Source organism: Nelumbo lutea, chromosome 3 (assembly GCF_056320005.1).
Source record: "Nelumbo lutea isolate HS-2025 chromosome 3, American lotus-T2T, whole genome shotgun sequence".
NCBI lineage: Eukaryota > Viridiplantae > Streptophyta > Magnoliopsida > Proteales > Nelumbonaceae > Nelumbo > Nelumbo lutea.
Genome location: NC_142686.1, coordinates 12,018,702 through 12,075,085, shown reverse-complemented (window position 1 = coordinate 12,075,085; position 56,384 = coordinate 12,018,702). Strand labels below are relative to the sequence as shown.

General features: G+C 37.9%; 4 protein-coding genes across 4 annotated transcripts; 2 read left to right on the top strand and 2 right to left on the bottom strand.

Annotated features, from left to right (window-relative positions):
- The first annotated feature begins 11,431 nt into the window (after window positions 1–11,431).
- Window positions 11,432–25,361, top strand: LOC148862973 (serine/arginine-rich splicing factor). Its single transcript, XM_088980013.1, has 6 exons — window positions 11,432–12,508; window positions 13,240–13,291; window positions 22,740–22,829; window positions 24,303–24,367; window positions 24,507–24,665; window positions 24,747–25,361. The coding sequence occupies exons 1-6, from the start codon at window positions 11,819–11,821 to the stop codon at window positions 24,813–24,815; spliced, it is 1,125 nt and encodes a 374-aa protein (XP_088836139.1). The 5' UTR covers window positions 11,432–11,818; the 3' UTR covers window positions 24,816–25,361.
- A 1,523-nt stretch (window positions 25,362–26,884) lies between these two features.
- LOC148862972 (uncharacterized) lies at window positions 26,885–28,774 on the top strand. Its single transcript, XM_088975262.1, has 3 exons — window positions 26,885–27,003; window positions 27,172–27,260; window positions 28,385–28,774. Exons 1-3 carry the CDS (start codon window positions 26,968–26,970, stop codon window positions 28,530–28,532), a joined length of 273 nt encoding a protein of 90 aa, XP_088831388.1. The 5' UTR covers window positions 26,885–26,967; the 3' UTR covers window positions 28,533–28,774.
- Window positions 28,775–30,157: 1,383 nt separating this feature from the next.
- On the bottom strand, window positions 30,158–37,318 carry APC8 (anaphase-promoting complex subunit 8). Its single transcript, XM_088975261.1, has 5 exons — window positions 37,164–37,318; window positions 36,625–36,931; window positions 31,557–32,807; window positions 31,359–31,465; window positions 30,158–30,580 (listed from the first exon to the last, which is right to left on the bottom strand). The coding sequence occupies exons 1-4, from the start codon at window positions 37,247–37,249 to the stop codon at window positions 31,376–31,378; spliced, it is 1,734 nt and encodes a 577-aa protein (XP_088831387.1). The 5' UTR covers window positions 37,250–37,318; the 3' UTR covers window positions 30,158–30,580; window positions 31,359–31,375.
- A 4,489-nt stretch (window positions 37,319–41,807) lies between these two features.
- Window positions 41,808–49,599, bottom strand: LOC148862970 (uncharacterized). Its single transcript, XM_088975260.1, has 16 exons — window positions 49,304–49,599; window positions 48,968–49,165; window positions 48,757–48,854; window positions 48,554–48,654; window positions 48,333–48,411; window positions 48,166–48,226; window positions 47,923–47,969; window positions 47,713–47,805; window positions 46,015–46,105; window positions 45,086–45,134; window positions 43,152–43,268; window positions 42,904–43,051; window positions 42,728–42,820; window positions 42,572–42,640; window positions 42,189–42,231; window positions 41,808–42,086 (listed from the first exon to the last, which is right to left on the bottom strand). Exons 2-16 carry the CDS (start codon window positions 49,023–49,025, stop codon window positions 41,986–41,988), a joined length of 1,248 nt encoding a protein of 415 aa, XP_088831386.1. The 5' UTR covers window positions 49,026–49,165; window positions 49,304–49,599; the 3' UTR covers window positions 41,808–41,985.
- Between the last annotated feature and the right edge of the window lie 6,785 nt (window positions 49,600–56,384).

The following is a 56,384-nucleotide window of genomic DNA, read 5'->3' as shown; positions in this document are numbered from 1 at the left end:
AAGACATGTATTTCTTCTTCTGCTCCATGTCTCGTTTGTTTTTCATATTTTTTCCCTATCTTTTATATTCACTTTGTGATATGGAGAACGGGTTAGGTATTGCCAAGTCAATGTTGTAGATTTGCTCAAAATTCATAAATCACAACCAGATCATGGCCAAGTCTTACAACAACATTAAAAAAAGAAAAGAAAAAAAAGAAGAAAGTCGGGCTTCTCCATATGAGGGTTCATGCCGTGGGCCAGAATTCAGCCACAACGAGACCAATAATGCTAATCAGCAAGAAGAACAACCCTACCTATGTTCAACTTATTTCATATAGAAATAAAAAAAAAAAAAAAAAATTAGTCAAATGGCACCAACTAATGATTTTTGCCTTTGTGGAATAACCAATGGTATTTGACTTTCATATTTTTTGTCTATGTTAAAAGTTAAAAAAGTTGTAGTAGTAATGGTATGTATAATAGGAAGATATTTCTGCCATCAGTTGTGGGCAAAAGAAATATAAACGACTCAGAAATCTTCGTATCGCTATTGCAGTTATTTTAAGGCAGATGTTTCTCAGTTTCTATCTCAAGCATTTCTTTTCACCCTGGCAATCTTGCCACATGGTAAAAAGATAAGCCCCAAAAAGTGTGGATGATCGCATGCATGGGCCCTGGTATATATGTGGAAGATACCACATGGCCGATCGGAAAAGGGTCATGTATCTGATTGCCCTGCCTGCAGGTGTACATGGCAAAAGCAGACGAAACCATAAAGAAAGAAGCAAGCCTCACTTTATCGCATTAGTCTACCTTTTTTGTCCATGATCATGAGTTGGGTCCTGTACGTGGATCTGATCTGAGACACATTTAAGTAAAAGAAAAAATATTGCAGGCCCAAATCCTATTATATATGGGGTCCTGACCTGAGCATGCAATAGAGATTTGATATTCTTCTCCATGTGAATTGTGGTATGAAGTTTCTACTTAAGGATGGCCCACCGCCACCTATCGGTTCCCTGCTAATTCCATGATATATCGTCCTGGGTCCTACCAAAACAATTAGTCTGAAGAATCTCAACCAAAAATTTGCATTCGTAATTCAGAGATGGTGTGTTGTTGAACCATACTTTTTCTAATGTGGATGGATGGATGGATGTGTTCGGTTTACACTCTATTTCAGGTAATCTCTTTAGCCGTCAGCCTGTAGACATGCTTGCGCTTGTTAACTTTGAATGAAATTATTCTGTTATTTCTTTCAATTACATAAACTTGTGTTTAAAGTTTATCCACCGGATGTTAAATGGGGCAGACCCCACAAACTTCACGTTTGACCCGTTCGAATGCACTAATCCGACTAGGTATAGAAGATTCTCCGTTTAATCCTCGCTGGTTGGAACTTGGAAGTGAAATCTGAAGTCACTCGGCTCAAACCCTTCAGTACTGCAACCCGATGGTATATACATTGTCTACAATACCAAAATGGCAGAATCATATCAAAATTCTAATTAGCTTATAAATCTTAAAAAAAAAAAAAAACTATAAATGACCAGATTTTTTGGGATCTAAGTCCGACAATAATTTGAAACCAGAACAAATTTCCTTGTGCACTATTGTCGTCGTACCTATTACCTAACCAACATAGAACATTTATTGTAATATCTGGAATAAATCCAAGTCAGAGGGCGATGAATCGAAGCCGACCAATAATCTATCCGTATCAATTTCCAGTATTGCACGTATTAGAACTAAGAAAAATAGTGTGAACGAGTGGAAAAGAAAGGGACGCTTGTACAAGTGGAAAGGTTGATCTTCTTCTTCTTCTTCTTTTTCTTCTTCTATAGCACAAGTCTTGTTTAGCCTCAACTCTAAACTGGGAAGAACCTGCCATATTAACAGGTGACACATAAAAAATGGTTAATGGTTAAGTAGGTGCCCCAGTATTAATTTTCACTTGTAACAAACAACTCTTGAATTTTCACTTTGGCTCAGTTTGGAAAGAGTATTACAGTGTAAATACATATAAAATAATACAAAATATAAAGTTTTGCACTCTACATATTTTGCATTTGTACTCTTTCCAAACTCAGCATTTACAACAAATACTCCCCTCAATTAGAGTTCCCTCAAGTAATTTTAAAAAGAATTCTCATTTATCTGTTTAATTTTTTTTAAATCTTTAAATTATCCTATTCTTATTTATTTGAATGATTTATGATTTGATTAATTTTTTAAATATAATATTGAAGTCTTCTCAATTGCTCTATTAGATCCTTACATATTTTTTACTGGATTCAATATTCAGATGAAATGGTAAAGGTTTCTTTTGATAGATATAAATTTTAAGGTTTTATTTGGTTTTTCTTATTTTATTGGAAAATGAGTAAATAATTGTTATATATTAAGATGAAGAGAGTCATTCATGTTAGTGAAATGAAACAAGAATTAAAAAAAAAAAAAAAACTTATTTTTTATGTTAATAAAATGATTCTAGTTATTTTAGGTGATTTTGTTAGGAGAAAAATTTGAGGTAATGTTTTGATCGATTAGGGTTTAAGATAAAGGACAAGGAAAAGAAAATACAAAAAGTTCAGGTAGGTATTTTGATAATTTAACCATTCTATCATTTAAATTAATGGCCAGGGAGTATTTGTCGCAAAATGAAAGTTCAGTGGGGGCTTTGTCGCAAATGAAAATTCAAGGGTAATTGTCGATAACCCCAGAGGCGTCTTTATAATTTACCCTTTTTTGTTGGCCCAAGGATCCAATTATAGGTTTCTCCAGCCTGTTCAGCTGCTTTGCTACGGGGTTATGCTTGTTATGACGATTGGGCTGGGAAGTTAGGTTTGGAATGTACAATTTAAGTTCACAATAATGTCAATGCTTGTTAACCATTGTAGGTGGGAACATCTAGAATGTCTAGGTTCATGTTTGGGAGGAGTAAATCTTTTTTTGCAGTCCAGATCTCATAAAATTAAGGTTTTGTGCTAATTAAGTTGTAGACTGACCAATGAAAAATAACAAAGTTCACAAGTGATTTTGATTGGTCAGGATCAATAAAAAAAAAAAAATGAAAAAAAAAAGTTAAGAGTTGGTGGTTAGAGCTAAACAATCAAAACCACCCTGTCGTGGAAAGTTCCTTTTCCTTTTAATGTTTTTGGAGGGTAACAAATTGGGGCTTTTCAGACTTTTCAGCTAATATTACTTGAAAGCTATCCACTTAAGTTCCTTTTCCTTTTAATGTTTTTGGAGGGTATCAAATTGGGGCTTTTCAGACTTTTCAGCTAATATTACTTGAAAGCTATCCAATTAAGTTCCTTTTCCTTTTAATGTTTTTGGAGGGTAACAAATTGGGGCTTTTCAGACTTTTCAGCTAATATTACTTGAAAGCTATCGAATTAGGGCCCACTTTGAAAGCCCTGGTAATGTATGTGACAGGCGCATATTCTTATAATGATGCTTCAACAGAAATTGAATTTGCACCTCACACCAACCTCAATACATCTCAACTTTACATTGGGGACATCTTCATATGAATGATAAAATCAAATACGGGAGATATTCTCAATGCAAGGCTGAAAGGGCTGTGAGGTTAGTGTGAGACGTGTTATGAAATGAGACAGCCAAGTCAGGACCCCTTGTTTATAATTAATGGAGCAAGCTTTGATCAAAGAGTGTGTTCTAACAGCTTTGATCAAAGAGTGTAACATATCATGTTCCAACAAATGGTTTGTGATGAGGTCAGATTTGGCTCTTTAGTGGAATTGTGACGCGTGGCACCTCGTGCCAATTAAGTATGGCCTCCAGGCAATTCGCCATAAGCAGATTGCCACAGGTAGCTCGTCATAGGCAGTTTGCCATAGGCAGCTCACCATAGGCAGTTTGCCATAGGCAGCTCACCACAGGCAGCTCGCCATAGGCAGTTCGCCATAGGCAGCTTGCCACAGGCAGCTTGTCATAGGCATAGGTAGCAACTCGCATAGGCAGCTTGCCATAGGCAACTCACCACAGGCAGCTCGCCATGGGCAGCTTGCCATAAGCAGCTTGCCCTAAGCAGCTCGTCACTCGGTACAGGAGTAGTTTGACGTATCGCAGGAAGATCTCCTGCCTGACGACCTGGCCCAGACACTGACCCGTCGATTGACACAGGTGCCGGCCTGACGACCTGGCCCAGACACTGACCTGCCGACTGACAACCTGGCCCAGGCGTCGACGTGGCCGCTTGACACAAGCGCCAGCCTGACGACCTCGAGGACTTCACCACCGTACCCCGGTTCTGACGGGATGTGACGAGTCTTACCGTTTGGAGGCTTTTCACCCACCTAACCCGCAAGGACTCCGGTATATAAAGACCTCACCCCCCAAGGGGAAAGGGGGAAAAAAGGTGAAGGTAATCTCTGCTCTCTACCTCTCTCGTTCCTCCAATATTATCTTCAAAGCTCTCTACAATAAGAGTGCTAACTTAAGCGTCAGAGAGCCCCCGCCGAAAAAATACCCCCGGGTCCTCTGATTCAGTTCTCGCAGGTTCCTCAGCTCCCGCCGCCTACAAAGAGGAGGAAAAGATGGAGTTCTCATAGGTCCCTCAGCTCCCGCCACCTACAAAGAGGAGGAAAAGATGGAGTTCTCGCAGGTCCTTCAGCTCCCACTGCCTACAAAGGAAAAAACACCACTTCATGCTGAGGGCAATCGGGTTGCGCTGCACTAGGGAGCTCCACCATTCTCTAAGTCACAGGCCGCCTAGTAGGGAGTTTTCCACCAGGTAGCTCTCCACTAGGCAGTTCGCCACCAGGGAGCTCGCCACCAGGCAGTTTGCCCCAGGCAGTTCGCCACTAGGCAGTTCACCACCAAGTAGCTCATCACTAAGGCACATCACCACCGGGTCAAATAACGAGGTACTTAGCCAAAAAATTTTTACATCACAAAACATTGGTACGTGGCCAGAAACGGCTACATCAATTGGCGTCATCTATGGGAACACGCTACAAAAAGCTAAGTTCTCATCTTACCAAAGCTAAGTCCTCACTTTTTAGAAATTGAAGCTATCGCTTTATAGTTTACATTTTTTATGAACTCAAAGACTATGTAGGGAGCTAACGGACTAAGTAGCTCTACCAACCTTACTTTCAATTCAGATAATGCCTCATCAGTCCTCTCCGCAAGGTCCCCCCTACAAAGATGAGCTCTTCGTGGCTTCCGCAAGAGTTGGCGGCCAACAGACTACATAGGCGCCCTTACCAGTTGAGCCTTCCAAGGCTCTCGTGTGATCTGGCAACCTAAAGTTAGTAGTGTTGACCCGGAAGGTCGAGCTCCTAGTAGCTTCTTGTAGGAGTGGGTGATCGACATTACGAAACTGATGTAGCAAAATCATAGCTCGACACCTCACAGGCAAAGCCTACGGGCCACATTACTACTTAAGACCCGCTCGCCTCTCCGGCACGGGCAAAGTCAAAAAAGAGTAGACTACGAGTCACTCCCAAAGCCTACGGGCCACATTACTATTTAAGACCTGCTCGCCTTTCTGGCACGGGTAAAGTCAAAAAAGAGTAGACTACGAGTCACTCCCAAAGCCTATGGGCCACATTACTACTTAAGACTCGGTCACCTCTCCGGCACGGGCAAAGTAAAAAAAGAGTAGACTACGAGTCACTCCCAAAGCCTATGGACCACATTACTGCTTAAGACTCGACTCCTCTCCAGCACAGGCAAAAGTCAAAGAAGAGTATACTACGAGTCACTCCCAAAGCCTACGGGCCGCACTAGGAATTGGATCAGCACTTACTAGCTCGTCGACTTACAGGCCAAGAGAAATCTACTCCCTTCGCTGAGTTACTCTCAGCTCGGGAGTGGGGGGCAATTGATGAGGGCAGATTTGGCCCTCCAGTGGAACTGTGACACATGGCACCTCATGCCAACTAAGTATGGCCTCCAAGCAGCTCGCCATGAGCAGCTTGCCATAGGCAGCCTGCCACAAGCAGCTCGCCATAGGCAACTCACCATAGGCAGCTCGCCATAGGCAGCTTGCCATAGGCAGCTCGCCACAAGCAGCTGCCAGGGCTTGTCACAGGCAGCTCGCCATAGGTAGCTCACCACAGGCAGCTCGCCATAGGCAGCTCGCCACAGGCAGCTTGCCCTAGGCTGCTCGCTACTCGGTACAGGAGTAGTTTGACGTATCGCAGGAAGATCTCCTGCCTGACGACCTGGCCCAGACACTAAACCGTCGACTGAGACAGGCGCCGACTTGACAACCTGGCCTAGACACTGACCCGCCGACTGACACAGGCGCCGACCTGACAACCTGGCCCAGACACTGACCCGTCGACTAACAACCTGGCCTAAGTGCCGACCTGGCCACCTGACACAAGCGCTAGCCTGATGACCTTGAGGACTTCGCCACCGTACCCTGGTTCTGACGGGATGTGACGAGTCTTACCGTTTGGAGGCTTTTCACCCACCTAACCCGCGAGGACTCCAGTATATAAAGACCTCACCCCCCAAGGGGAAAGTGGGGGGGGGGGGGGGGAGGTGGAGGTAATCCCTGCTCTCTAGCTCTCTCGTTCCTCCAATATTATCTTCAAAGCTCTCTACAATCAGAGTGTTAACTTAAGCGTCGGAGAGCCCCAGTTGGGAAAATACTCCCGGGTTCTCTGATTCAGTTCTCACAGGTCCCTCAGCTCCCGCCGCCTACAAAGAGGAGGAAAAGATGGAGTTCTCATAGGTCCCTCAGCTCCCGCCACCTACAAAGAGGAGGAAAAGATGGAGTTCTCACAGGTCCCTTAGCTCCCACTACCTACAAAGGAAAGAAGACCACTTCATGCTGAGGGCAGTCGGGTTGCGCTGCACCAGGGAGCTCCACCAAAGGGTCGGACCATTGACCTGGAAACCAATGGCCAGAATGATTATGTTTCCGGGTCATTTTTTAAAACGTTACACTTAACTGTGGAAATAACAATTATAATCCTAACTTAACAAATGCATGTATAAGTTATTTCATGAATATTATATTGAAATATTTTTAATAAAAAATGACAATTCTAACCCTCACAACACATATGGGCCCACATGGCATTAATTATTAAATTATTATTTTATTTTAAAAAAATACAATAAATAACTGAAAAAACAATTTCTTGTACTAATAATAATATTAACAACAACAATAATAATAAATTAAAAAAAAATAACCCCAAAAAAGAAGGATGACAATATTTGATTCATATAGTTGATTAAATTATTATAGAAAATTAACCCAAAATAAAAGAAGGGTTCGCACAAAAACCAAAGAAAGGTAAGCACTTAATTATTCTCTGATGTAAAATAAACCCCAAAACTATTAAAATTCAAAAACGATCACAATATTTATTTCATTTTTTATAATATATATATACCGTTGAACAACTACAAAATCAAGCCAATAGCAATGGCATGATTGGTATATAACGAGATGGGTTATTTGATATGGTGGCAGCTCTATCTATACCAATCACTACTAAGTTATCGAGTTCGAAAGATCAGAACTTGAATAGCTCGTTCTCGTTGTGTCATCGCCGTCTTCATCACAAACCTCGGTATCAACCTCTCTAACATCAAATCGCTATTCTTCTACTAGTAACTACTTAGAATATCTCGTGCCGCCTATTCTTCTCCATCAAGTGGCGAGATCTTCATCATCAAGCGATGCTATGCTATTTGTCTGTCGATCAGCTTGGATTGTCTTACCCATCTAAAGATGGGTTTTAGTTAAACACAATTTGTAGTAGGGCTGTTCATAACAATATCCAAACCGACTAAATCGATCAGTCAGGATTGATTCAACTCGAGTTGGCCGGTTTTTCTTCAGCACCAGTCAGTTTTGGGTTATGAAAAAACATAAACCAATGGTTTGGTTCGGTTTCGGTTTTCATTTGTGAAAATCGAAATCGAACCGATCCAAACCAATTTAGATATATTATATATATTTGATATATTTCAGTTTTACTATATATATATATTAGCTTTATTTCAGAAATATACATATTATATATAAAATATCAGTTTTAATCCATCAAATCATTTTTAATTTCCAGACATCCAGCCTTTGCTTTCTTAGACTTGATTCCTTTACCGTTTACAATAAGAGAATCATTCACAAAACCAACCCAAACCGATTCAAATCAACCAGTTTGGTTTTACTTTGCACTGAATCGGTTTTGATTTCATTTCTAGGTAAACCGACAAGGTCGAGTCGGTTGTAAAAACGCCAATAAACCGACCCAACCTGACCCATAAACAGCCCTAATGTATAAAATGATGATGCCGATAAACATGTCAACCATTGTGCTGATTTTGAAATCGTTATCACCATCACCACTAGCCAAATATGAGATTTTTGCCTTCTTCACATTGATTACGATGAACAGAAAATAGATAGGTTGCCTGATGAAAGGTCTTCACGTGCAATTGGAGAAGACAATTCACAATTCTTCTCTATAATAGGAGCATTTGGTGGGAATTTGAAAATTTATGGGAACAGTTTTGTCCCACGAAATTTGAATAAGCACTTAATCAATAATTATTTAAAATACGTTGGTTTAAAGTTACTTTTTAACACTTATTTTAAAAATAAACAATTATTCTAATTTTTTGCAAAGTGGTTTTTATTGGTCAATCCCCCCTATTAACTTTTTTTTTATAATCACCCCATAAACTTTAATATAAATACAATTTATATCCTTAAAATAGTGACAAATGGGTAGGGATGGCAATTTACCCCGTAAAACAGGGGCCCCGCCCCGAACTGGACAGGCTTTCCCCGACCCTAAACAAGGACGGGGTGGGGATGGGTTTTGTATATAATTCCTTGAACCCGAAGGTAAATTAGTAAAATATCTCTAGGTTTAATATTGATATTTAAAATATCTCTAAGTTTTCCCTAAAATTTTAAAATCCTAAGATCCCATAATTTTATTTTTGAATTACCCCTAAAGTATAATTTAATTCTAAAATACCCACAAATTCTTATATCCTATATATAAATTATCCATAAAATAGATAATTTTTAAGTAATTGCTTTAAAGCGGGAAAAATTTGGGGATTCCCTGTCCTCAATGGGGAATGGATGCCCTGCCCCGAACCCACCCCAACACCGAAGACAGGGCAGGTACGGGGCAAAGTATTGTGACTTCTAGATAGGGACGAGGAGGGGGTGCCCCGTCCCAAACCCGCTCCATTGCCATTCCTATAGATGGGGGAATAAATCAAAATTTGAGGGGTGGGGATGGTGAACCATAGGTGGAAGTATGGATAAATAAAAGGGTAAAATAGAAAAACCTCCCTTGAAGTTTCTGACAATCATAAAAACTTTCCCTATAATTTCATTTTAACAAATGCCTCTCCTGAACTTTTGAGAAATTCAACAAAAACCTCCCTTCCACCATTGTCCCAAACGGAAAACGTTAGATTGATGCACCCGTTTTTTCCAAATACCCATTTTACCTTTTTATAAATTACTTTACATACAAAATTGTTGAAATAACCCCATTTTAACTCAACAAATACCTTCAGTAATATTACATGCAAATTTATTGAAATATGTATTTTTGTTGAAGGGCTAGTTTTTGTATGAGCAATAGTGGAGAAAAAACCTTCGGCTCAGTTTGGAAGGGATCAATTTTTGTATTGTGGAGAAAAAATGTGGGGGTGAGGAGGGAAATGGCATGTGTTGTATGAGCAATAGTGGTCTCACTTATTCTTCTTTGGAAATTTAGATTCCTCCATATAACAAGTTTTTATTTATTTGTAACAGAGAAGGATAAAGGGGAGGGGGTAATGTATTATAGATGGAGGTTTTAGAAAATAATAAATTACAAGGTGAGTGATGAGGGCGGACTTGGCCCTCCAATGACATTATGACACTTGGCACCTCGTGACAACTAGGCATCTCGCCACAGGCAAACAGCTCGCCATCATACAGCACTCACAAGCAGCTCGCCACTAGGCAATTCGCCACCATGCAGCACTCACAGGCAACTCGCCACCATGCAGCCTGACACCTTATAAATAGCTCGCTTCCTAGTCAGACTGACCACCGCATGACAACCCCGAGGAGCTCACCACCGTACCCCATATTTTACGGGATTATGACTTGTAACGGTTATATTAGCTCACCCACTCCCCGATTTAGGCATAAATAGGCAACCTTATCGGCTGGTGGCTTTATCCCCACTTAACACGAAAACAGGTCCCATCACAATGGGAATCCAGGAACTGCTCCACCAAACCCACGAGGATTCCAGTATATAAAGGGCTCACCCCCAGGAGTGAAGAAAGGAAAAATGAAGGGTGATCTTTGCTCTCTAGCTCTCTCATTCTCTAATATCATTTTCAACTCGCTATTAAGTGTTGATTTAGCCATCGGAGTGTCCTCGCCGAGTAAGCCACCCCGGGTTCTCTGATCAGTTCTTGCAAGCAACCAGTTCCCGCCGCTTACAAAGATGAGCCGATCATCTCCTGCAGGGAGGATGGGTTCCTCAGTTCCCGCCGTCTACAAAGATGAGTAGATCATCTTCTGCAGGGAATAGACGGGTTGCGCTACACTAGGGAGCTCTATTTCAGCCTTTGAGTCATCGGCCACTTGGGAGTAGACGAGATGACGAGGTAATTAGCCAAAAAAAAATGATACATGACCAGAAACCGTTACATCAGTGAGGTAAAGATTTCTCTTTATTTATTTTTTGGATTTGTGATGGCTGAAATCTTGAGATATCATTTTGGATTGGTGAGATTAATTTATTGGCTTTTGTTTACATTTTTTTAATTAGATAGTGAAGGTAATCCTCTCTCATCTCTGGTGAATTATAATAGCAAACTAGTTGAAATCTTGATTTAGGGGTCATTTGGTAAGTCTTTTAAGGGTGTTTTTTTTTTGTAGTTCTAACAATCAAAAGAAGCATTGAGCTTTTGCATTAACGTATGTACAGCCTGAAGCCTGTTTGGTTAAGGTGTGTCTTTTCGTATGAAAATGAATAGAAAAAAAATGTAAAAGCTTCACTTAGAACTTTTCGAAAATCACTCTATTTAGGCTTTTCGCATCTTTTGGATGTATCAACTTTTGACGAATAGATTTGCCACAAACCAAATAGGAAAAGACTGAATCATGGTCTACCGGGCTTGTAAATAATTGATAGATCACGCAAAAAAAATGCCAAACAGGGCCTTATTCATTGTCCTTACAAAATGCCATTTTGATGGCTATGATTGGAGAAGGTGATGATAGCAAGTGAATTTCAAGGCTAATAAAACAAACTAGTGTTAGAAATAATGGTAGTGATGTCCAATTTCAACCCATAGCAGATGTCATATATTATACCTTGTAGAAATTCAAGCATATCGTTAATGCTCTTACAAGGTTGTTTCCACCAAAAGGACATATTCAACAACATTTATTTTAAGCTGATTATTCAGTTGCCAACTTGCCATATTCACCGACCTGTTAACTTGTTAAGACTTATTAGAATTGAAAATTTGGGCCACTCCAAAGCCCAATCTAACCCAATTCGATGGACCGAAGCCAACCCAACCCAGTCATCGGGTTACATTAGGGTTGACTTAACCCGTCCTGACTTGCACCCCTAGCCCCTGGGTCACACCCACGCGTTTTTGTCTCATAACCGGATCCAAGTAGATCCGAGACCACTTGCAACAGCAGACCCCCTCGTCCGTTCTTCCCTCTTCCGCCCTGATGAAACAAATTCCGCTGTAAAATCGAAACCCTCGAAGATTCAAATCCTTATGTATGAGCCTGTGCATTGGTTGTAGATGCTGCTCATTCAAATAATTTTTTAATCTCCCAAACTCATCAATGGAGGAGGAGAAGGCCGCTGCATATTATGACGAGCTCACGCGGAAAGGCGAAGGCGCTGCTAGATTCAAACAAGGCCTTGGATTCTCCTCACAGTCTTCAAATACCACTAACGATGCCGTTAGAGGTTCTGCTCTCCCATCTTCGTCTTCCTTTCTCAGCAATTTCGTTAGGGCTTCCAGTCCCGGTAAAGCTGCAGAGCTCCAAAGACAAGCACAGCTCGAAAGCATTCACAATAAACTAAAGAAGAAACCAAGCTCTGGAAATCAATCCAGGGATTCTGATAATCGAGGCAGAGATGGAAGCAGGTATGATGCAGGGCACGATTCGAGAGCTAGTAGGTGTCGTTCTTCTAGTAGAGAGAAAGATAAATCGTCGAGGAGAAGAAGTAGAAGTAGAGATAGGCACGAGTCGAGGCGTCGACATCGTTCATCCAGCAGGGACAGAGATAGAGAAAGAAGGGGCGAGAGGAGGGGGAGCAGGTCTCCAAGTTATCATGATGAAGGCAGGCACCGAAGGAGTTCTCGAGAAAGAAGAAGTAGAGGAAGAAGCAGGAGTTCATCCCCTCGGGACCGAAGGTCGGAAAAGAGTAGAGGCCACAGCTACAAAGATAAAGGAGAGGGTAAGAGCGAGAAGGACAAAAATGGTGGAATCGACTACTCAAGACTCGTTGAGGGTTATGCAGATATGGTTAGTATACCAATTGCAGAATATACATGTTCATTTTTTATATTTTGCACTCAGTACCCACAATTACCGATATTCGTGAAACATAGATCCTCTTTCTGTTCCACCGTATTTGTTTTACTCAAAATGTAAGATACCTTAAGACATCCAGTGAAATGGCTCATCGAGGGACTATATGCTACTTTGGGGTTATTATGGGAGATAGGTTGGTGATCCGAGAGCTTAACTAAAGTGCAATTATAATGGTTTAAGTGCAAGTGCTCCATTTACAAGACAACTTGGTGATTTAAGTAGGGAATTCTGATTTAGTATTGCTAATGTGGAAGTCAAACTTAAAAAGTGATTAATTTTATACGCTGGAGAAAGGTCCTTTTTTCCTCGTTTGTATTCGACTCATTGAAAAGATTTGGGACATTTAAGTGTATAACATGCTGGATGTAGGGAACTGGGATATTAAACTGAAAAGTTGCAGAAATTTTATGGATATTGTTTCTAAGGCTGTTAGATCTGCTTCATCGTTTATTGGAGACTTTTAGTTGGAGAGAACCGTATTCCTTGGCATTGTGATGTTAAATCACATAATCCTGCACTGATTATTTTTATGCAGCAATAAAACTATTTTCTCTTTTTGCTATTTTATTTTATTTGCTTATTCTTTCATTTTGATTCTATTGCCATTTTCTGCCAACATTACTTTTGTTGTCTTTGATTGTAAAACATGACACTGTTTGCAGACTCCAGCTGAAAGAGTTAAAGCCAAGATGAAACTTCAACTCTCACAAACTGGTATGCTTTTCTTCCATGATTTCTGTATCTGTCTTTTCTTTTATCTGTCATTATATAATGCTAATACTTGCCTTGGCTTCACATCCAGGACATAAAAGTTTAATCAGAATATTTTAATAGTATTGTATAATGTTAATTCTTGCAAAGGGTAGTTGTCCAAATATTGTAACCTTTAAATCTAATCATTAAGTTGAGACATTTAAAGAAGTATAGTAAAAGAAAAACTCAAAACCTAAATGCCTTTTCATTTTTTAACCTTTTATCTCTAGTTCTTTACTTGCACACTGGCATGGCATGTGCCCTTAGTCTAATTGATAATAAGATAAATTTCACTAAAGGAAAAAAGGGATGAACATGAACAAGCAAAAAGGAATCAACAACCCTGATGGTTTTCCACCACCTAAGAAAAATCATACCAATCACAAACATGTTTCAAATAAAGTACTTAGAGTTCACTCCCCCAAAAGCTTATTAGGCCTCAATGCCCAAGTAATGTCTCTGTTTATCCTTTTAATTGCACTCTTCATCATGCTGTAGATTCTTTTCTCTTTCTTGTAATTGCACAAACACTTTTTTTTTTTTTTGCATTTTTCTCGCCCACTAAAATAAGTTAATTACACACCCAAGCACTCTGAACTTATTTTTTGCTCACCTTGTTTAGATCAATCTCCTTGTGTATTAGAACAACTTCAACAGAACTGTCAAATTAATAATCTTCCATCACCTCATCCCCCCATGATACCATCTTCTTCAACAAGATCCCTTCTGGATTCTTCTCAACCATCTCCTGTTGGTTTTTGTTCTATACTTCATGAGCTGGCACAGCCTTATCAGAAATTTGAGAATAATCCCCAATAGCTAGCTACATTACAATCTTTAGTATGAATTTAAGTCAATCTTGATGACTTGATCATTTCTAGCATATTCTCATGATTACTAAGCAAAAGACAATTTCCCCCAAAATTCTTCTTACCACAGAAGAAAATTATTATGAAGGAGAGAAAGAGTTGCTGAAACTGATGAAAGGATTTTTTTTTTTTTTTTGTAACTGATGAAATTCAGTTTTTCCTAAAATTCTTTTTTTTTTTCTATCCCATGGAAGAAACTAAGGAATTATGAAGTAGAGGACAAGTTGCTGCAACTGGTGAAAGGATTTCTTTTTTGTAACTCGTGAAAGGATGATGAAACACAGAAATTGATTTTCTATAGCTGTTAGGATTGATATAGAGAATAGAAGAGTAGTAGAAGAGAGTTAGGGCTTAGGGGAAATACCAACAAAGGATCTACGAGCAATAAATCCAAATTCTTGTTCATTCTCCCTCAAAGAAAGCTCCTCCCTCCCTAATTTCTGACCTGTTGATGAGATGGCTTTGGAACTTCACACAAACCCTAACAATGGCTTAATATTAACAACTTACAATGATTGGTCGCTGTAGTCGTATGAGACTACTAACAGCCCAAGCTGTGGTGTATAATCAACAGGAAATTAAGAGGATGAGAGGAGAAAGAGAAAGGAAGAGAAGAAGATTTCGAAGGAAGGATTTCAGAAAAGAAGAGGATACTTAATCTGCCGTCCCCCCCTTTTCTATTTATATTAATTCTGAAGTAAGGATAAGACTGCTTACATGGCAAAATTAAAATCCTAATAAAAGACAACAGCTGAAGTCCTAATAAAAGACTAACAACTAATTGTGGACTGACACTTAAATAACTAGTAGTTGTATACAAGTACAATAGAATGAGGTGGGAACCACATCAGTGGTTTCTACACTTCCCTTCAAGTTGGGAATAGATGTTTGTCATTCCCAACTTGCATAGATTTGCTTCTAACTTCTTCTTTGAAACTGCCTTAGTGAGAAGATCAGCAAGCTGCATGTTGGAGCTGATATATGGAAGACAAACTTCTTGAGATGCAACCCTTTCCCTAATAAAATGTCGATCGACTTCAATGTGCTTGGTTCTGTCATGTTGTACCGGGTTATGAGCTATATTAATAGTAGCCTGATTATCACAGTACAACATTAGAGGTTTCTCATAGGTAATATCCAATTCATCAAACAGTGATTTCAACCATAGTATTTCAGCCACACCATTTGCCATGGACCGATATTCAGTTTCAGCACTAGAACGAGAAACAATATTTTGTTTCTTACTCCTCCAAGAAACAAGGTTACCTCAAACAAAAGCACAATATCCAGAGGTAGACCTTCTATCATCAAACCAACCAGCCCAATCTGCATCTGTGTAAACTTCTATCTTCATGTGATTATTATCCTTAAATAGTACACCTCTGCCTGGACACCTCTTTAAATATGCCGATATCCTCTCAACAGCATGTAGGTGGTAGTTCTGGGAGAGTGCATATATTGACTAACAACATTGACTGCATAGCTGATGTCTGGTCGTGTAAGGCGAAGATATTGTAGTTTACCAACTAATCTTTGGAACATAGCTTTATCTTCAAGAGGGTCTCCACTTTCTGCACTAATCTTGTGATTCTGTTCAATATGTGTATCAGTTGGCTTAACACCCAATTTTCCTGTTTCTTCTAACAAATCAAGGACATACTACCTTTGAGAAACAAAGATTCCATGCTTGGACCGAGCTACCTCAATACCCAAGAAATATTGTAGCTCTCCCAGGTCCTTTACCTCAAATTCTTGATGGAGAAGTTTCTTAAGAGACTTAATTTCGCTATTATCACTCCCTGTTACTACAATGTCATCTACATATACAGCAAGTAGAGTCAAGGAAGTATCCACTTTCTTAATAAACAAGGTGTGATCTGATTGAGCCTGTACATAGCCAAACTTTTCAAGGGCTTGTCTGAATCTATCAAGCCAAGTTCCAGGGGACTGTTTTAATCCATACAAAGATTTATTCAACCGACAAACCTTCTTACCTGTCTCTGTACTAAAAAAACCAGGAGGTAACTGCATGTACACTTCTTCTTGCAAGTCTCCATTGAGGAGGGCATTTTTAACATCTATTTGGAACAAGGGCCAAGAGTGGCTACAAGAGATAATAATACTCTGATAGTGGTCATTTTTGCTACTGGTGCAAAAGTCTCTAAGTAATCTATACTATAAGTCTGAGTAAATCCCTTTGCAACTAATCGGGCCTTATACCTTTCAATGGAACCATCAACATTATGTTTCACAGTAAACACCCATCTACATCCAACTAGTTTCTTCCCTTTGGGTTGATCAATTAGCTCCCAGGTATTGTTTCTCAGAAGGGCATCCATTTCTACCTTCATTGCATCTTTCTACTCAGGAATGGTCAGGGCTTCCTATACTGTTATGGGAATGGGAATATCAATAATGGATGTAAGAAAGGACTTGTTAGAGGGAGACAGGTGATCATAGGACAAGAATTGTGAGATACAGTGGGCTGTGGATGAGGTGCAACGGCGTTTGCCTTTACGGATTGCAATGGGAAGGTCAAGGTCATTCAATGGAAGTGAGGGCTCAGAAGATGGAGAAGGATCAACAGCAGAAGGCTCATCTGTAATGGGAGCTGGAAGAGATGTAGTACCTGGATCTAGATCTTCAAAAGGAATTGGGGCTGGCCTGGACTACTGATGACCGAAATCATCCTGCCTCCATCGTTTGCGATAAACTCTCAAATCCCGATATTTTTGACAACCCTCCCCATTACACCCCTCTTTACTCAATGTAACAGGTAAAGGGACTTCTAATGTGTTAACCCCAATCGTACTATTCTCTCCCTGAGAAGAAACCCTAGAGTAATAAGGTACATCCTCAAAGAAAGTAACATCCTTGGATACAAATCTCTTTCCTGAAACAGGTTCGTAGCAGTAGTGTCCCTTTTGAGTTTGTGCATAACCAAGGAAAATACATTTTGAGGCTTTAGGGTCAAATTTGGAACAATGAGGGCCAAGAGTTTGCACGAAGCATGTACAACCAAAGGTTTTAAGAGGGACAAAAAACAACTCTTTATTAGGATATAAAAGAGTGAATGAGGGTTTCATGTCAAGAACCCGTGAAGGAATTCGGTTGATGAGATACACAACTGTGAGAATGGCATCTCCCCAGAAATGTATAGGCACATTGGAGTTGAATATGATACTTCTAGCTACTTCCAATATGTGCCTATTCTTTTTCTCAGCCACCCCATTCTACTAAGGGGTATGAGGGCAGGTACTCTGATGGATAATCCCATGGTTAAGAAAATAAGAGGCTAGTGATGTTTTAAAGTATTTTCTCGCATTATCGGATCTGAAAATTTTGATTTTTACCCCAATCTGGGTTAAAATCATCAGATGAAAGGTTTGGGTTAGGGTAGGGACCTCATCTCGAGAATGCATCAAGTGGACCCAAGAAAATCGGGTGTAGTCATCAACAAACAACAAGAAGTATCTGTACCCCCCTAGCAGTGATGTGATATGGTCCCCAAACATCAGTATGCACAATGTCAAAAGGAACACTACTCTTATTACTTAATGAATATGTTGTTCTACAATGCTTTGCAAGCTCACAACTTTTACACTTTAAACTGGACATCTAGATAGATTTAAATAAATTAGGAAACACGCTTTTCAAAGACCTAAAGGATAAATGACCCAGTCGGTTATGCCAAAGCATGGCTTGACCAATAGATTGAGAAACTAAAGACCCTCTAATTCACTACCGTCCCACTGTGAACTTCCTCCAAGCAGATAGATTCCATTTGTCTCACGGTCAGTTCCAATCACCTTCCTTGTCTCCAAGTCTTGAAAAGCACATCGATCAGCAAAAAAAGTTATTGAGCAATTCTGGTTTTTAGTAATGTTGCTAACTGAAAGTAAATTGATGCTAAGTTTAGGAACATGCAGAACAGAATATAGAGAAATGGCACTAAACAACTTGATGTCTCCCTTGCCAGAAATGGTAACAAGTGATCCATCAGCAATAGACAACTTGTCTTTACCAGAGGGTAAGTGATAGGGAGTAAATAGTGAAGGCAAACCGTGTTTGGTGTTACTTGGAGTTGAAGCATGATAAGTTGAGGCCCGTGTACCTGAATGAGCAAGTGCTGAAGTGGGAGGAGCTGATGTTGTGATTGGCTGAGATGATGATGCTGAATTACCAACCTCCTTTTCCAACTGAGTCAAGGCAGCTTGGACAACAACTAGAGTGTCTAGCGGTGCTGCTCTTGTGCCTGATGAGGTTGCACAATCAGTAGTAAAAACTGTATTAGCATTCCCCTTTTTGTTCTTGAGTTTTGTGGGAACTAGATGAGGATGTAACTTCCAATAGGTTTCCTTGGTATGCGTAGGTTTCTTGCAATTTTCACATATTATGTCCTTCTTCATATCTCTCTCCTTACTTGGGTTTAGTTGCTGCCAAGGCTGATTCAAGTGGTGAATGCTGTAACATAACTTTCCTTCTACTTTCTTCACTGTGCACTAGAAAGTAAGCTTGTATAGAGTTACACCGTCTATTGTTAGAAGCTGTTGTCTCAGAATGTCATACTCAGAATTCAGACTAGCTAGAAACTCAAATACCCTATTGGTTTCAACCTGCTTTCTGTAGGTCTGTGCATCATTCTGGCTTTCCCATCAATTGTTTCTAAGTGATCAATCTCATGCCACAAGGATTTCAAGGTGGAAAAATAAACCGAGACTAGCTTCTCTCCTTACTTAAGGTTATTCACCTTACATTTTAGCTCATAGGCCCTAGCAACATTGAGGGTTTGGGAGTAGGTTTCTTTCATGATATCCCAAATTTCTTTAGCTGTTATTGCCCATAAATAATTTCGGATGATATTTGGTTGCATGGAGTTACACAGCCATGTCATAACCAAATGGTTCTCCTAAACCCATTTGGTATATATTTGGTCCTCTTTGGCTGGTTCCTTGACATCTCCTAGTAAATAACTTAGCTTTCCTCTACCCCCAATAGCCATCATGGCTGATTGGGCCCACTCTAGGTAGTTTGACCCATCAAATTTTTTACAGTGGTAATCTGAAAACTGTTATCAGGTATGCTACCTGCACCACCAGCCCCTAAATAGTTTTCCCCTTGGGTCTTAAACTCCATTCTTTGTCAAGAAAAGATTAACAAATGCCTTTTGTATCATTGAGACTGGGTAATTACACCCAGAATTTGCTATCAACCGAACCTACTTTATCCTTCTAGGTCAGCAATCCACCCAAAAAAGATAACCTTCCAAGTACAACTTAGAGTGCAGGGCTGAGAGTGCAAGGCTGAAACTAACTACAGCCCTAGAATTGGCGATAGTCAAGTAACTAGAATCTTGAACCTAGAACCAGTCAAAGGTCAATAAACAACCCAATAACACAACCAGTTCAGCCGCACCTCTTAAAGTAACCAAAAAACTATTCTTTTAATGTATCAAGAACAGTTCAGGAGGAAAAAACTTTTCAGTTGAACCTTTGAAATAACCAGAAAAGGTAACCCTTTTAATAGAAAAGATTGACTTCAGCAAAACTCTGGCCGTAACCTTCAAAGATAAGTCTGAACCCTAATCTTGAGGGTTCTTCCTTCTGACTTTCTGGCCGCAACCTTCAAAAACAAGTCTGAACCCTAATCTTGAGGGTTCTTCCTTCTGACTCTTCCTGATCGCTGGTCATCCTCTGATGCTTCACCAACAATCTCCAAGACTCAGCCGATGATCCTTTTTGCTGGAAATTTTCCAACCCTAGGAAATTCTTATGCAGCCAGCCATGTCAGACTATCATAAGATTTCCTAGGTTGGCTTTGATACCATGTAGTCGTATGAGACTACTAACAGCCCAAGCTGTGGTGTATAATCAACAGGAAATTAAGAGGATGAGAGGAGAGAATGAGTGGAGAAAGAGAAAAGAAGAGAAGAAGATTTCGAAGGAAGGATTTCAGAAAAGAAGAGGATACTTAATCTGCCTCCCCCCCTCTTTCTATTTATATTAATTGTGAAGTAAGGATAAGACTGTTTACATGGCAAAATTAAAATCCTAATAAAAGACAACAATTAAAGTCCTAATAAAAGACTAACAACTAATTGTGGACTGACACTTAAATAACTAGTAGTTGTATACAAGTACAATAGAAAGAGGTGGGGACCACATCAATGGTTTCTACAGTCATCATCAAAATATAAAATATCCAAATTGCCTCATAACCTATAAATCAGAAAATGTAGAAAAAAAAGACAGAAAATTGAAAATACAATCAAGACCACTTTGATGCTTACTTCATCTCTTAAATAGCTTTAATATTAAATTTGATCCTCTAAATTCTTGACCTTAAATCCTAATAACAGTTATGGTTAGAATTCTAAATTCTTATTTTTGGTATTTCTTGTTATTCTAAGGTCCTTTTTTCCATTTTCCATAAGCCCCAATTAATCAGCCTAATGTTAGCTGTTAAGATCTCATAAACCTAACTTAGTTTCAGCCTTTTGCTACTAGACTTTGAAATGCACCTTTATTGCTTGATGCTAAAATCATGTCCAGACACCTTTGCACAATTTCTCATAAATTTTTCTAGAGAGTTGAAGATCACACTATTTGAATGCAATTTTAAGAGAGTTTTGGCCAAAGTAGGGACAGTATCCGTTATATTTACTTGGTTGCTATTCTAGTTTGGTTCTAAATTGTATATGTTACTTTCTGTTTTGCTTGAATCTTGTTTTTGTTGTTATTTAAGCAGCTTTAGGCATTGTCTATTTTGAGAGAGATCAATTATAGACTTAAATAAAAAATTGTAGACTTAAATCCAAGAAGCTGGGTTTTTCTTTTGGTGTACCCAAGAACATAGATGTTAGTCTTGCAAATAACATTGATTTTCTTGAACTATGATCATACTCAAGCTTGTTGCTGAGATGTATGGTCATCATTATCATCACCATCTAATCCATGCCCCAACTATATGGGGTTGACTTAATGAATTGTTTCTCCAATCCATTCTGTTCAGTGCCATAACCATTGTTAAATTACGAGTGCTTAAATCATTTCTTCCTACTTCAAACCATGTCCTTTTTGATCTTCCCCTAGCTCCTCTAGTAGTCCCTTCAACTTGTAACAAATCACTTCTTACAGGTGTTGTAAATGGTCTTCTTTGCATATGACCAAACAATCGTAGTTTACTTTTCTCATTTATCACTTTTTGGAGCTACTCCTAGGTTAAAATGACTTCATTATGTCTCAGTTCTTTCTAGTTTTTTCTTTCACTGATCCATTTCAACATTCGCATTTTTGTCACACATTTTTTGGGCATGTCTTTGACTGCCCAACACTTTGTTCCATACAACACATTTTATTGAAATTTTTTCTTTTAACCCAAGTGGTATTCACCTATTCTGCTCTAATTCTATGGGTGGCATCCTCCTCATTCTCTCCCTTGTTATGAACTATGAAACCAAGGTAACAAAAGAGCTCACATTGAGTTATCCCTTGGTTTGAAAGTGGAATGGTGGAGTAAAATTCTTGCTGCTAATCTTATTTAGGTATAGTGCCGATGATGATGATTTTGAAAATCACATTTCATGTTCACTTAACCAAGTCGATGAGCCCTCACCATATGCTTTCTCTTTTTAAATTGTTCATTGTTCTAAACCTATGTGAAACCTTAGCTTTTGAACTTTAATATCTAATGCACCTAAGAAGTTTTTGTTTTTTCAATTTTTGGCCCCTCTAGAAAAGGATGTAGTAAGTTTAACTCAAGTGTCATTTTACATCAAGTCATTTGGTGCTTTAACCTAATTTACTCATTTTTACCTCTTCTCTTGCTAGAGCATATGCTAGGTTATTTTCTATCCTTGGGAGTTTACTTGAATAAGCAGTTTAGGTTAGTACAAATACCCTTCCCAAGAACCTGGATAGTTAGGGTCATGATTTTGCATTGGCCTTTTTATTTGCAAGTCTTCTTTGGTATTTTAAGTCTCCAAGCCATTATTCTATCCCCCGCTGATCCTCATATCGCAATTAGTGCCAAATGGTACCCTGATGGCATAACTATTGTGATAACTTTCCTACTTCAAGAGAGATTCCACAAGCTCTTTGTTTCTTTGAGACTTTATACAGCTTGATGGGGCAAATGTTACAACAGGTTGTGTAAGCCCCAGTTCTGAAAACATCAGCAAGGATACACTATGATTAAACCGCTGTATCTTTTTACAACACTCTTCTCAAATGTGATGACTCCTTGGAGGTGTTAAGAGCAGCAAATTCGTAATACATGTCAACCTACCATGTCCATGGTTAGGTGTCTTTTCAGAAAAGGGGCACAGATGAAGTACTCAGACAAATGCTGGACTTCAACTTGTGCAAGAAACACAAGATAATTCTTTTGATAGGAAGTTAAAAATTTTATGAGAACATTAAGGCAAGAAGTACATCAATTATAATTGCATGTAATTTTGAATGATTATCATTTGCTGGTGGTAGCTCATATTCATTCTTAGTAAGACGAGTTCTACCTTCTTAGTAATATATGTTCTGCAGCTGATAAGGATGCTACAATGGGCATGGGTGCTGGATGGGAACGATTTGAGTTCAACAAGGATGCCCCACTTGATGATGAGGAAATTGAAGGTTAGCTCATTCTTCTCGTGCTTAAATCCTTACTCATTCTAGAAGTTAAAAAACATTAAAACTTCCTTGTTTTGTATTTTGTCAAGAATATTGACAATTCTATCTTGGATCTATCGCAGCTGGGGTTTCTGTTTTCTACTGGTTCATTTTTCTGCCTGTGCAGTTCCTAGTAACTCTGATATACATGTGAACACTAATATGGTAATTGGATAATCATTGTGATGTTGGTGAACTTGGCAGAGCTTTACAGAATTTCATATTGCTTTCATTCAAAGAAACAACAATTTGCTCCTAATGAAAGAAGAAAAGGACTTAATAGTTCAAAAACCCTTTATCCCTGAAGAAGTTATATTGAGAAAATTAATGATTAATAATTTTTTTATCAGCAACACAGAAAAGATTTCATTGATTAAAAGAAGAAATTGGTTACAACAAGAAGTTGTGAAAGAAACCCAGCTTTAGAAAGTTGACCCAGACCAAAGTTACAATTGAGCCCAAAACAGATGTGTTCTTTGTACCCCTTGCTTAGCTAATCTATCTGCAAAGCTGTTGGCAGTTCTCACCCATCTCACACGAATTGACATGTCCTTAACCATTTAAATCTTTTGAGTTCATTTCTCAACTGCCATGTCACCCCTCTACCTTCTACAGCCATTTTATCACAGTTTTTGAGTCTCCCTCGATGATCAGTCTGTTAATACCCAGCTCTTTGGCCTTTTCAACCCCATATATTGCAGCCAGAAACTCTGACCTTGCCACACCACCTTGTCCCACAGGACTGGAGAATAGAGTCATGATGTTTCCATCAACATCTCTGTCTGATACTTCCCCCCCCCCCCTCCCCCTTCTGCCTGAGGGACCCGGATTACCCACATAACTCCCGTCAAAGTTCAGCTTCTTCCAGCCATCTAATGGGAGACCATGTGTCAACAGATTTCTGTCTTGTAGATGAAGAGGCAGTAATGACACCCCAAGCCCTGAAGAAAATCAATGATTGCTTATAGCTAATGTGTGATAGGACCTGTCGTTGCTCTAATCGGTAGAGATATTCAAGAGAGTGCTTTTAATCGCTGTGCACTATATGACACTGTTTTTCCCTTTGTGATCTGAAAGCTTATTTTACAAAGTTCACCAGCATGTTTTTCCCTTTAATACAAAAGATTTTGGGAGCCAAATAAACAAATAAATGAATGTAATCTCAGTCTTAGGAACTGGCTAAACACACACACACACATTCGCAATAAGGTTGTACACACAACTGGAGGGGTTATTGCGGTCACTTGGTGAACAAGAAAGAAATTTAAATGCCAAAGGTTAAATCCACATGCAGTATACCCTTCCCAAGACCCTGAATGGCGGAAACTATATTGACCTTTTTTTATTACGTATTCATTATTCAATGAGAAACCTTGTTATTATTTTTATCTTTTAAAATTTCTTGGAACTTTGACTTCATGTTCATCCAATTTACAGTGGCGGAAGATGATGCAGCATTGGTCAAACATATTGGCCAGAGCTTCCGGTTTTCTGCTGTGGAGGTACTATGGTTATTTATTTGGTTACTCTACATGTTAGTTTGATCAATTGGAATGTAAAGCTTGAGAAACGAGGTTCCATTTTTCTTTGAATACATATTCAGTTGTTTCTTATGCAAATTCCATATATGCAATTATAAAGGCAAGAAAGGAGGAACAAATAAAAGCTGCTCATGACGAGGCCATGTTTGGAGTATCAGCTGCTCCACCACCTGTAGTTGCAGACGAGAAACCAACCAAGGACAACGATGATAAAGAGAGCAATCAAAGTGTGACTTTGACAAACCTTATAAGTGATAAGGTAAAGACATGGTTTTAGGATTTTTTTACGCTTGTTTTCTGTGGGCAACCGGATGAGAAAAGGAAACTTGTCTTGTAATAGGTGCTTGCGAAGCAACGGGGTTCTTGGAGAGATCGAGCCCGTAAAGTTACAGATGGACAGAAAAGCTGAAGGGAGTTGAGAATTGTTTGAGCACTATGATGGAATTGATTGTCCTTGTCCACGCAAAGAAACATGATAAACATCTGTTGCCTTCTCTTGTCGGTTAGCCATCATTGTTTTCCATTTCCATCATCTTGCCAAGAAGAAATTGTTGAATCTTCTGAGACGAGGGAAAATGCGCCTACCAATGGATGCTGCAAAACGCAACTTTTCACATCGAACGTCTGAACTGAAAACGCTTTAAATGGGAATTTGGCTTGCAAATGTCAATGAACAAGAGAATGAATCAAAATCCAGCCTTAGCTGGCGGTGTAAAACTGCTAATATGTGCCTGGATTTTTAGCTTTTGAATTAAAAGAGGTGATTGGTCGTGGCAAATACGGGTTGTACGATTTTTTTTCTTTTTTTTTAAAGAGGTATTTTTCAACTGTTTGTTTTTGTTTTGTTATCCAAATAACAATTCAAGGATCCATTTCCTCTTATTCGTGCACGTATGTCATTGTTATTAAGGCTGTGTTTGGTTGCTATGTAAATAAAATTTGCATTGATGCAAAACTATGACAGTGTAAATTTTGACTTATTTTTATTTCAAATTTTGATTTATTTTGTTGATTGCGGTGCAAGTGAAGTAAATTAAGAAATGAAGCAGAATAAACTAAAATCCAAAATAAAAATCAAACAAAAATTTGCATTTTTACATTTTCTCTCCCATGCATTTATGCTAGTGCAAATTTGCAACCAAACACAGCGTAAATGTTGAACCACTGTAATTACCGTTTGTAAACATTGTTGTGCTCTATATTTCTGTTTTTATTCTTAACTATAAAATATAACAAATGGGAAGACCCTGGCAATGGATGCTCTCTTCCGTCAGAACCCTGAGTTTGGCTTAGATCAGTGTAAATCCATTCAACAGTCTCTTGCAACCTTGCATTGGGAATATCTTTTGCAAGACTGTAAAGCTGTTCGAATGGGTTTTGTATTGATCAAAGAACTCTAGTTCCCACATCTGGTCTGGTTTCGGACAGTTTGGATGTTCAACAAGCATTTGAAATTTTTTTTGACACCTGTTCCTTAAAATACCCTCACTCCACCCTTGAAAAAGATTAAAATCCACTTTTGATATTCCCACATCTGGTCTGGTTTTGGACAGTTTGGATGTTCAACGAGCATTTGAAAATTTTTTTGACCTGTTCCTTAAAATACTCTCACTCCACCCTTGAAAAAGATTAAAATCCACTTTTGATATTCCCACATCTGGTCTGGTTTTGGACAGTTTGAATGTTCAACGAGCATTTGAAAATTTTTTTGACCTGTTCCTTAAAATACCCTCACTCCACCCTTGAAAAAGATTAAAATCCACTTTTGATAGTTGTTCAAATGCTCTTTTAATGTGATTAATTAGCATCTATTTGGCATTGATGTCATTGTTTTAGAAAAGGGTGATACATCATGATACGTTGGAAAAAACGATGCTCCAGAAAAAGTTAACATGTTTAAAATCATTTTTTCATAAAAAACAATATTCTAAACCATGCATTAAAAAAAAAATACAGTTTAAAATAATGTTAAATTTGACATTTTCTCAGATTATAGCTCAATAAAATATAACGCGGCAGTGACGTAAACTTCTTATAATGAGTACCTAATGCAGAAACAGATATGCTGGTAGAAAAAAAAAATGTTACTGTTACTCTAAAAAACGTCATACCTAACGGCTATATTTCCAAAAAAAAAAAAGACAGCCCTACTTGCAACATAGCACCGGTACCAAAAGAAAATGTTGATGATACTCCAAAAAAACGTCATACCTAATCGCTATACTTCCAATTTCCAACCCACACGTCAACAGCATCGGTGCTCTCAATATATGGCTGAGATGTTAAGTCATGTTTTGCCTAGTGCCTTCGGTCCTCTTTTCGGAGTACCTAGTAGGTTCACGGACATGGTCTCGAGAAACAAGGGGCATGCATGTCCTTTCTGCCTTTCCCATACCAGGGGCGAATCATGATATCGCGATTGAATTTGATTGGTGGGATGGAATATAAGTGGGAGAGGGGTAGGTCTGTCTAAAAGCCCTGCTTATCGTTGGTTGCGAGCCGTCCGCTACTTTCACTGCCGTCCGTCCGCTCTCGTTTCTTCCGTCCTGCAGCAGCGTCCAATGGCTTCCTCTGTCAATCGATGGTTGAGGCCTGAGGTTTTTTCATTTCTCGCATTTTAACTTTTTTTCTTTACTCTCATTCTTGTGTAGATTATTATTATTATTATTTTTTTCATTGGTATTCTGTTCTAGGTTCTTCCAAATCTAGTTTTGGGTTCTATCTGTCGATCTCTTCATAGATGTATTTTCTTTTTGCTTGTGAAGGTTTATCCTTTGTTCGCCGCTGTTGGAGTTGCTGTAGGAATTTGCGGATTTCAGTTGGTGCGCAATATCTGCATCAACCCTGAAGTCAGGTCAGCTACTACCAAACCCCATTTCTTTGTTCTTTGATGCATGCTTGCTTCTGTGTATCCTTTTTATTGATGGATCTATAGCCTCTCTGAAAATCTATCTTAATTGAACGATGATAGATAAAAAAAATTACCTAGATTTACCACTGTACGGGAATTTTATTTATCAGCTCAGTCTATTTAAAGTGGTGAACACCTAAACAATCCCCAACCCCCAAAGAAGGGGGTGGGTGGGAAATCAGATCTAGATGCTCCGACCTTTTTTCATCGGGCAATGGATTGGCTCTACTTCTGGAGTATATGTAACCCTTTTGACTTCTGCCCCATCTACACTAAATTTTCTGCACGGTCTTTAATTTCCAACCTAATTTTGTTTACTTGGATTCTTACATCTCTGCAGTAAATTCTTTTCTTTCCATTCTAAATATTATGGGAATCAAATAAAACTATGTTTCATTATTAAACTTTGATGGTACCTTTGCGAAATTTGGAGTTGCATCTTTTTTTTTCCTTATTTTATTCCATTTAATATATTCCGATCTTTGATTTGAGCTGTTGAAGCATATTATCAGCTTAGGTTTCCTTTGGTAATGACATGATATTTTGGTTCAAGTAAAATCACGCAAATCGTACTCTATAATACACCTTCGAAGTGTCTTAACTGGATTTTAGAAATTAGAATCTTTGTCTCGGTAACTCGTAACACTGTAATTGCAGTTTTCTGCCAGACCTTGGTATCCAATATACTAGACTTTGGTTTCTCAAAGTATTGTTTTAAGGCACTACCAAAGGAGTCCTTTTGTATCTAATCCTACATTCCTACAAAATCAAAATCAAAATAAAATGATAACGAAGTTCACAAAGCATCATTAAGTTATATGATAAAACTGGGGCATGTTATCAAAAGAAATTCCATCAAATTGCAGCACAAAATATTATTAATGTATACTCAGGACAGTGGAAAGCGTTTGATACTTGATATGGCTAAAACTAAAGTTCACTTCCCACAAGATTCTTGGGAAATGTTTCTTTTGAACTTACATAATGTTTTTAGTTTTTACATGGAAATTGTAATTTTAACTTGTACATGTGTTCTGTATTCTCTTTCCCTTTGGCTCTGGAATCAGGGTTAGCAAGGAAACCAGAACTGCAGGAGTGTTGGAGAACTTTGCAGAAGGAGAGAAATATGCTGAGCACACTCTCAGGAAGCTTGTTCGCAACAGGTCCCCTGAGATCATGCCTTCCATTAACAATTTCTTTACCAACCAAAAATGAAGGCAGCCAATTTAATAAGTGATTTTTACGTCTTATAGAACTTTTTATTTTGATCTATTATTGTGTTTGTGATTGTCATTGGCATTGATATCACTACTCTATGGGTGTAATCAAAACTCAAACTGAACTGTTTTGATAACATTACCTAAATGAGGATGATGCACGAAACTGAATGGATCATCGTCATTTGTTAATAAAATAAGATGGATACAGATATCGCCATCTCCCTTATTTTCTTCCCAGAGTACCAATTGTATTATGCGCCTTTTGTGCATGTGTTCATAAATTTGGTGGTTAATTTTTTTCAGACTGAAATATTCCAGCTATTATTTATTTCTTTTTTAGAGCAAAAGCCGCTTTTATAATTCCTTGGGTTTTTGACTTTTGATCCAAATGCCAAGGGGTTTTTTACTTCCTGTATCAAGGAGAACTGGAGTGGAGAAACAACAATGGTGTCAAGCGATAGCGATGGTGAATTGATAGGTGTTTTTTTAAGACCATAAGGCTACGTTTGGTTTGATAGGTGTTTTTTCAAACCAAACACAGACTAAAAGGACTTGCAATCATCGTCGTCAATTCATTAATATGATAGTTTGTCCCAACTATATGGGTCGGCTCCATCTACATTTACATGAATATCATTTTAATGTAATGCCGGCACTTGCTTTGGCTTCACGTCTGGACTATCATAAAATAAAATATTTAATATGCTTGTTTTTATCCCAATCTATCTCGCGTGTTAGAGCGTACCAATGATTTAAAAACCAACTTGGAGGTCGGTTCAACCATCTGAATTGAACAGTTGTAAATATAGGTATAAGCATATTATGAGTTTCCTTTGAGGGGAGCAGCTTCATACATTACTATTTGCTAATAACTGTCCAGTACTAGATTATTTTATATTTAATCTATTTTTTTAACTATGTAATTGTAAAAAAAAAGCTAAAAATTGCAATCTGAAGCCTAAAAATGGTTTTTTTGTGAAAATAATGAGACAAGGCGCCTTTGCCTTTTAAGACGCAGATCTCAAGCATTCAAATACAAAGTTATGGCCTCTCTAAATTTGCACCTTGAGTCTGACAGTGATGAGTCAAATAGGTCATCGGTTCAATCATCAGGTTCGTACAGTTTTTCACCACAGGTTTTAAACAAATCAAACTGAACCCAAAATTGTGGTTAAGTGGCAATGCAGGTGGTTCATCCATCTGGCTTCACGACCGATTCAAAACACTGGCATACCCATTTAAGGGTCCGTTTGATTTGCAGTCAATCAAAATTGGAATCAGAATGAAAATCGTCAGAAGTCAGAATTCGAATGGTCTATTCCCACAATATTTTTCAGACCAGTATGAGAATGGGAATTAGAATCAACAGAAATGAGATTTCATTTCCAAGGGAAGGGGCAAGGAATGACCATGGGAGAATGCCATTCCAACAGGAATGAGAATGGGATTTCAATTCCACCCAATCAAACAGTTGGAATCGAAATAGCACATTCCGTTTCCAATTCCAGACCCTTATTCCTACAAACCAAATGGGACCTAAGTTTTCTTTTTTGCTAAAAAGATGTCGTTCAACTAGTCATACCATCACTCATGAAAACGGATGTGATAAAACAGGAAGGAAAAAAGATAAAGCATGATTTAGGATCATTTGAAATCTGATGGGCTAATACCACTTGACGCTGTCTTCCCATACTTGCAATGTTTTTGTTGCGCATGATCGTTGTGATTCTCAAAGCTAAGGACTAGTCACAAATGACAAATCATAATACTCAAATGCTTCTCTTCTAAAAGTTGTGGTTGGCTGAGGATTCACAAATCACAAAGTAATGCCGTGAAGAAGCTTCACATGCTTGATGAGGCGATTACAGATTGTATACAGGTATACATCGCGCCATTCATTCCAGAGTTTCACTTTACGTGAAACGCTGGAAAAATGGTTTTGGATGAGGTACCGTCCAAGTTGTCAAGGTTGTTCCACATTGGAACCCACAACTGGGTTTGAAATCTGTCCTTGTTACCTCAACACCTTCGCCCTCTATGCTCCTACAGACATACAATAGCATGCATAACAATTAAAAATGAAATTTATCAAAAAAAAAACAAATAAAAAAGAAAGAAATGGGAAAATTAAGGAAAAAAAAAAAGAACAAGTTAAAGTTAGTCTGATGAGAAAAAGGAAAAGTATTTGCCATATAATATGAAGAGAAGATGACATCTCATCAAAACTTGTTTTGTTTTAATGATCAATTTAGATCACTTGGATAAAATTCAAAAAGCATGATCTGTAAATCTACTCATAAGCACCATAAATGTTGTCATCATTTTTTGTATATCGAACTTTATTAAATTGAAGAAAAATTACAAAAGAGAAACACCATTTCTGTAACGTATAAAATGAACACGTACATGACTGGACAAGCAAAAATAATAATGGAATGAACAGATCAGGATGCCAGCAAGTTCTCAGTCATAACTAACTGCTGGTTGTTGAACTTGGTCCTCAAGCTTCAAAGGCTTTTTCTCTATAAGTCTCAGTGTAGGGCTACCGAACGCAGAAGCACTATTGTATACCACTTGAAGTTCATACAAATGATTTAGAAGGTTTCAAACATGCAATTGCATGATTTTTTTCGAAAAATCAATTGATTTTTCCATAAAGCTCGTCTTGTACTTCAGGAATAAGGAGTCAAGCACCAAGCACTTGCCTCTGCAGTTTGTATGTTTCACAATCTGTTGAGCAGTATGATCTGACATGTGGCATACTGGCATATTTTTATCATTAGTCCTTGATTTCAGTGAAACCAGGCATTAGAGGAAATACCTGTTTTTGGAATTTTCTTATGGAGGGAAATGCTCAACATCCATGGAAGGTAAACCAGACTGGGCTGCTCTCATTCCACGTAGAAGGCTCTTTGCTGTTTCCTTCTCCTGCATCGTGGACATAGAAAGGAACAATTAATAAAGCTGAACGGAAACATTTTGGACATCTAAAAACTTGTCAAATAGTGAGATAACTTACTGGGCCTGTATAATCCAGAAGTCTGGTACAGTAAACTTCTGCTTCCTCAAACCTCTTTTGTGCTTTGCAATGTGTAGCAAGAAATAGCAAAGCTTCTACCATATTTGGCCCCTCCCGGTCCTCATCTTCCATCCTCTCCAAATCCTTTTTGTAGTAAAAAGCTGCCTCTTCAGAACGCCCAAGTTCATTATGCAGCTTTGCCAGTTGGTGCAATGCAATTGCTTCTCTGTCGTTACAATTTGCTGCCCTTTTGTAACATTTGATCGCCTCCTCAAGCATGTGAAGCTGCTCAGCTTCATAGCACTGTGCCATGGCAATCCACAATCGTGAATCATTTGGTTGTAAATATACTGACTTCTGGAAGTAGTACAGTGCATAGAAGGGCATACACATCATCTCATATGCTTGTCCCAACCCATACCAGGCCCGATAGTCACATGGATCAATATCTACAGCCCGTCGATAGGCATCAATAGCAGCCGGGATGTTCTTCATCTCAACATACTCATGACCCATCAGAGTCCATGCTGACAAGTAGTTCTTGTTGAGTTTCAGTGCCCTTCTAAAATATACAACAGATTTCTCATGTTGTCCCTTCAAACTGTAATAATTTCCAATAATACAACAAGACTCAGGTTGGTATTTATCAGTCAAGAATACCCTGTGGGCAAGGTAACTCAGAGCTGAAAAGCACTCCTTTGCATAAAGTACATTTGAGTACATATCCATATCCTCCACTCTATATGGATCGTTTCTTAGAAGTTCTTCAAATATAACTTCAACCTGCTCAAACTCCCTTAAACTGTACTGGGCTTTTGCTATTTGAGCCTGTATATAATTGCTGAAAGTAAAAGTTCCTTGCAGATATTCATATTTTGATAAGGATTCACTGTGCATCCTGAGTCCCTGGTATGCACTGGCAAGAAAGAAGTCCTTCATCCAATGATTCTTGAGATTAAGAGTGTTTAAGATATCAATGGTGGTGCACAAAGACTGCAGCTCTGACCAGGCACTCCAATTCCAAGGATAGCTGTTAACAGATTCCACAAGAACGTTACGAGAGAGATCCTCATGACCGTTCTCCTTAAGCACAAGCCCATATAAGTAAAGGCCAAAAGGATTGATGTTGCCACTCTTGCGGTATGCTGACAACTCCCTCTCAAGAGAAACCAGTTCATGGTTTACAGCATCGCTCTTACCTAAAGGTCCCTCAAGTTCTATCATCTCTTCCTCTTTCCGCTTTTCACCAGCCTTCATGAGAAAGAAGAAAAGGCTAAACTCACGATACTTATTTTAAATACTAATATGCTTATAATGTTCCACATTTTTCTAAGCATTTGATTACATAACCATTAAAGTAGACACCTGATAAGCTATACGTTAAGAGGCACCGACACTTAACCATAATGTTGATGAATATGGTGTTTCACTGGCTACTGGTTATTGTTGAACTAACAATGTAGCTCTTGTTGAAGAGAACCATTTATGAGCTGTGATTTGTGAACAGTGTAAATTCACAGGTAGAAAACAACTTCTGTTAACAGGTTAACCTTGGGAATTTTAGTTTCTTTTACCAGGGTTAAAGAGTACACTCCCAGAAGAGGAGAAAGTGGATGAAATGAAAACATAAAATTGGCAGTTTCATAACTTACTATGTTCAATCAAATGGCATCAGATCAAACAGCATGTTTCCAGAAAAAATGATAGGATAGTATCTCTTGTTTGATTGGATAATAGGGATGGGGTGGGTTGAGGCTGCTCCTTTCCAAACCCAACCTTTTGACATGTAGCATTGAACCATTTATCAAAAAAAAAAAAAAAAGGCTTTGGTTGAATGTAGGTATACTATTTGTGGGGTGGGGTGGGTTGGATTGGGGCCGGATGTCCACAATCTTTAGTCGGCACTGGGCGGATTTGGGTGGTTGTGGTTGACACCCCTATTGGATAGTATCTCGCCATGATATCCTGTGGAAATGACCACCTTGGACTTGGAGGATTTTAATGTGCAAATGCTGGTTCTTTCATGCTCCAGCTAGACAAGGGTGGCTTGAAATCAAATCTTATGGGCACAGTTGTAAGATTTTGATAACACATCGAGAGGAGAGATAGGAAGGTTTGTCACTCATTGACTGATTGACCTTTCTTTAATGTACTCTCTTATATCTTTGTTACATTAATGAAAAGCTGTGGTTATTGATAAGAAATGCTGGTTCTTTGATTGTCTTTTCCACTGTTACATCATGTCTTCTCTGGATAGCTTTCAACTTTAGAACAAGTTAATGATTATTGGAATTCAGCCATTACTCCACAAAGAAGCATTTCCTTTCATGGAAAAAGAAAGGTACATCAATAACACCAGATAAAGGGTCATTTATAAGGGAACACCGACTTTTTTTGAATAGTAGGAAATCTTTTCTCCAATTTTATACGCATGGAGAATCTGGTAATGCTCCTGAGGAGACTTTACCAATTTAACATCTTAGAGATGAGTCTGAATTTAAATTGTACGTGAACTTTTCTCCATAACTTGCCTCAGTTAGGCCATACCAATAGTGTACTAAGAAGTTTCATGAGTATAATTCCTCCTCCGTTATGAACTGGATATGAACCATGATGACCAGAAAAAAGGTCAATCAACACCAAGTATGGCCGCAGAGGTCCTTCCAATACAGTTACTAATTGCCAGTCCTTTTGGATGTAAAATAAGAGAGACATGGTCCCTATTTTTTCAGTTAGTAGCAATATTGACTAAAGAAATAAATACAGAAAACAGAACTGGGGAAGTAAAGTATAGAAAAACATAAAAATCAATAACCTCCAACATAAAAAGTTATTTTACTGATTGGGATTAACTCCCGGGCCATTCCTTCCACGAGTTCTACCTCAGAAAGTCAGAATTAGTAGAAGAAAAGGAATTGATGTAAAAGAACTCTTCCATCAAGCACAACAACTATCTCTTTCCCAAATCCCAATGAACCACTGATTATCTGACTGACCATACATGAAATCAACAAGAACGGTTGCTACCTTGGCGAATCTGTTTAAACATAGTAAGTTGGGAAGGAGGAGAAAAAGTGCACTTGGTGAGTTGGGAACAAGTCTGTCTCCCCAAATCTGAAGGGGGGTTAGGTACAAGGAAGCTGAAACATTTTAACTCTGCCCTCCTAAGTAAATGGATTTGGAGATGCTGTAGAATCGGATGCTTGGTGGAGATCTCTCATTGCCAGCAAATATGGTGTGAGTAGGGGCAATTGGAGATCTAGGTACCCCGCTCCTAACTGGGGTAACTCTCTGTGGAAAGGGATAATGAAGCACTTTCCAGATTTGGCCAGGGGGATCTCAGTCAAGGCTGGTAATGGTAATAGGATGAAATTCTGGAAGGACCCTTGGTGCTCAGATGTTCCTCTTGCTGAGTCCTTCCCACTCCTCTTCCAGTGTGCTTCTGACCAAGTGGCCTCAGTTGCTGAGTACTATATAGTATTTCTGGTGGTTCAGTTCTTTGGACTCCCTCTTTCCGAAGAAATCTCTTTCATTGGGAGGTGGATGAGGCAATGAATCTCTTGACCTATCTCCAGTATCAAGAGTTGGATTATAGTTTAGAGGATAAGTGGCATTGGAAGTGGAATTCTGATGGGATGTTTTCATTTGAATCTTTGGCTGCTAATCTTGGTAGGAGGGGTGTTCCTGATTTCCCAGTTCAGCAAGTGTGGAATCCCATCAATCCAACTAAAGCCAGTTTCCTTGTTTGGACTATGGCTCTTAATAAATGCCTTTCCAAGGAGAACATTGTGGGCAGGGGATTTCAGATTTCGGACCTGTCTTGCAGCTTATGTGGGTGCAGTGCTGAATCTACTGATCATTTGTGTATGCACTGCCCGTTCTCTGCTCAGTTGTGGAACCACTTCCTCAACTCCTGGAAGGTTTGTTGGGTGATACCGAGGTCGGTAAAAGAGCTATTATGCGGCTGGCATATCTTGGGCTTGAGCAAGAAAAAGAAGACTTTATGGAAGATGATTCCAAGTGCTGTAATTTGGTGTATCTGGGCCGAGAGGAATAGAAGGGTGTTCAGTAACAAGTTTCTCTAAGTCTGGAGGACTTAACCCAGAAGTTAGTGGGCAAGCTGATTTCTTGGTTGTCTGTGGCGGCAGGTTTTAGAAACTGTAATGTGTCAGATGTATTATTTTCTGTCTTGATGGCTTGTGTAATTGCTGAATGGATCAGTCAGCCTGTTTTGGGACTGATCTCAGCCTCTTGTGTGTATTTCATTCTCAATAAATATTACTTTACCTTTTCCAAAGAAAAAAAAACATGGTAAGAATTTTGAAACCATTAACCATACTAATATGGGATAACTACTTGATGAGTAGGATTCAACTGACCATTGTGCAATGGAAAAACTCTGATACTTTGCATGCACTGTCCCATGCCAACATTCACTTCATTAAATGTTTCACATTTCTTAAGTGATGTAACATATAGGTTTTTGAATAGAAAGAAATAAAGAGATCATCAAAATGTGAAAGTTCTTCAGTAACCATGATGATACCTTTGAACACACATAATTGATAATCCATCCAGCAAAATATTTCATATACGTTGGTATTAAGGTACTTGACATCCTCATTCCCCCAAAATCAGTTTACAGTTCTCCAATATACGGATATATTATTTCTTAGGGTAACAGATCGCAGTCACAGAAATCAACAGATAATGACAACTTCAATCTAAATGTTTGGCCTCCAAAGTTCCATTCTAGCATCTCAGCATCATAGTTCCTTCCAAACAAAATCAATCCTGTTGATTCTAGAGCTCCCAATTCTTTCTCCAATGGCCATTATTTGCTGATTTGAGTCAGTAATGCACATAGAACATACCGAAATTCAAAATTATCTTTTTCTTTTTAATAGAACTCCAATTCGCAAACGAACTATTAATATCTCACCCCCGAAACAGCTCAAAAAATGCGACCAACCCCCAAATCAAGAAGCGGAGAAAAAAGTGCAACTCGAAATATTAGCCATAAAAGAAATGATGAAGGAACATTAACGAATTTAAAGATGAAACAAACCAGAAAAAGGGCGTAACAGCGCAAAAATACTGCTTTCTTTCCCGTCTGATCTCGAAGCGCATGAGCAGCCCTCCGGTACTCCCGACAATCGAAGTAGGACTTAGCAAGAAGATAACAATCGCTATCCACAATCTCATCTTCCTCGGGGACTGGAGTGGTGGTATAGGAAACGCCGGCAGCGGGTGTTGAAGGGATATCGTTCGTACGGAACCTCCTGCGAATGCTGGAACTCCCGCGCTGAAATCTGGTGTGAGAAGGTGTGAACTTTGCCGGGTCTTGTTCGATTCCCACTAGTTGCTCTGATGCCCTGCAATCATTAATCAAGCCAAACCCCAATAATGAAGAAGAAAATTGTGAATATTCGCATCGATTTTAAATTTCAGGAAACAAAAAAAAAAAGGAACTTGATGATTAAAAAATTTGAGATGGATGAACGTGATCTGGAATCAAAACGAAGCGGGATGCAAAAGATTCAAAAAGTACAGATAATGTGGTAGATAGTGATATAGGATTGTAGGGTTTAGGGGATTTCTGCGCACCATTTTGAAGCGGAGTAGAGGCAACGATCGCTAAGCTGGCGGATTGCAGTTCGAAGCTCGGTCCTGCAACTATCCTTCGAACCCATTAGCTATCCCCCTCACTCTCTTCCTCCGAAATTCTCGCGCTCTCGGTTATAACTATAAACCCCAAATTTTAACGTGGAAGTCGCTAACATGCACCGGGAGTAATTGGCCCATCTCACGCTATGACGCTAGTCAATAGTCATCATGCTTGGTTTGTTTGGGCCTTTGGGGCGTTGTCGTGTTGAGGACCTGGGCTGGGGGCCCAAGAGGCCGGATCCAAAACCAACCCCACTCCATGGCATTAACGTGCAAAATATTAGGTTTTTCGTAGGGCTCAGTTTGAAAAGAGTACAAATGCAAATACATATTATATATTAAAGAGAGAGAGAGTGTGTGTGTAAATACAAATATCTAAGGTAAAATCCTTGCATTTTGTATTTTAAACCTATATTTGCACTCGTTTCAAATTGAGATTATCTTATCAGCACCCATGAAAGAAAGTATAAGTAATTAAAGCATGGTGTGTTAACGGATTTAAATTTTGTATTTTATTTTTATTGTTAATAAATATATTTTTGTTTAATATGATAAGCATATAACATTAAAAATATGCACAATTTTTTTGTATTTTCTATAATCTTTTATTTCTATTTATTTTAAGTTTTATTATATAATTATTACATCATGTGTTGATCTATTTGACTTGAAATGAAAAATAATCTTATTTTTTTGGAAAATTTTAAAATTCTTATTCCATTTCCATACTCAATTGTAAAAACAATTTCTTATTAATCTTCATCCACTTATGTTTGTTTAATATGACAAAGTTGTAGTATTTGAAATATGTCAAAAGTTTCTATGTTTCTATTCTTTTAATCCTATATATATTATTTCTTTATTATTTAATTATGACATACTGGTTTCCCACATTTTTACTATAAAGAAGTGACCTAGTATTGTATTGGGTGTATATTCTCTATGCACCAACTAGAATGACTGTATGTTCTCCACTCCATTAATTTTACAATAACATTGAGTTATTTTCCTTCTCTTTTAGCATTATTTAATGACCCATATGAAGAAACCTTTATTATTTGTTTTCTTTTGGTTTTTATTTTTTGTTTAGTATAAATTTCAAATGGGATCTAAATTCTTAATTGTGCAATGTATCTACCAATTAATTAACTGGATGGCTGTGCTACTTTGCTTATGGTCAAAACATGGAACTGAAGTATTTCTCTGTCTACTTTAATCTCTCTTCCATTCAAGAAATGGGGAGTAAGCTGACTACATGGCTTGTTCTACTTGCTTCAAACCTAGTACCAATTGGGTACACTGGGCAAGCTGGGCTTTGTGTCCCAACTCCAAACAACAATTTTAATCATTTGAATGTATATTTTCTCATCTAAAAATTGAATCATCGCTAGAATGTTAACAAAAATTATATCAGGAATAAGCTACAAGTGAGCTCAACTGACAACCTCGACTCAGTTATAACCTCAAATTATGAAATTCTAAGGTGTGGCACCATTTTCATTTTCGTTAACTTCATCTAGATGCGGTTAAAAGCTTGGGTTGTTGGGCAGTATTATGTCTGTGTTCAGTCGATTATGCGGTCTTTGGTTTGATAGAAAAAGTAAGATAGAAACAGGAAGTTGAGTATTTCAAACAGCCTTATGTAACTTGTCAGCTTTATACACGTGGGGTGGAGCAGCTCGAGCAATTGTAGAATGACGGGCTGCTTTATGATTTATGATTGTCCTCGTATCGTATCCTCCTGTTCCCGTGTTCTCTAGCCCGTAGAGAAGTAAGAGTGAAATCTTGCAATTTGAACTATATTAGTCTATTGGTAAATATAGTTGCCGAGTGTAAGAAGAGAAGAAAGAAGAAGTAGAGAAGAGGAATATGAGTTAAGAGAGAGAGAGTTTGGGTGTTATGTTTATATGATAAATTTGAAATTACAGCCATGTTCCTAAGGGCGTCCAAATACAAAAAATGAAAAGACAACAATACCCTTAAAGTCAAATGCACATTCTCAATAATCTATGTCAATTGGTAAACAATATTGATTATTGGAGACCTAGGTTGGTGGTTTGTGAATACGAACATTATTTTTATTTTTATTTTTTGAAGAATGAAAATGAGCAATATAAGACACTTGTCAGTCTGAAAAGAATTCATTTTTAGAAAAAAAGTGTTTGATTCATAATAATATTTTCTCATTCTACCTTTTTTTTTTATTCATTCTTTTCCAGTTTAGAATTTCATCTTGAGTAAGAATGAGAAAGAATGAGAATTAAACCAAACATGGCCTTAGATGCCCGGGACAAAGCTCCTATCTCCCATAGCACCTGTTTATGATTGGAAATAACACTTTCAAGAATGTCATAGCGAAGGAATACCATGTTGAGCTTCTTGGTTTGGAGTTCAGTGACAATATAACTATTGGATTAAATACGGATCTAATCAAAAGATTCGTTCTAATTTAAATGGTTTCAAGGTAGGGATGATCATGGACCGGGTTTTTACATGGTAACAATGACATTTAGGGGGCATTCTTTTTCAGGATTTTGAGAGGGGAAAAGTTGGTCAATGGAAATCGAGAAACCCATGTTCTTTTTTCAGATATATGGGAAAACCCATCTCCTAGGTGGGTAAATAACTTCCCCACTTGAGGGGAGGTTGCCAACACTTGAATGGGACAAAAGTACCCCTTTTAATATTGGATTTTTATGGCTAAAATTGTCATTGCCTTATTTATAAGGGAAATAAAAGAACATGGGTGAATGCACTTACCCGAGTAAGTCTTTCCTAAGAAACGCATACCTAAGTAAACGCATTTACCTAGGTAAATAACTTACCAAAAAGCGAACAGAGCCTTAGGGCTACCTGGCCCAGCCTGGCTTGCACCTTGGGCTTGATAATATATGCCTAGGCATTTGGTTATCTTGCCATAAAATTATATTGTAAAATTAAGGGAAATTGTCTAAAACTCACCATGAGTTTTTAACATTTCTCTTAAACTCACCACAACTTTTCAAAATGTCTAAAACTCACCATGTCAATAAGTTTTTATTTTCCAAAACTCACCTTCTATTAGTGCACCGTTAATGCTTCTTAACAGAGGTGACCATGTCAACATAAATAACAATTTTCATGACCAAATTACCCTTGAATGGTGAGTTAGAGGAAAAGTGATCTTTTTCAGTTTTCAATTTTTTTTTTTTTTGCATTTTTAGCGTTTTTTATAATTTCTGTTTTTTTACATTTTTCTATTTTCTACAATCTATAAATTTCCTGTATTTTTGTTATTTATTTGCAATTTCTGTGTTTTTCTATAATTTTTTGTGTTTTTTCTACAATTTTTATTTTCTGATTTTGTTTTTCAAATTCTATATTTTCTATAATTTGAAAATGATTTATTATTTTTTATTTTTCAATTTCTATAATTTTTTATATTTTTTTGTAATTCCTGTGTTTTTATGTATTTTATATTTGAAAATATTTTTTTGAACATTTTCCTTTTTCATGTCTAAATATTAAAATGGTAATATATTAACACCCATTAATTTATTTTGTATATACTTTATATTTTTCTATGAAGGTTAAAATGGTAATATATTAACATCCATTAGTCCGTTTAACGTCAAGTTAGTGACATGGTGAGATTTAGACATTTTGAAAAGTTGTGGTGAGTTTAAGAGAGAAATGCTGAAAACTCATGGTGAGTTTTTGACAATTTCCCTAAAATTAAAATTTCAAATTCAATTTATAATAATATTACAAAAAATCAACAATTAACCCTTATCCTAATCATATAGGCTTAATCATGTTTCATCATTCCATTCTTTTTTTTAATGTCAAATCATATATTGATATGGCAATAAATTTACATGTATACCATAAATAAATAGTATAGGACCAAGAAAATCCCAAGCCGGGCTGGGCCTGGAAGGACATCATGGACTATTTTCAGATGAGCAGGAGGGAGACCTATGGCCTTTGGATGGAAATAACTACCCAATGCCTTCCCTCGCATCATGCAGGAATGAGTCCATACACGAGTCATTTGATCGACATTGATATGTTGAATACACATCTGCGTCCCACAGCACAGTGAGGCCTTAAATGGATTTTAAGGCTGTAGTAGGCTTTATTCCCCGTTCCCTTAAATGGATTTTATGACAACGTTAAAGCTGTAGTAGGCTGCGAGTTATTTCTTATTTGTATAAATAGTGAGGCCTTGTCAAAAGATTGCTAAGAGATGATGATGCTCCATGGCACGCATAAACAACTTTCTAGTTAAAGGCTAATGGCCTATTCTCAAACCAAAATCCGATGGAATTGTTAAACAAGCTTTATAGGATCTAGGTCAGCTCTGCCTAGCGTTATCATCCTGATATGTGTCGATTCTGTCCACTGACACCATCGATCTCCTACACCATTCAATATGATGCCTGGGAGATGACAAGCAAAACAAGCTCAGTCGTTTGGACTTGAATGATCTTTCAAGTCCTGAACAGCATTCGCATCACCTGTACCCAGTTCTGTACACGTAATCTGAATTTCTAAATTTGCTGCAGATTCCAAATCCCTGCAGATTAAACGAAGGAGACCAAAGAAGAAAATGAAAATTTTTATTACTTTGAACTCAAAAATAACATTTAAGGTGGGGTAAAAACTTTGTTCTTTAACAACTATACAAGGATTGAAGTAATAAACATTATGAATGAAATAAAAAAGGTAGGCTCCAGCTTGTAGCAAGGAGACACTGCTATGGACCAAATTTCTTCTCTTATTACAGAATTATCTCCTCTTGTACACTGATGTTGAGTGTCTTATTTGGGAGAACAATGCTTTTAACGACTACAACTTCATCTTCAACAGTCACAGCTTCTCCTGAAAACAGGAACACCAGGGTTCATATATTGTTAGGATCCCATATACAATAGAATCTGATCTCCTTGAAAGAAAAATGAATAAAATAAAGAAGATGAGCACCTAATATGGTAATCCCAAGTTTGGCATTGCAATTTCCTTCACCCTGAGCCAATTGACAGTCTAGGTCAATTACTATGAACATCAATGAAAATGTAAAAAGGAGGTCTTCTAGCATATCATCACATCATTAGTTTGAATCACTACTCACACTTTTCAAGATAAAGATCAGATTGTAATAGTATTCCTCTCCCATCTTTATGGAAGTTATATACAGTAGGAAAATAACAGCCCAACCATTTCTTTAGTTGTATACCATAGCACATTTAACAGTTTACAGCCTTGCCAGTTTCTAAACCACCACTTGGAAGGCTGATAATGTAAATTAACTGAAAACAAACTAACAATTTATTAGTTGTTTTTTATTGGGAGGGGGGGAATCTTGCCTGAACACGTGACCATGTACCAATAGATGACTTCCACCCAACAATTGAATGCATAACAACTGCATTTTCCTGTCAGAAGATGGCAAACCATGTCTGCTTAAGACTTAAATAAAAGAATTCATTGATGACTTTCATATCTCTAAGCTGATGTCATACCTTGATTTCAACATCATCCAGGATGATGCAATTGATCAATCTTGCCCCAGCTGCTATGCGAGCATTTGCAGAAATTGAGACACTGGGACCAATCTGTTTAAACAGATCCATTCTAAATACCCATGTGCTGTGATGCAATTCTCGCTGTAGTTGAAAGAAAAAACAAAAGGAAATACCTTTGCAGTTGGATGAACTTTTGCTGATGGATGAATATAAACATTGCCGATAATAGTAGCACTTTTGGTGCCATTTCCACTTGCCAGAAGATGAGGAGAGGTATGTTGAAATTGTGAAAGATACAAGGCAGAACATTTCAAAGACATCCTGAAAGTTGAATTATAAATTCAAGTGAGTCATTCCATGGTACAAAGACAAAGAGCAAGAAAGGAGAAAAAAAATGGAGAACTGAGAAATACTGCTCTACCCTGGAGTCTTGATCTGTTCCCAAAAGTCCATAGTTTCATATATGTATAGCTGCTTCTTCCCAGCAAGAGGTGATAGGATGTCTTGATCCAACCTTACAAAATCTGTAGGAAGAGTCCTGCAATGGAGCTTATTTCAGAGTGTTGATCTAAAGGAAGCTATGCTTCAATCAACATTTGAAATTCAATGGACCTGAAATATGGATATTTGCAATAACCGAAAAACATTGATTTGTCTGAACCAAAACATCATGTTAGACCTTATGGGTGAGAAAGTAAATCCTTTCCTAGAGAAAAACAACCCTAGCATTCAATGCCATAAAAGAACGACCGAGTGTTTCCTAATTAACTATGCTCTACCAAGACCTTGAGAAAAGCAAAAATTGACTACATATGAAAGAGGTATAAGAGTTAGCACAGTCAGCTGTAAGTGCCATCCCATACATGGGGTAAGCTACTCAAATCCTATCCTGCCATTGTGCTATACCAAGAACCATGTTTTTTTTTCTGATGAATATATCAAGAACCATGTTTTTTGTCAACTATTTGAGGTTGGCTACCCTGGGATATTAAAAGATGCTTGTTACTGCATTATTCCTTGCCACTGGTTTCATTCTGTTGCACTCAAATCAGGATTTTTAAAAAGCAAGTAGTTTCTAATAAATTAATAAAAAATACAGCATAAAGGGATTAGGTCTGAATATATCTACAAATAAAATCAAGAATAGATGAATGAATTGATGCTGGTTTAGGCCAATGGTAGAAGAATTAGAATTTGGGAGGATAATTGGTTTGGGACAGGGGGATAATGTGGGATTTGCCTCTAGTAACTTAACCATCAGCCAGTATTTCAAATTCATGGGGTGAAAGTAGTTTGGTTCCTTATTTTGCAGGAGGCTACTTTTAGAGTGTGAATCATTGAATGCAAAATTTTCTTAGTTGCCTTGAAGAACTTCATTTGATGCCAACTAATTCAGATTAGAGACTACAGAAAAAATGTTTAGATGGCTGTTTCATCGTTAAGTCCTTTTATGCAGTCTCCATAAGTATAGGAATCTTATGTATGAAAGGTGTGAGGTGACCTGGTTTTCATGGTTGGTCTCCCTTGATGGCATATAATAGGTGTTTCCATATGGCAAGTTAATTTGTCACGTCTCATCAGTTTGAGGAGGATGTCAGCCATCTTTTCATCTCTTGTAGGGTGGCTATTCTGTGTGGTCTTTCCTTGTGCTTTTCAGGAAATGTAGATTTCAGACTTTCTTGTCTTATGACTTCTCTACTTGGGCTTCTTTTAGATAGAGACAGAAAAACAAAAAAAAAGGGGGGGGGGGTGGAATCCCATTTCCAGTGCATTACATAATTTGGTGGGAGAGGAAAAGGGGCATTTTTTAGGGCAAATTAAAAGGTTTTCATAGTCATAGGTTATGCATGGACATCAGCATTCTTCTCTTGGATTCTAGACCACCCAGAATATGAGGATTTGCAAAGAGTCTCCTTTGGTGGCAATTTCTGGTCTAGGTTAGATTTAATAGAGGATGTATAGCTGTGTGACATACTGACATTGTAGGGTATCCATTTTGAGAGACACCTTTGTTGTTTTTTTTCAAGAAAGTTATCTCAACACCTCAACACTCTTCCTTTGTTGTACATTTTTGAAGAATTTTTACTCTACAGCAAGGATGGTTGTGTCTATGTTACACAACCCCTGAAAGAATATTTTATCAATACCCTACTAATAGGGGAAAGACAATAAGACCCCTAGAAAAAAAATACAATGACCAGAAAGTAGAAAACGGGTTAAAAATACAAATACTCCTATATATCAACAAGAAATACCCTACTAAATGCATAATGTAATCCCAAAAGGCTAAAAACTAAAAAGAAAGAAAAAAAAGTTTTATGCTTGGAAGGAATAAATGCGCCAAAAATGCCATACTTTGTTACTGACTGAATAGCTTCAAAGCTGGACAGACGCCGCAGATTAGCTGCAAACAACAATGCAATGTTCAGATATCTACAATGTGGAATCGTTATATCTATTTTATAATGAAAGCATTAATCCATGGAAGATGAGCATTACAAATGCCAACAGACACACCCTCAGATGCTTCTCCTCAAAGATTCTTTTCTTTAGGCATGTAGCTAGCCATGTGGTCAGATTGTGGATTCCACCATTCCCAATTCTCTATAAATTTATCTATATAAATCCATGTCACCATTCTTCTAAAATTTCTCCATTTAAACAACCTATAAAAGTTGGTTTGCTAATTCTAATTTAAATCAAACTTTACCTACAAGGGAAAATTTTAAATCACTTTGTAGTTTTATACTTTCTACATGAATCAACACCAAAACCCTTCTAAATTTCTCCACTTAAATATCATATGAAAAATCAAATTTGGCTACAAAAAATATTAGATCAAACTATATATATATATATATATATATATATCATATGAAAAATCAAATTTGGCTACAAAAAATATTAGATCAAACTATATATATATATATATATATATATATATATATATCATATGAAAAATCAATATATATATATATATATATAGATGAGTTTCTCTTCTAGATCTCTGATACCTTTCCACTACCAAATAAACAGCCCCCAAATTTACATATCACTGGATAAAACATATACTCATCCCCATGAAAATAAAATTAAAAAGTATAAAAATTATATTTACGAAGGAAGAACTTTTTGGATGAATTAGTGAAGTGAGAATGTAATAAAATGTTGAAATAAAAAAACTTGTTTTATTTTCTACATCTTCTTTCCACCTTGGTGCTTTAGAAAACTCAAACTAAAGGCATGATAAATCTACAACCTTGCATGTTAATATATATATATACCTCTATCGCTTCTTTGTATGGAGATGTTCTGGATGGCAGTAAAAATATCTGGTGTGAATATGTATACACCACAGTTTATTCGATCACTTACCTGCAAAAAATTGGTAACAGAAGAAAACCCTACTCAGAGGGGTGATATATGAGTAAGAATTAACAATTTAAAGTCCAATTCTCCATAGCCAAATGCACAGACCACAAGTTACAATGAACATGGTTAAGTACCTAGCCAACTTAGGGAAGGAACAGAACTTCTAGGACTGTTTATGGGTTGGAAGGAACCAATGGTCCAGTTTGGTTATACTAGCCCAGGATTTTTTTTTCCAGAGATCTGACTATAAATAGACTGGAACAAGATCCACCCTGGATAATGTGTTTCATTTCAAAGATTTATCCTTTTTCAAATTTAAAACTAGGGCTCCGTTTGAATAAGCTTTTGCTTTTGAGGTTTGGGCTATAAGAAACAAAAATGAGCCAAAAAGTTTATATAGAAAATGGAGAGAGTTGCTTTTAGAAAACATAAAAGCACTTTTAAGCGCCAAAGCAGAAAACCTAAAATCGGGGCCTCAAGAGCACAAATCCTGAACCTTATTCAAATGCTACCTAAATTATCTCCAGTATATAAATATGAAACCTAACTATTTAACTAAGCCTTATCCAAACTGGTTGAGGATGACATACAGAAAAGTTTGCCTTAGTGACATCCTTGGTAATCTAGAACCAGAGCCAATGTGATGTCATATGACTAGGGGCCTAAGTCTCATAATCAAAGCATTAGCCTTTCACATTTAAATGGATGAGGGCTAAATCAACCTTGACCTAATGATGATCTGTTAGTACCCAATCTTTCTAGGTGGCCTCTCACCCTCCTAGGTGACACTGTTCCTTGGGTTACCACATTATAGAGGAACCTGATATTCTATAACCTTTGACACTTTCTTTCCCTCTTTTTCAATTTATTTGTGTGTATCATTGCTTATAAAGGGAGAATGAAATAATACATGTATTGTACAGCATGTACAGTCTATTTGCGAAGTGTAGCTGCAGTTTACACTTGCTGATTCCTCCTTAGTACACACTCCAAGGTATGCAGTCTACACGTAGCTGCACTCCGTAGTACACACTCCAAGGTATGCAAAAGGTAACTTGTTATTAGAAACCTAGATGATGTTTGGCATTGGTGATGATTCCTCCTTGCTGATTATCAAGAAACTGGTGGTTTTTGAAAATTCACCAAAAATTGTTGTTTGGTATCATTTATGCCATGTAAGCAGTTTGTTTGGCTGATTCTCAAGGGTGATTATTTTTCCTTGGAATTAACCTTTTCTAGGAGACATATCCGATGCCATGTCATCCTCCAAAAATAGGAATTACCTAAAAATCGGGGAATCACTGAAAATGGTGATCCCTCAAGATGCTCCAATTTCAGGAATCGTTTTTCTGCCGATTTCCCAAAAATGACATAAATTGACCAACCAAACAGATTGAAAATCACCAATTCTTCTTTATCCCATGTGGCTCCAATGTGGTGCCGATTTTTGGGAAATCGACATCGATGCCAAACATCACCCTAATGTTTCATGCATCAAATATTAATATTTAATAACTTGGTACATAATGCGAGTAGCAAAGCCGTAAAAAACAAATGCTAAATGAATCACAATAGGATAACTCTAGCTGATTATCTGCTTTTACACATACAAAGGTCTCAGGTTTCTCTGTATAATGCAACAACTCATTGGTAATGGGATCAGCAACCAACTCCCCAAACTGGTTTGCTGATTCAGCAGAAACCTGCATAAAAGAGCATAGTGATATCTGAGAATGGTGAAGGACAAGGAAATGCAGAAAAGGGTGATTTTCTTATTTTATACTTTTCAAAAGCAAGAATTCATGGATGCATTAGCCAACCTTGATTACTAAGATTGTTCCCATCCCTCCATATCTCCTATGAGCCGCTGCACATATGAAGGCCAATAGCCAGCAGTTAAAATTCGAAGAAGCCAATCATAAGTTTGGAAAGAAGAAATTGCCATCAAACTAATCAACGGCTTTTGAGCCACAGATTCATACAGCACAGCACAGCACAGACAATACAAAGTAAGAAAAGTTGGCTTCAGGAAATATCAAAGTGATAGAAAGAAGGATAGTTACCAAGCATGCCTGGAAGTGGAAAAGTGCAACAAACATCACAGTTCAGCAAAAATATATGTGACTGCAACAGAAGGAAATGGGGTCAGAAGAGTTCAGAAGAAACTCAAATATTCTAACTTACCAGGAAAATACAGGATAGAGAGAAACGAGGAGCATAAGATACAGACAGGGCTGTCTTCCATGATCAGATCCCTGAAGTTGTAAAGTCCACCTGCTGAACCATGTGGCTTGTCTTCTTTCAAGTATCTGAGGGAGCAAATACAACGACAACGATGAGGAAACGTGTAAGATCTTAAAATTTAAATAGTGTTATTTTTCTTTCACCACAACAATATTAGACATAAGAACACATCACAACTAACCTAGAGTAAGGTGTGCGTCAACTTACCTTACAGGGACTTTCAGCTCATTAGAGATTGAGGAGACATACAATGCGAATTCCCGCTCGTTATAGAAACCAATGAGATAAATATGAGCCAAGTTTGGGATCTACAGGAGTCCACAGGGATCACAGTTACATTGCGGAATAACAAAAAAGACGCAATGTGATTTCTAAAAGCGTAAAGTTCTACTGAGGATTTGAGAGTGTACCGCTTTGCAAGCCGAAATCGGATGGTGAACCATTGGCTGTCCGGCCAAGGGGAAAAGCGGCTTCGCGATATTCAAAGAGAGAGGCCGAAAGCGAGTACCTGCAAAGTACGAACATAATTAACATGAAAGAAGGTTTTCCAATTATTGAATCCAAAGATCACAACTTTTAATGAATGAAAAAAATTCTGTAGAATCTGAACCAATTTCATACCTTTTGTCGGACCACCAACCATGATCACAGCAACAACCCTCTCTTCCGAGCTCCCCATCTTGAAGGTAAAAACAAATCTAGATCTCTAATTCTGTAGCTCCAGTCGTTTTAAATTGCAACTCCTTGTATGAGAAACCAGGGAGTTTAAAACGAATCAGAAGAGAACTCCTTTCTTCATACTTGTCTCAGAGCCAGATACTGAAATGCAAAGTATGGCCATAAGTCACTAACATAATAAAACCTTATATTCTACAAGCTCGGACACCAATAAAAATTGCTACAATTGCAGCGACAAATATGAGAGAGAGAGAGAGAGAGAGAGTAAAAGGATTTAACTGTGATGTCTCGGACAATAATGAGCTTTCGAGTGTTGGTGGAGGTGGTAACGTGGTAGCGGAGCAATACTCGGCACTCGCTTGCGATATGTACGCAAAGCACGGTGACGGACGAGACTTTGCAGGCGGATGCACATGCCTTGTCGCCGTTCCTCTGCCTCTTTCTTCTTCCTTAATGCTGCATAGTATCCAAACCCGATCATCCGAAATTGAATTCGATCCATTTAGGGTGATCTGTCATCCGTCAACAATTTGATAGAATATATGGATCCACCCGTTTCCGATCCGACATATTCCGTTGTGCTTTTATTACAATTTTCATATAAATATAATACAAAATTCATTTTTAGTTTAATTTTTCAGTATCCGATTATAATTCAAATTTGATTCGAATACGACAAATCCAATAAATAAAATCGGAATTAAATTTTGAACCTATCTACCTAATTCGATCCGTTTTATAGTAACGGAGAATTTGGTTGGGTGGTGATGACTGATGGGGCCCTACCTCCGCTTCACGGTCACTTCAGATCATTCTCATACAACCATGTTAATCTTATCTCCAGCGGGAGTTTCGGTTAATTTAGTAAGGTCCAACTAACTTTTTATTAAAGAATAAAGACATCCAAGTATTTATCAAATTAATTAAGGCGAAAATGAACGAAAAGTCATGATGTCATTGGAATATCCAATGGGCAGCCAGCAGATTTTTTTGACTGATGAGGATAATCCTTATTGGATCGGACACGCAACCTAAAGCTTCATCAACGTGGATCTACGTCCACTGGACACTTCGAGACCGAATCTGCTCCTCACAACTGGCGCGCCTCATACTTGCGAGAATATTCGTACTTATTAGTTATTATTCATCGGAGATATTCTCAATGCACGGTGGATGTGTGTAAAACGCCCATTTGTGAGGAACAGATCTCGGATGGCAGCAGTCCAATCAGCACAACAGTGGTGGGAGAAGTTCCGGACCCAGGTCAATCAGCTCCCCAAGAAAAAGGGTCCAGCTGACAGGGGCTGGTTGTAACTTGTAAGTTGAAACAGATCCGATCCCACAGAATCTCCAAGCCAACACGAACTTTGGGAGAGGGTATACCATTACTGATTAAATCGGAACTCTTCCCTACGATTAGAAAATTATGGGCTTTTACTAGTTTATTTGGTTGTGAGGTCAAAGAGGAATAGAACTGTACATGGATCAAGTAGGCCGATTGGCCCCCGGATGGGCTTGAGCATACATTTTAGCCCGCGGGCTTGACCTCGGGCCTGAAAGCCCAAGTCTGATTATTTTATGGGCCGGGTTTGGGATTTGTTAAAAAAAGCTTGGCCCAAGCCCGACCTAGCCCAACTTTTATATAAGTTAAACCCTAAATTCCTAAACTACTTAACCATAACCCTAAATTCTTAAAACTTTTCTTTTCATTCTCCTTTCTCACTCACTCTCAGAAGCGGCTCTCTCCCTCTCAACTCTTAGAACCTGCGAACCCATTTGCACCTGTGAACTTAGGCATCGGCGGCTGGTGCCACTAAAACTAGTCGTCTCTCTCTTCGGCGGTGATCTCTCTCTCTCTCTCTCTCTCTCTCTCTCCAACTGGCACAATTTTCATCTTCTTTCTTCTCATTTTCAGTTCTTTCTCTTCTTAGAACTAGGTCTTCTATCTTCTCAGTTCTCTCTCCAGCCGATGCCACCAAAACACAGCCGCACCGTTTTCATTATGCAAACTCAGGCAACAACGTCTAGTGCCACTAGATCTATATCATATCTCTCTCTCTCTCTCTCTCTCTCTCTCTCTCTCTCTCTTTTTGGCCAACACTGTTGTCATCTCCTATCTTTTCACTTTCTCGGTTTCTATTCTCTCTCAAACTCTCAGGAATCAACGAACTCAACAGGCACCATTCTCTCAATCTTAGAGGGCACCATCGCTTAGACTCCTTAGTCGGGCTTCGGGCTTGGGCTTGGGCTTTTTATGATGGTTAGGCTCAGGCCTGAAAAATTTATGTTAATGAAGAGCAAAAACCCGACCCAAGCCTAGCTCAACCCATGAACAAGTCTAGTGAGGAATATATCCCAATTCCTTACCAATACCGACCTAACACCATCTTACCGATGAGTCTGATGTGCTTCTCATTCTCACAGAGCACTCCTAATACCGTATATGTATGTTCCCTATTATTTATTGGAGATGTTTTTAATACGCGGTGAGAGCAGTGTGATGAGTGCTCTGAGTAATATATCCAATTCCTTACCAATATTGTGGTCAGACGTAGGAGTGACAGGGTGAGAACTATTCGGTTAAAATAAAAAAATTTGATCTTTTTTTTATTTTTTGTTAAATTGATTCGGTTATTTTGATTTTTGATTAAAATGATTTTTAGAATTAAAATTTTTGTTAATCGATTTAATTGAACTTTTTATTATTATATATAAAAAATAATATATAATATATAATATACTGAAATTTGATTTTATAATATATATTATATATTATATGCTACAATATATATAATAGAGTATATATTATTAAAATCTGGTTTTAACTGAAATAACCAAAAACTGAATCAAATATTTTAGTTTTTCTAAATTTTAGTTATAGTTTTTATTTTTTTAATTCAATATTTAAAATTTTGATTTATTCAATTTGATTTTTAACCGAATAGACCGAATGCTCACCCTTAACCAGACCACCTCTTGATTTGAGTTAAATGTTCAAAATGTAATTGGTTGGTTGCATGTCCTTGCTCAATATGAGCCTGAGTATTAAATAGGATTAGTTAAATGAATATTCATCGGTCACAAAATACACGAGTTGAGATCTCCTGCTAACAAAACACGTTCCAATCCTATCCCAACTTCATTACCATCATGATAGGAATGTATTTTGTTCGGGGGTGATCTGAACTCAAAATGTATATGGGCAACAATCGTTATGATTTGTGGGCTTCGAATAAACCGTGAGGCCCACAGCCCACAACATAACCATCACGTTCTGCTAAATCGGAATTACCAAGTGTTGCCCTAAAATTATCCAACACAAACCGGAAAAGTAATAAGTAGGGCCTAATCCTATTTGTCATGATAGCGATAGTAACATGGGTACTGGATTGGATCGGAGCGGACAACTCTCCTCTCCCAAATCCCAATTAGCAAATTAAGATACAATAATAATAGAACAGGTATATGGGGCTCTTCATGCTAGCCATATGGACCTTGTAACGGGTATTATATGTCTAATCTAAAAATCCATTCATAAATGGTTCTTTACTGACCCGCCGACCCGGGAACTGTCTCCATGTTGCGAAACTTGCCCATCTCTTTTTGGATCCATTAGCAATTGCATCGCATTGAACACAGTATTCCAACCCCACCCGGTGGAACCACTGTCCCCTCCGGATCAGATTGCGTGTAGGAGTAGGACCAAACGTCACACAAGGGAAATTGATGTTTAATTAGGGTGGCCCACTAATTCAACAGTTCTTACATAAATAATCAAACGGGCCAAGTTGATGTAGGGCCCATTTATTTATACTCATTGTTCTCACTGTGTTCCCCCTCCCCCTTTACCGTATAAGATATATGTGGCTGAAGTTGAACATGTGAGTTGGCAGTCCCAATCTTTTAAGACAGCTTATTTCCTTCACAAAACAGCAACAGGATTACAGGAGAAGAGAAATCAATCGCATTTCCAATAGATCCCCACTTTCCCAGAAAGGCCCATTCTGTTATTGTACTATGAGGAACCAAATTCTTGTTCAGTCCACAACTATAAGCCCAGTAGATCAATCACTTATTGCCAAGCTTGGGCCTAAGCTTTTTCTATCTACATCTTGGACCCGGCCCGACCCCACAATCACGTCTAACTATGCAATTGACAATAACCCCAACCCAGGACTTGAGAAAGGTCGCATTTGGCCTTGGCCCACATATTGTATTCCTTTGGAACCACTATTCTAATTTTATTTTTAAATGATAAGCACAAACAAAAGTAGGTGAAACTTAATAGCTACTAACATGTGTTTCCAACTCAAATAATTAATTATTTTATTTATTGACAGATAGAAGCGAAAAACAAGAAGTAAATCAAACGAAACTTCTCTCTCTCTATATCTTTTTGGTATTAAACCAAATGAATTAAAATCATAAAATGGTCCATCTACATTCAAGTCTAGTATTAGTATATTAAGGGTTGAATCCCCATCCTCTTTCATATTCAATTTTAGCTTGGCAGAAAAGAATAAGGCTCGAGTAATTTGGGGTCAATCTCCATTCGGGTTAGAATTATTAGCTTGAATTTTATTCGGCTCAAATCCTCATATGTTTTATCTCGGCTTAATTGAAGTTCGAATTCAAAACTTACCCTATCTGTTTAGTATTTAAAAATCACAGAAAAAGAAAAAAAGCATTGTTTCTCAAAAAAATAAAAAAAAAGAAGAGAAAAAAGCGTCAAAATTGTCTGCTCTCATCAAACTAAAAAGAGTAACTTGCTTATTTAACATTTAAAATCATAAAATATACAAAAAATAATAATATGTTTAATTCAAAACTACTAAAAATATATAAACTACTATTTGAGCTCGGTTCAAGGCTCAATTTGGACAAAGTTAGATCGAGCATTTCATGACACATTTGTAATATCATATATTAACGTTTTAATTTGCATAACCAAACAAACAAGGAAGCTGAAAGGAAACTACACTAGAATGTAGTTCCAAGGGAAATGGACCACAACCTATGGCTGAAAAGATTAATGTATTACACTCAAAAGCATGTAACTACAAAGAGACAAAGACGAGCTTAAGAACACCATAAATATTCTAGATGACTACATAATGTAGGCTTTCGCATCAACATTGGGTTCGATCAAAGGTTTTTAAAATCGAATTGGACAACGAACTGTTCAGGGGTCTGGTTCCTGGGTCCAACGGTCTGACCATTCGAATTGAACGGATAGCCCATTCTAACAAAAAAAAAGAAAATGAAAAAAAACCGCTGGATGGTTCGAATAGTTCGAACGGTTCAACCACCTAGATCAACGATTTACTGACTGAATCAACGGTTTTTGGCCAAAAAACAGTTCTGGAATAAAATGGTGACCGATTCTTGGTTTTTCTGGTCCAACCGTCCAATCCGGTCCAGTTTTGAAAACAATGAATTCGATAGTTGAATCACCCATTCATTTCTTATTTACTTTTTTTCTCCTTCGTGATAAAGGCGAACATTCCAAAACCCAAATTGCAAAACGGTTTTTCTACCAAAAAAAAATTGCAAAATAGTTCTGGTGATTAGAAAACCCATTTATGTTGTGACTTTTTTGAGGTTACAAGGTAGACATCAGTCTCAAGAACTAGGTCCTAGTCTCGTTTCAAAAGCATTGGGACCAGAATCTAGGTGAGGCCCAGCTTAATCTATACTCATCAGGCGGGTAAAGCCCAATTAATTGTCTAATAACCATAGAGCCAAAATGATAAAGATTCAAAATTTAGGGTGTGTTTGATTTGCGGGAATAGGTGCTTGGAATTGAAATCGGAATGGTCAACTGATGATTGTTCAGAATGAGATTTCCATTCCATTTCTAGGTGGAATGAAATTCACTATATGGGAGAGTTGACATTCTGTCCCCCACACCCGGAATGCAATTCCCATTCTCCCTCTATTTTTTTTTTTTTGATAAAATAACCCCCATTTAGTATTTGACATTTTGACCAAGGGCCTGAACTTTTACAGGCCGGCCTCCATCTAATGCCAGCCGTTGACGATCTTCATCTGTGGCGACGTAAGACTGGCATGCTGTTGGGAATAAACCCGATATTTTCTTTGTGAAAAATTATAGAGATCTTAACCACAAATGCTAAGCATGCAACAATGATAAAGCAAATAACAAATACAGAGCAAGCAACAGTAGTAAACACCAAGTTTTACGTTACCGAAGTCTAAAACATCTACTATCAGCAATAGTAATAGGGTACAATGTTTTTCTGTCTAGTTACAGCTAAACGATGAACATCAAGAAATCTTTTTGATACCAATAACATAAACTATCATTAAAATGGATAACAAATAAGTAATTTTTCACCAAAGGTGAAAGCACAAACAATGAAAACAAGAGGAGAGACTGAAAACGGATTTGTTTTCTTCGTTTCAGCCCTTGTATCTCTTATTCTTCCCAAAAGTGTTATTCTCTAAACCCTTTTTCTGTTCTGTAATATTTTCTAGAGAGCTGTAGAGTTTTAGAGAGAATGAAGTGAGCTCTCTCCAATTCATTGGTTAGCCAAATACGTGTTGCAAGCCAATGCAAAAATTCTCGACTTTCCAAATCCTTTTTTTTTGTCTTTTCTTTCCTCTACCTTTATTTGTGGGTCCTACCTTATAAGGAGGGAATCCCAACACATGCCTCCACCCAATGTTTTACAGGATTTTCCCCACTCTTCCTCTTCTTTCTCCCCTCTTCTCTCTTCTTCTTACCCTCTTCTTCCCCTTTGTCATTGCCCTTTCCTTTCTTCTTTCTTCTCCTTTCCTTCTTTCTTTCAATCTTCCTCCTCCACCACCTCCTCCTTCTCTTCCTTCTAACAGGGACAAAATTGAAAAATTTGGCTGATTCTGATTCTGCTTTCTAATTGAACCAAAAAGTAACAATCGGAATCTGATTCTAATTCCCAATTGAATGAAAGAGTTGGTGATCCCGATTCAATTCCAATCCCAACCCTGAACACGAACCAAACAAACCCTTAGACAACATCACGGACTGGGAAATATTGGAATATGGTGGAAATATGTCTCGGTGAGTACTTTATAAATAATATCAGGATAAAGCCTTGGTGGTTGCCTGGTTGGTGCTGAAGGATGATTTCAAGGTTTAGACATTCGCTTTGGTTCATTTCATCTACTGTTTGTTTTTATTTAGAATGTTACAAACAACGACAAAATACCTTGGGTGTTGATTGGGTGACGCCGTGACACACCGTGCTGTTCTTGAAATTACTTCTCAACTGCAAAAATCACTAACCTTCCACAAATGCTCACTGCTTTGAACCACCGTCAAGTAAAAATCATTCATATTGGCGAATGCCCCATTAGA

What these genes read in the sequence shown, in the direction of transcription:
- APC8 (XM_088975261.1), bottom strand. Translation starts at nt 37,249, where the DNA reads ATGGGTTCGAAGGATAGTTGCAGGACCGAGCTTCGAACTGCAATCCGC. An exon ending in CTCTACTCCGCTTCAAAATG is followed by an intron (nt 36,932 to 37,163) that starts GTGCGCAGAAAT and finishes TAATGATTGCAG; the next exon opens with GGCATCAGAGCAACTAGTGG. An exon ending in GCTGTTACGCCCTTTTTCTG is followed by an intron (nt 32,808 to 36,624) that starts GTTTGTTTCATC and finishes TTTCTCATGAAG; the next exon opens with GCTGGTGAAAAGCGGAAAGA.
- LOC148862972 (XM_088975262.1), top strand. Translation starts at nt 26,968, where the DNA reads ATGGCTTCCTCTGTCAATCGATGGTTGAGGCCTGAG. An exon ending in ATCGATGGTTGAGGCCTGAG is followed by an intron (nt 27,004 to 27,171) that starts GTTTTTTCATTT and finishes TTGCTTGTGAAG; the next exon opens with GTTTATCCTTTGTTCGCCGC. An exon ending in TGCATCAACCCTGAAGTCAG is followed by an intron (nt 27,261 to 28,384) that starts GTCAGCTACTAC and finishes CTCTGGAATCAG; the next exon opens with GGTTAGCAAGGAAACCAGAA.
- LOC148862973 (XM_088980013.1), top strand. Translation starts at nt 11,819, where the DNA reads ATGGAGGAGGAGAAGGCCGCTGCATATTATGACGAGCTCACGCGGAAA. An exon ending in ACTTCAACTCTCACAAACTG is followed by an intron (nt 13,292 to 22,739) that starts GTATGCTTTTCT and finishes TATGTTCTGCAG; the next exon opens with CTGATAAGGATGCTACAATG. An exon ending in TGATGATGAGGAAATTGAAG is followed by an intron (nt 22,830 to 24,302) that starts GTTAGCTCATTC and finishes TCCAATTTACAG; the next exon opens with TGGCGGAAGATGATGCAGCA.
- LOC148862970 (XM_088975260.1), bottom strand. Translation starts at nt 49,025, where the DNA reads ATGGGGAGCTCGGAAGAGAGGGTTGTTGCTGTGATCATGGTTGGTGGT. An exon ending in TGATCATGGAAGACAGCCCT is followed by an intron (nt 48,227 to 48,332) that starts GTCTGTATCTTA and finishes CTTCTGTTGCAG; the next exon opens with TCACATATATTTTTGCTGAA. An exon ending in CAGAGAAACCTGAGACCTTT is followed by an intron (nt 46,106 to 47,712) that starts GTATGTGTAAAA and finishes AATTTTTTGCAG; the next exon opens with GTAAGTGATCGAATAAACTG.